This window comes from Cygnus atratus, chromosome 9 (assembly GCF_013377495.2).
Source record: "Cygnus atratus isolate AKBS03 ecotype Queensland, Australia chromosome 9, CAtr_DNAZoo_HiC_assembly, whole genome shotgun sequence".
Classification (NCBI taxonomy): Eukaryota; Metazoa; Chordata; class Aves; order Anseriformes; family Anatidae; genus Cygnus; species Cygnus atratus.
The window spans coordinates 22199453-22260400 of NC_066370.1; the positions used below are offsets into that span (position 1 = coordinate 22199453).

General features: G+C 44.2%; 1 protein-coding gene across 4 annotated transcripts; it reads left to right on the plus strand.

The window, feature by feature from the left end:
- Positions 1-7651: 7651 nt before the first annotated feature.
- MECOM (MDS1 and EVI1 complex locus) lies at positions 7652-45858 on the plus strand. 4 transcript variants are annotated; one of them, XM_035557142.2, is made up of 14 exons: positions 7652-7754; positions 9769-9985; positions 12795-12942; positions 13797-13953; positions 19857-21213; positions 23190-23277; positions 26152-26178; positions 33829-33995; positions 35231-35308; positions 37615-37784; positions 38846-38990; positions 42212-42448; positions 43233-43419; positions 44274-45858. In XM_035557142.2, exons 1-14 carry the CDS (start codon positions 7706-7708, stop codon positions 44406-44408), a joined length of 3162 nt encoding a protein of 1053 aa, XP_035413035.1. In that variant the 5' UTR covers positions 7652-7705; the 3' UTR covers positions 44409-45858. The 4 variants fall into 4 exon arrangements, with proteins under 4 accessions (XP_035413035.1, XP_035413036.1, XP_035413038.1 ...); XM_035557143.2 differs by having other exon boundaries at positions 13800-13953; XM_035557145.2 differs by lacking the exon at positions 26152-26178 and having other exon boundaries at positions 13800-13953; positions 20829-21213.
- The last annotated feature ends 15090 nt before the right edge of the window (positions 45859-60948 follow it).

Consider the following 60948-nt stretch of genomic DNA (forward strand, 5'->3'; position numbering starts at 1 on the left):
GAAATATGTTTTACGCTGAAAAACGATAAATTCTCTCAATGCAGAGCGGTTATGGAGCAGCGATACGAAAAGGAAACTAGAGCCTAATTGAAACAGCAAATCCAAATATTTTACGTTTAATAAGAGTTGGCATAAATAGGTAAGGTTAGAAATGGAATCACGTGAATTGGTAGGAGCAACTTACTGCGTTTGCGTCGGCATTGGTGCTCTGCTGATAACTGAAAATACATGCCAGGCTGTAACATCGGCATCTGCCACTGAGACGCAGACAAGCACAGGCGTTTTGACGTTTTTGGAATGAAAGTTATGGTGCTTGTAACTTTCTCTTTTTTAGTGTTTACATTTCTGAGATTTGGTAATGGTGGCTGTACTGCTGCCAATAATTTCTTTCATTCACTGGAGACTTGTTATTTATTTTGCACGGGATCGTGCTGTTCATAATTCCATATTTTTATGGCTTATTGTTGCCGAGATTTGAAAATTAAAAATCGGTTGTCTTTCAAGTAGCGCGTTGTGATCTGCGCGCTGTCAGCAAGAGATTGTTGTTCATTTGGCCCTCTGGAAACGCTGCAAATTTACCCACAAAATTGTACACATACTCCAGCGTTTTATGACCAGAGCCTAAAAAGTTAATGCTAAAAATGTGCTCTCCATTCTTAAAGCGAAAAAGCTTTTCTAACAGCTCCTCCTTCTGCTTTCTTCTGGCACGAGCTCACGAGAGGTAATATAAAATAGAATAGGAAGGCAAACTGGGAAATGGACGTTACATGGCCAAACGTGTCCATGTGCAAGGAGTGACAAATGCGAGTCAGGGCTGAGCGTGCATGCGTGTGTGTGCACGCTGTGTCAGTCTGCCCCTATAGATCCTAGGCAGAAAAAAAAAAAAAGAAGAAAAAGAAAAAAAGCATGGGAAAGGCAGAAGACGTGCCCGGGTGCTTGCAGGTAGCTGGAGTGCGGAGGCAATGCAGTCCCGCAGGAGTGCGGGGTGTGGGCTGAAGGGGGGGCGCACCCCTCGTCCCGGGGGGACCCTCAGCGCCCCTCGAGGCACGGGGAGCATCCCCGCCTCGGGAGCCCTCCTTCGCTCCTGAGGCACGGACACTTGATCAGCAGTAATTGTTCACCTCTAATTGCTTCAACTCATCTGTAAAATTCACAAGCAAACATTGTGCCGTACCTGAAAAGGTAAAAGATCCTGCCAGCACTCTGAGCCTTGCGCTGGCCACAAGTTTATGCTACTAAATTCAGGCTTGACTGACAGACAGGTATGATTCCCAGACTGCTTGAGGCAGGGTTTAGGTGAAGCTCAGACCTATGTGTAATCTAGTCGCTCTGCTAAGCTGTACCTTCTGCATTTAACAAAAAGAGGGAAAGAAAAACATTTTTTGTTGTTTTCTCTATTAGACTTTTTTTCAGAGACATACCACCCCACCCCCCGATTCATGTTTGAGGTTAGGTTTCATCACTTAGGATCAACTTTACAAAAGGCCTGGGCTCTTTCATATAACTGTATAAATGAGCTTTGCTGAGATGAACAGCTCGATAATGGTGGGATGCAGTCAAAACATGCATGCTGGATGCAACTCATATTTCATTTGATTGGAGGTGGAGTAGGGTTTAAAAGCTGCATTTTTTTTTTTTTTATTTCAAACAAAGTTGATCTAGGATTTCTCTTTGCTGTCTTCCTATTATCTGCTGTCATGCCCAATCTAACCTGACCGTATGTAATTCAAGATGTATATGAATAATAAAATTCCACAAACAGCACACTCTCATTTTTTCCTTTTCCCTAAAGAGACCTTAGTGTGTGCAGAGCTGCAAAGAGTCTTGTCACTATTATTTCCCTGGAATGTGTTTTTTCAGCTCAAAGTCAGGATTCAATAGCAGTTTCTGCTAACTTGGACGACTCCCCTCTGTTATCTATCATTAAATATCTATTAGTTCAACTTTTTAATGACTTCAGACGATTAGCACTGGTAGGCTTTCTGGCCGAGCTGTCATCCCAGCAAAAGCATTATTTTTAAATATATATGTTAATGAAAGTGTGGTTGCAAATACAGCAGTAACTATAGCAATGGTGTGTCAGGGACTGTCACATGTTCCAAGCACGTTTTCAAGCTGGGACCACAGTCACCTCCAAGCTATATTTTTTTTTCTTTTTCTTTTTCTCTTTTTCTTTTTCTTTTCTTTCTTTTTTCTTTTTTCTTTTTTTTCTTTTTTTTTAGAAATGTAGTTGGTTGCAGTTTAAGTCAGAGCTCCCGAAATTGTTTCTGTCTTGCTTGTTGCTTGCAAACTTCTGACAGTGACATGGCCACATAATGCTGTAAAAGTGCTCTTAGGTTCCAGGTCTCCTGGAAGATTCCCTTTGTTTTATCTATGGAAAACTGCAAGTGACTCAAGATCAACTTGTGGAGGCTGTGGTTTGTTGTGTGTGATGAAATAGTTTTTTGTTTTGTTTTGTTTTTTGTGTGTGTGTTCCCCCCCCCCCCCCCCCCCACTCAAGTAGATGCCACTGAAATGGGAGAAAAAGCAGTAGTATAACACTCTTAACAATGTGTACAATGTCAGAGATATAAACCGAGGCGAGTGAACCTACTGCTGTAGGTTGCACCAGATCTGATCACATCTTACAAGTTTTACAAACTTTTGTAATCTGCAGACACAGCTTCATGTTTCAGGTTTTACTGCCTGCGCTCCCCTGCCACGGCTTGCAGCTCGCAGGCAGAAAAACACCGAGACTTCTCCAGCAGCCCCAGACATAGAGCCACCTGCAAAAGTTGTGTATTTAAGGAATAGTTTTGAGGCTTTGTTGTCAGAGAGTGAAATTAAGGTTTTGGCTGTTATGGGTCAGAAGGGCATGTGCACACTGAGCTCACGCAGGGCCCTATTCTGCCATGATTCCTCCTACGAGTTATTAGTTTATTAAGCAAATAGAGCTTAATCCAGCTCCCACTGAAAACCTGTCTCCAGTGGAGCAGGCGTTGTGTCAGCATGGGGCTGGTGTAATAAGGAGCTCGTCAGCTGTGGTTTTCCATTTGTGGAAATTTGAGGTGATGCTGGGCCTGAAACTCCTGCCCAGCCTTCTGCGTGCGCCTGTGTTATCTGCAGCCCAATACGCTGCCAGCTCTGCTGCTCACAGCATCGGCCTGTCCTGACGTGACCTGCGAGGAATTGTTCAGCACCAAAAATGGCAGCTAATTGTCGCCACTTCTGCGGGGCGATAAGCTTTTTATTGATGTTTAATAAAAGCAGTTGGGCACGCCGTCAGTGAGCAAGAACGCCGTTTTGTGATGAGAGCTGTCAAGTCCCACTTGCACGGGGGAGTCTGGAGGATTACAGATGTCTGCAGAGACAGTGGGGCTGCCACTCACCGAGCGCTTGCTGTGGCTCGTGAATGAAAGCGGGACGTGGGAGGGCAGCGGCGCCGTGCCCTCTCTGCAGACCAGTGTGGGCCTGCATGCAGGTGGCCATCGGCAGGACGAGTGGGACCTTGACAGCATCCGCAGGAGCTCGGCTGGATGTGGCAGTCCCTAACCTGGACTGTGGGCTAATATTCACCAGAAAACTAGGGTGGAGGAAGGCATGAGCATCACTGGGGAGGCGGCAGCAGCTCTGGGGACACAGAGCAGGGTGTCTGCGCAGGGACAGCCTGGAGACAGAAAGATGCGGACTCCTGACGCCATTTCAGGAGGGTATCCTCGCTGTGGCACCTCCCGCTCGAGCTGCCCAGGACACTCCAGGAAGCCAGGAAGGGCTGGACCCGCAGTGTCACCTGCAGTGCCCCCAGCCCTGTCCCCATGGCGCAGGCCCCGGCTGAGGTTTGCCTGCTGAAGTGTTCCTCAGGCCTGGCTTGGGGACGACTCCTCACCCCGGCATACGAAAAAACTCCTTTTCCTTTCAATTTATCACTTGCCTGAGCATGGCCAGAGGAGCCAGGCTCAGGTTTCACAGCGCAGCCCTCCAGCCACAGCAGTTGTTCATCACGGGAGCCAGAATTGAATTTTCGCCGTTTGGACCTTTCTCCTCAGCTTTCCACCATCGTTTTCGGAGCTGGTTCTCCGCTCATCTTCCCACTTGCATGTGACGTGTGTGCACTGCAGCTCGCATACGGGGGCTGAAATGCCACTTTTTTCCCTCGAAGCGGTGTGGCTGTTGGTGACGGCAGGCCGGCAGCAGCGGTGGTGAACGCTGGGCCCCGATGAAGCGGCCTGGGCCCCGCCGGGGAGCTTCAAAGCGCGCGGCCCCGGGCCCAGCTCACGGGGAGCGCATTTTCGCTATTATTTCAATTATTACAACTTCCTGAATAGGTGGAAGGTCATTCATAATTCACGCCTCTGTCATCTTTACACATGCCAAACGCAGTCTATTAAGCATAAATAAAATTTCAAGTGCCTGACCAGGAAAAGTAAACTGGGATTCATAACAATGAGGCCTTATTCATCCATTTAAAAGTAAATTGTGTGTGTTCCTCTTCTCCCCTCCCCTTTCCCTTTATGGCTGGCAGTTTGGGAGCTTTTATTTCTACTCGGTAGCACGCGCAGGGGCAGGCACGGAGGGCGGACGCGCGAGGCCGCCCCCGGCCGCTCTCCGCGTCAGACCCCTGAACTCTGAAAGTGCTTCCAGATCTGGATCCGATTTTGCTCTTCCTATATAAACTGCAGTCACACACCACTGATCCCAGGGCATGTGAAAAGCGCATCTGGACTTTGCTTTTTTTTTGAGGGGGGTCATTTCTCTACAGTGCAGCAGCTCTTTGTGCACTTCATGGGGTGGGCCGGTGCTTTCTTAGATAAGGGAATTTCTGGGGTTTTAGGTGGAAAGAGTGGGAAAAACCCTTTCCCATGAAGTAATAAGGACATTTAGAAATCAGATTAAGTTTACCTGCGTGATCATTTTGTTTTAAAGTTTAGTTTGTTTTATTTCAAATTCTCAGTGGAAAGCAATTTGGTATATAAAATGTTAGTGCAGGTGTGGGATTTCTTTTATATACAGAGCCTAAAAAAAACATTTTTTTTTAATTATTAAAGTTAGTATTTTAACAATAAGAATATCAAAATGCCAAATCTGGAAATTGGACACATGAACCTTGTTTTGGAGGGCTTTAGTTGTGAGATGCCAAATAAAACACAGCATTCATCTTAATCCAGGGAGTTTTTCTGGTTAGTCCTCTGCATCTTCTCCCTGCTGGGGTACAGAGGGGCTGGACGGGCAGCTTCTGGTGGGTAGCTTCATCATCTCTGATATTTCAGTATTTTTGAGGATCTACACTGACAGGCTGGACAGTTGGCTACAGGGTTTGCACCTGGTTAAGGATTTGTCCCATGTCCACAGTGAGGATCCTGCATCATACTGGGACTTGCATCGGGATGGGATGCAGCACAACACAGTGCTCCGCAAACAAGCCCCTCTTTATGTGCCTGTCAGTCCACGTGTCCTTACTCTGCAGCCAGAGGTGAAAAGGTCTATCGAAGCGTCTTTGATGGGACAGCATGAGCAGAGGAGGAAGAATAGCAGGGAAAGCTGCGTCGTGGTTTCTCTTCATACCTTCATGCGGATGCACCATCGACCTTGGAAAAACAAGTGTTGCTTAAAGCAGATGTTTGCTGGATGCAGTGTTGACATCAGCAAGGAGCTGCAGGGCCGCAAGTGTAAGCACCACCTACGTCCTCTTCTGTGTGACCCTGAAGAACATTCACTAGACACCAGTGGCATTATTTTAATTCAAGACTTGCTGGCAGGGTTTTGAATGTGCTGATTTGGTTTTGCGTCGGTGTAAATTAGTGAAAAACAAGATTAATATGAAAGTATTAAGAAACAAGAGGAGTGCCCTGAGTCTGACCTGTTTTGTGCAAACATGGCACTGCTGACCTCAGGACGAGCCTGCAGTGGCCCAGCAGTGCCTGGAGATACTTCTGCTGTTGGTGTTGGCTGGGGAGGGTGTTGTGGGCTTGCAGTGCCGAGGGCTGCTATGCCACATTTTGGAGGCTAGTGTACTTTTGGAAAGGAAGCAAGAAAGTTGAGCCTGACAAGAAAAGATGTGTTTTGCATTGCTGAAAGAAGCCCATTGTTTTCTAAGGGGAAACAGAATTGGAGAATGAACCGTGTAGCTTTTATACATTTATCTGTATGACAGGCAAAAAATAAAGAGCCCAAGCAAGCCCCTCTGACACTGGGGGCAGGACAGTGTGGAAGAGGAGGGAAATGCAGCCTCGGCTTCTTGGGAGGGGAAGCAGCATGTGAATGCCTGCTCCTGTCTTTTATGGGGGATTTTTGCCACAAGCAGGAGGCTGCGGTGCGGGTTTGTTGTGCCTGATATGAGACATCAGGAGGGGGACATCGGGTCGTGGGACGTTGGGCAGAGGTGGGACATCAGGTGGTGGGACACCGGGCAGTGGGACATGCTGGCTTTAGCTGCTGCTGCTCTGCAGGCCTCTGCCAGAGCAGCTTTGGGGACGAGGTGAAGAAAAGAAAACAATTCAGAGGAAATGTGTCTTATTTAGTTATTTTTATGTGTTTAGCACGTTTCTGTGGGCAAAGGCTGCTTGCAGAGAGATAAACCATTAGGCTATACGGCCACCTCCTGGAGGACGTGGGTATCTGCTCAGCGCCGGGGCCACCCGTTGGGTGCTGTGTGTGAGGGGAATACCCACACAGCCCTCCCTGGGCACCCAGCCCGAGGCCAACACAGCTGCTGGGCGTTAAACAGCAGAGTGGATTTTGTGCCTCCCTCTCAGGGCACCAGAATGAGTACTGAGAGTCAATTCTTTGTGAATTAAACCTTTAAAAATACATTAGACGGAGTAAACGCAAAGGCATCATTTGTTAGGGTAGGGAGCCTAGCTGTCATGTGTTTTTGTTTAACAAGGCCTGAGGAAGTTACTAATATTTATTTGAGCTGTTTCGTGGAGCTTTTTTAGTGTTCTTCACGTTTCCTGCTGAGACAGAGAGCAGCCAGATGGGTTTGGGGAATTTTGTTTGGGCAGAGCCTGGCAGCGAGCACACGACAGGGGCTCGCCCTGATCGGGCGGTACCACCGGGCGCACGGCCCCTGCTCCTCCACCAGGCCAGAGCCCAGTGTCACCTGGACAAGGGGACCAGGTGCCATGAGCTGAGTGCTGACGAGCTGACGAGCTGCTGTGGGCACGCCTTCATCCTGGCCTAAGCGTGCCTTTGGTTCCTGTTTGGAGCTGAGGAGTTAAAAGGCCCGCTGGGTTGTGCAGGCCTCTTCCTTTGGGGCTCTCAGGACTGCTCAGGCGACTGAAGCGGGTGGGCTTGGATGCCTTGTGTTCATCAGCAGCATCTCCTCAGATGTGATTCAGTAACTTTCCACAGTTCTTTCCCCCTTCTCCAAGGGGAGAAACAGGTTACATCTCCCCTGCGCCGGTTGTTCAGGGATGTGTTTTATGGTTACCTTGTACATAGATCTGGTGTAATAAAGCATGTGAATTGCTGGTGGTGTTTGCAGTCATCAGGCAGCTCATTTTGCAGCAGAAGCTGTTGAAAGCAATCTCTTCTTTATCTTCATGGAGCCCAAAGCACAAGGGCTGGCAGGAGGCCCCCTGCCACAGCCCAGGGTGGCACCTCCCCAGTTTACCACTGCAGGACTCACCTCCCCTCCGCCTTTGTGGCATTCACCTGCCTTTCTCTTTTCCAGATATTCTACAGAGTTGTAGCAGACATTGAACCTGGAGAGGAGCTGTTACTGTTCATGAAGAGTGAAGATTATTCACATGAAACAATGGCTCCAGACATCCATGGTTAGTCACTTCTTATCTAATATGAGGTATTCAAAAAATTAGGGAGACTTCTCATCTGTTGCAATACTTTTGAAATCCAGAATAGTTTGCCTGTAGCCAGGGAGGAGAGCTGGACTATGGTTATATTTGTCTATCTTCCGCCCTTCTGTTTTTCTGAAAGCTGTTCAGTGAATAAACTGCTCTAATACTAACGTAACTCCTTCAGTGCCTCTGAGGTATGGCTGTGATCTCAAAAGCAGTGCCGGCAGTGGCACTGAAGGGTCTCTGTTTATTTTCTTTATCACGCCTGGCCCAAATAACTTCCCAAAAAATTGAGTGGTGCATTCTGTACCTGCTAGTCTGCTGAACTCTACTTTGCAGAGTTGATTTTTCTCAGCGTTGCGTCCCTGCAAATCTTTCAGGTCTTACCTTCGTGTACACAAACCTCCCTGGCAGAAACAGAGGTCTGCAGAGGTAACTGAGGGCATCATTAAGGCTTCAGAAATGAAACTTAATTAGTTTTGGGGTATTGCAGAAGGAAGAGAGTCCATATCATTATCTCCAGACTGTGCTAGTTGCTGGTCCTTTAGGACTAAGATGTATGGACCCTGATAATGACTGTGTTTTGTTTTGTTTTTTTTTTGTCAGTTTGCCAGACTGCTCTTTTGAAAAGAGAAAATCTCAGGTTGTTAATGTCGCTGTCACTTTTGAGAACACAGCCATCCTTCCTCCTCGTGCTCATTCATTATTCATCCAACGCACAGGGCCTGGGTGTAAAACTCCTGAGCTCCTGCTGATGCTGTGCAGATTGGGATGCCTCAGATTTGTCCCCACCTCCAAATGCTTCTCCTGCTCTGCTGTCCATAGTGCAGTGGGTTAGGAAGCCACAGCTGGCTGTAGGATATCAACTGGATGCTTGTTAGATTGCGGTTCATGCCAATGTGGCCATTTCACAAATTCTTAGGGATTTGGGGACTGCACACAGGGGTCTTCCCAGGGCAGGACACGTGTGTCAAGGGCTGTGCTTTCTTTTACCTGCCTGTACATTGAAGAAGAGTTTGGGGATTATTCATTCATTCTAATTTGATGTGGGTTTTCTCTTTTTCCTTTTTTTTTTTCTTTTTTGTGTTGGTGACTTTAGTTGTTGCTAAAGTTGTCACACTTTTTAAGCATACTGTTTTCCATGCCTATTCCTTCTGGGCAACTGTATCAACAGTACCAGAGGAGTTTTCTGCAGTCACACACAAGTATATGTCCCACAGGGCTAATTTAGGAACAGATTGGACCAAAGTATTGCTAGTGGAAAGCAGTACTAGTGGTGATTTCTCTGGAGCAACTCAGCCCTCAAGTAGGCACCAATTATATCCATTTGAGATTTCAGCCAGACTCCTTGGCACCTGGGCATTTGTATCTGCAGGGCAGATAACTCTGGAACCAGAACAGGGCATGTGGCTACTCACGTGGGCTGTCAGTAGAAAATCCAACAGAAAAGAAAAAAAAAAAAAGAAAAAAAAAACATGGGATTCTCTTCTTCACATCTGCATTCCGGAATTTTCATCTCTCTCTGGCTCACCTTAAACAGGGAAGGTGCTGGAAGAGAACTCTAATGGAAATGAAGAGACTTCTACAAGCTATGAACACCCTTTGGGCTATTTGAAATGCTGGTGTTTGTGTCAGTCTCCTTTATTCAGATGGGCAGAGACCAACAGCCTCCACTGGGTATCAACCTTAGATCCCGTATATCCCTTTTTAGGATAGTTTTAAACACGCTGACCTTTGTTCCAAGCCAACGTTAGGAATCCCTGTTGGTTGTCACCCAGGCAGTTAACCGGTAGCATTGCAGTGTCATATTGTAGAATTAAAGCAGTATTAGAACGCATTACAGAGCATCCTTGTTTCTTTTGTGTTTTTCATTCTTTTTTTTTTTTATTTTCACTAAATAGTCATCTATTTAAGTACGCTGTTGAGTAACTCCTGAGAGTAACTAAAAATGACTGAAAATTGAGGCAGTCTCACCAACCATTTTGTCTTCCAGAGGAGCGCCAGTATCGCTGCGAGGACTGCGACCAGCTCTTTGAGTCCAAGGCTGAGCTTGTAGACCACCAGAAGTTCCCCTGCAGCACACCTCACTCCGCGTTCTCCATGGTGGAGGAGGACTTCCAGAAAAAGCTTGAGAATGAGAACGAGCTTCAGGATGTGCATGAAATCCAGGAGTGTAAAGAGTGCGATCAAGTCTTCCCAGATTTGCAAAGGTAGGAATTAATGCTTAAAACATGGTTTAATAAGGCAAATTCTGCAGTGGCTTCAGTCAGATCATGCAGGGCATCAGCCAGGGCAGAATCTTACACCTTTTGATGACTGAAATTTCTCTGCTCATTGGTGTTTTAGAGCATGGAAATTGATGGAGTCTCAATAAATCAGAAATTCAATTATTAATAGGGACCTTAATTTACGAACTGGATCTTCTGATAATCAGATCTTTAGATGGCATGAGTGGGACTGGTGGCGATGAAATCAGAGGAGTGATTGTAGTTCAGATGAAGTGAGTTCTCGTTCCCGTTTTGGGGTAGGAATTACTTAAAACATCTCTGAGCGGTATTCACTGATTTTATCTTTGCAAACAAGCCATGCTAGGCAGAGGCAGGTTGGTTAGACTGTGTTCTAGATATTAATATACATATGTACAGCCATACCTTCTTGAAACATTGGGGTTCATCTTTCTCTTACATATGTCTGTCTGCATAAACAGATAGACCCATATGCATATGTCCTTGAAATATGCATCGGTAAGAATGTAAATACAAAGTACAACTTCATATGCTGAAGTTAATTTACGTGTTTCCTGTCACTTTATTTTTTGTGGCTACTTAACATATTGCAGTGCAGCAAATTTTGCAAATTACTGAAAGGTATTGGGAGTGCTCTGGAGCTTCTGCAGTACATCCCTCACAAATTCACACCTTAATGCTCTCACTTTGAGGGTGCGGGAGGGTTCTAGCAGTTGTGCTGAGGTATCTCGGCAGGCAGACACTGCGTCAGATCCTCTGCTGTGATGAGACAGAAGAATATGTCATATGAAGACAACTGATAGCAGCAGCAGATGTGGGCCAGTATCTTTTGCTTTCAGGCAGGGTCTGTGCAGCAGAATCCACGCTCCTACAGCTGCTTCTTTCCTGTCTGCACTGTGTGGGTACAACTTAGGTAATTGCGTTAATTATGCACTTTTAGGGACAGCAGTGTGTTTATTAGCATTGCTTGAAAATCACATGCCATTTAAATATGGACTCGTCCACTAATAGAGTTCTTTGCAAGTTCATGTTTTTTGTAGAAATCCTTACTAATCCCTGGCTCAGGATCTCATGGTGTGTGCTGAGGTGGGATGCTAGCATGGATTTGTGCACGTGCAGGGTTTGTCCCTTAGGCCTTCTCATCCTGGATGTGCCAGGTGCTGATTGTGCAAGACGAAGCCCCCTTCCCCAAACCGCAGACGCTCCCAGGCTCCTGCTGACTGAGCGGAGGCTGCTCGCTGTTGTGCAGGCGGTCTGTGATCAGCATGTCGTACGACTTGACCGTTACGCCTCCTCAAAATTAACGGCACCAAAATGAGAACGCGATGTGCCAAACGCTGCTCCCATGGGTCAGCCACACGGAGTGTGAAGTTGTGCATGCGCAGTGCCTTGCTCGCTGCCTGCTGTTGGGCGGTTTCCAGCTCCACGTGTCTAATTTTCAGTCCGAGTGATGGACGCAGAAGGGCTGATGTCAGTAGAGAAGTTGAAAGGGCTGCAGCAGGGTGGGTGCGGCAGTAGTTGGGGCCGACATTTCTCTACCTCGTGAGTTATTTGGTGTTAAAGCTCTTTTCTGCCCATGAACCAGAGGACAATATCTAACATATGGGAATCATTGAGCAAATGTAAATTTAGCTTAAAATATTAAATATTGAAGAGAAAGGGCAGAAAACAAAGAACGAGTCATCATAAATAGATGGGCAGTACTGTGAGAAAGAGTGAAAAATGAGAGAGAATGCAGTCATTCTCCAAACTCTTGAATTATTGAGAGGCTAATACACCACAAAGACAGTTCACAGCAAAAAAAGTACAGAAGCATGCTATATACAGATTATATAAAACAAAAGGCCCGAATGAGCCATGCTGGAGGGTGCGCATAATTAAATTGAGAAAGAGCTGAGTGTGAAGATTGAGGTCTGGACATTTGGGTGGGGGGGGATCAAGAGTGCTCTGGTGCTGATGGTGGGTGGTGTACTCACATCAGGTGTCTGGCAGAGTGGGGACAAGGGTCTCTCTAGGTCTGACTGAGATTGGTTTACCAGTGCGTGGTGGAGATGCAATTGTTCTAGAAAAGTTAGGCAAGGCTGCTAACATAATTGCTGCAGATGAATAGTAAAAGACAAATTCAGAAAATTCAGAGGTGAAAATGACTTCAAAGACATGCAAAAGAAATTAGGTAGGAACTGAATATCCTGCTAACAGACTGAACAAACTACGAAGAAAAGAACTACATAATTGAACACAGTTAATAATCGTCAAGGATAACTTTACTCTTAGTGTGCTGTATTCAGAAGCATTGTTCTGCTTGCTTATGCTCGTTCTGTCCTCCACCAGTGGAGTTATTCCGGTCTACTCCTGCTGTAAGAAGATTGACTCCCATTGTAGGAGTGGAGCTACATCAGGTGATAGGATCCTAGATGTCGTTAGAGTGAGAGCAATAAGGTAGAAATGATTCAGACTGCAGGGAGGAATTACCAGAGTGAAATATTGAGAGGTGAATGGAATAGTCTCCTTGGGGAGTGATGGAAGCATCATCTCCTGGAGCATTTGCAAGTGGCCCGGTGAAACATGAGCCAATGTCTTATTGTGGTACAGAGGGGATGCTCTGCCTCCCAGCAGGGACAGGCCTGACACCCAACAGGCCTGGCTCTGTCAGGATTGGGCCTTCGGGGCTCTTTCTTTCTTTTTCTTTTCCTTTTTTTTTTTTTTTTGGTTACGTGCTCTGTTGTCGCCTCTTGCTACACTGATTTGTGAACCCCTGCTCCTGTTTCCGCAGCCTGGAGAAGCACATGCTGTCCCACAGCGAGGAGCGGGAGTACAAGTGCGACCAGTGCCCCAAAGCTTTCAACTGGAAGTCCAACTTGATACGTCACCAAATGTCGCATGACAGCGGCAAGCACTACGAGTGTGAGAACTGTGCCAAGGTACAGTGAATTTGTAGGCTGCCCGGCATGTCTTGTGTCGCTGAGCCCGCAGGGGCAGCCGGGGTTGGGATACTCGAGGGCGTAGCGCTCCCGCAGTGCTTCAGCCCGTTTCCCAAGGGTTTAAATCTTCACTTTGTGTATGTTAGCTTTCCACCCCTTTCGATTTGGAAGGACGCTACTGCAATATAAATCAAAATAAGAAAAAATGCCAGGTTCTGACTGCGCTGACCGCAACCATCTCATTCCTAGAGCATCTGTATCACTTCCAGCATGGTGCTTGCTGCACAGATTATTTGTATAAAATCTCGTTTTACCAAATTCCCAAAGCCTGCGCCTTTTGCTTAAGGACTTTCTCATGTTTAAGTGCATTTGCTGCAATAATGGAAATTTTGCATTGAGCTGACACTTGTAAGATGCAGCCAAGCCCTAGATACTGGGACTGTGATTGAGATTTCTTGCTGCCATGTGTCCAGCAAAGTATTTCTATTGCAGTAATGTTTGGAGGTTTCCTGTAGCCATATTTTGACTCATTTTCTGTGAAGGTGTTGCACAGGAAGTCACAGGCCTCAAAAGCATGACTTCTAATCGCAGGAGCAAATGCTTCTGCTGTAGTGGCTGCATAGGGGCTAACAGCTCCACCAAATATTTGGCTGATCCTGGGAAACAGAGGCCCCGTCCTGCAGGCACAGCTCCCACTGATGCCCATAGGCCGTGTTGAGGTGCAACAAGCATCCACCGTTTTTTTAATCCTAAAAAGCTCCCAGTAGCTTTGAGGTCTGAATTCTGAAAGACGCTTGTGTTAACTGGCTTCTTCTGCGGTTAAGTTTCTTGGTTAATGAGTACTCATTTCCTAGCAGGTTTTCACGGACCCCAGCAACCTCCAGAGGCACATTCGTTCCCAGCATGTTGGGGCTCGTGCTCACGCTTGTCCAGAGTGTGGCAAAACGTTTGCCACTTCTTCAGGCCTCAAACAGCATAAACACATCCACAGCAGTGTCAAACCTTTTATATGTAAGTCTTCCACTAAACGTCTTTGGTTAAGTGTATTTCTTTTGTCGAAAAGCGCCATAATCTGCAGGCAGGAGGTTGTGTTGTGCTTCCTTGGCTTCTCCCACTGGTTTCGTGGGGGCTGTGAGTTATTAAATGAGAATTGGGTAATTCCTAGTCCGATGCACAGCATTGCTTTCATATGACTTTCCTTTTCAGGCAGACGCTGTGTGATGTATAAATGTACCTCTTGTCCCTGGGATATTTTTCCACGCATAGATGCAAAGAGCAAGTGGGGAGTGAGATTTGGCAAGAGGGAGCCGTGCTTTGCACCACGCTGAGCTGGCTGCTCTCCTTCCTGCTCCTTTGGAGGAGCAGCAGCCCCCATGCTGCGGGCGGTGCTGGATCCATCCCTGCCATGCAGGGCAGCATTGGTGCTGGTGCTGGGGAGGAGGTGGCAGTGCCAGCAGGGGCAGGGAGGGTGTCCCATCCAGCTGGAGGGATGGCACAGTCTGGGTGTGTTGGGTGTTAGGCAGAGCCAGCAGGACCTGAAAGCTTTCTTTGCTTTAGAAATTAAATTCGGGCCACAGGGTCTCTCCGGCAGATAACATGAGTTTTGCGGGAATTGGAAAATAAACCTTAAAGCCATTGTATATCAGCCAGAGGAGCTTGCCTCCCTCCTCGAGGCTCTTTTCCATGCCCCGAATTTAAGTATTGGGTTTAGCTATTAGAGCTTTGCCGGCAGCTGCTCCAGCAATAAAACTTGCCTCATATGTGGGCCTGACTCTATACCGGGCTGTAAATCAGGTCCTCAGAGTCCCAAGGGTTGTGTTTGCTACTTGGCCAAATCCTGGTGTGAGATCGGAGAATCTGGGTGCACAGTAATGTTGCAAGTTGCTTTCTCTCCCTTTCACCAGAGAAGCAGAGGCAAAAAAAAATTTAAGAATATTATTCTTGCTAGCGTTAATGTCCTCCACATACTTTTCAGACACCTGCTATGGCTTTAAAAGCACCTTATGAACACCTCCCTTCCTTGTTCTCTAAACTTCTTCACCTTTTGCTGTTCTCAAAAAGAATTTACCCAAATGTCATCTTGATACTTTTTTCCAGCTGCCTGTATTTTCTGTACTCCTATTTCACACCAAGTCTGACAGGAGAAGCGGCACCCCAGCCGGGCAGCATGCTAGGCACAGCAGGTTGCTGTCACAGCAGAAGACAGCAAAGCTGCAGCTCCAGCCAACGCTGCACGGTCCCGTTTGCTGGAGCAGGCAGCTGCGACTGGGGCATTTGCCTCCTCAGCATATGGAAACCTAGCGAGCTCTAAAATGCTGCTTTGACACATGCTTTGGGTCTTACAATGCCTCGAGGGGAGCAGTAATGGCTTGCAAGGCTAATTTGTGGGAAGTCTGTATATCTGCCATTGGGTTAGATAATCCTTTTGATGGGCTTCTTCACTAAGAAGATATATAACTAACCCAATCCAATAATAAATGTCACTAATAATTCTTAGACCTAGGATTACAGGTTAAGTAATTACACTTTAAATTTATACTTATTAGACAAGGATAGTTTCTGGTCCAGGTAAGGAACCTTCAGCTAGTCCTCTTGCAGCCAGTGCCCTGCATAAAAATGCGAAAGTGGCACCTCTCTCAAATGAAATAATCTTAAAATGTTTTTGTTACTATTTATCCTGATAAATCAAACCAGCAACCAGTGTTCTTGAAATGCGCAGTATGAGAGATGAAAACGCATTGAGCAATCCCTGAATAATAGCCATGTAATTACAGAACAAAAGGGTTTGGAGACCACATGTTGGTAGGCTTTGCTGAGCAATGGGAGGGAGGTAGGGTCACCTCAAGGAGATATCTGTTTTCCACCAGAAGGCCACACACCATGATTTACTCTACCAGTCTGTTTATGGCAACTGTCTCTTATTACAGTACACCGCCCAAGCTTGAGTGAAAACTCACCAACACTAAGGTAATTACTCACTGCCTTCGCAAAATCTCCAGCCTCTCCAAATAGAAACCACATGCCATAATAGACCGAACATATTCAGAATAGTACTTACAGTAATTTTTTTAATAAGCAGAAAATATGCAAAGTTAACTGCTGGCTAATTTGGGGTCCAGAGACGATCGCGGTACGGAGCGTGCTTAAGCACGGGATGAATTTTTGCAATCTGGGAGACAGGCTGGGAGTTTGTGTTAAACCTGGGTCTGCGCAGCAATAAAAGCTGCGAGGAGGGAAGCTTCCCTTACAAGTTAGCTGCTTAAAAGCATGGCGCTAAGATTTAAAGGATGTAATAAGGTGTAACAGGAGAAATCAAACCCAGCTTCTGTTGCTTTGATACGTGGAAGCAATTAAAGTTGATAACCGTCCCCCGTCCACTAAATTTTAAGCAAAGCTTTACTTGGAAATAAAAGTCATGTGGTGAAAAAGAGGTAGATCTTGTAACAAGGACTTGCCCGAGTAGTCCTGGCTCCCGGGACTCCCGCGGAGGTCGGGGCAGCGCAGGCGATCTGCACAGCTGATCTCCTGCAGAACCGGCAGGCGTTGGGTGAGCGGCTCGCTGCTGCCACATCCCACCCGGGTTCAGGTGACAGCCCCCGAGAGTGAGACTCCTCTGGGCAGTAAGGACTTTGGACCTGTCCCCGAAATTTCTTTGTCAACCTTGAAAGCCCATGTTTTTAATGGGCTGTTAAATGCAAGAGGCACCTCATTAAACAGTTTTAAATAGCTGTTAGTCTCAGAAAGGTGAACTCCTCGGTACAGCAGTTAATTGTTTCATCGATATAATAATAAAAAAATTGTATATTTTAATGTTTTTTGCCATTATCAATTTAATTGTGTTTTAAAACTGAGATCAGATGTATTAGTCAAATGAACAATTTAGAACTCTCTTAAAGAGAGCTTGTAAGGATCTCTCTTAGTTGTGTGTATGGTTGCATTTCTACAGGAGTAGAATATACCTCAGTTCTGTTGCCTTTTGAGTAGTTTAATGGAGACTAATAAATGGATAATATATCAAGGCTCTATAAAGGAGAACTTCCCAACTCTAGGAAGACTATCTCTGTGCCAATAAACCCTTTTTCCCCCAGATGCTACTCTGACTGCAGCATTACATTTAATATAATCCTGTAGATAAGGAGCAGGCCCTTAGCACAACCTGGTAGAAAATCAAAAGCCCATAAAATATGATTTGTTTTAAATCATACACTAGCCTAGTTTTGTAAACGTATGCATTTTCAAAAGGGAAAATGGGGATTTTCTTTTTTGAAGAAAAATACGTGGTCTGATGCTCTGCTGTAATGTATTGGGCATAACTTTATTAGTGCAGATGGAGTTTTCCTGCTTGGATGTGATGGGAATTGGCCCGTAATATCCAAGATGAAGGCTGTGAAAGCCTGTGGATGTGCTCACTCAAGTTATACCGTTGTGGTCAGTTTAATTTTGGTTTCTGTGATCAGCAATGAAGTGGGAGGAACTTTTTGTGCAAGAGCTCAACAGTGATGGTGAGGGCTGCACAACGCTTCCAGAAGCTTAGCTGTGGGGGCCTGATTCTGTACCGTGAGGTACGGCAATGAGTTTCTGCGGTGTTAGAAGAGATCTTATGCCTAGGATGAGGCTAAAGATAGGAGAAAATACCAGAAAATTAGGGTTTTATTTTGCAGCGAGTGAACAACAAATAGTTCTATATTAAATAAAAAATAGTTCCATATTAAACAGACAAAATATTTTCCTAAAGGAGAAACAGAAGGCACTTATTAAGAAAAAATCAAGCATTAAAAAGGAACAAGAGCAGCTCTTCTCTTCTCTTCTTTTCTTTTCTCTTCTCTACTCTGCTCTTTTTTTATTCTTCTTTTTCATTTTTTCTCCCTTTCTCTTCTGTTTCTTTCCTTGTGAATGAAGATTTCCAACAGGAACACTAACTGATATACAGCAACAAACATTCTTCCTGAATTACCGCATTGCAAATTTCCTGTGCTTGGGCCCAATTCTGTGCTCTTTACCCCATGAATTGTCCCAGGGATGTCAACGGGGCATGAATAGGGAAAAGGGGTGGGTGCAGCACGGGCAGGATCAGGCCCTCGAACAATGGGAGCATTGTTGCTGAGATATGGAGCAGCCTACTGAAGAGGTAAACAGTCGAGACATGACAACAAGTGGTCAAGTTTCTCAAGGGCAGCGATCTGGATGAGCAGGAAGGTTAGCGCAGGCCCCGGTGCGAGTGGAAGTCAGAGGACGTGATTGCAGTTCATGGGAACCAACAGTGCAGGATGGGATACATTCAATTCAGTTTCCTTTGCAGGCTTAAAATAGAGCCATTGTAAATTATGTCAGTCTGTGTCAAATCATGAAAATGATTGTTAAAAAGGCCTCAGAATACACAATGTGTATTGTTGTGTGGCTTTGATGTGTGAAAGATGAGAGCCTATGATATAACGCAAATTAAATAAAAATACAGTGGCAACATGCTTTTTCCTGGCTGGGAAAAAAAAAAGGGGGGGGGGATTTATTACAGAAGGATAACACTGCTTACTGATAATGTTGTTGCCTTGTTTTTAAACAAAGCTGGGGCTGATACCAGTAGAAGCAAGTTAGTCCAGAGGCACGGAGAAATATTAGCGTGTTGAAGAGCACAGCACATAGCGCAGCTGGGGACTTGCCTGCTGTCTCTGCTAGTCCGAAGGGTGGGAAAAGAGGCCAGAAAAATCATTGAAATGGTAACCTACGCTAAATGTAAGAAGGAAAAAAAAGTGATGTGAAGGTTTTTGTGGGGAACTAAAAAAAAAAATCCCGTTGGCTTCATTGACATGATTCAGTCTCCATAGCAGTGTCTCGCCCTGCACTGGTGATGGGGTGACTTTCAGCCTCCTGCTACCAAAACTGCTAGCTGGAAGCTGTGCTGCAGCACGATGAGTGTCGCAGGCCAGCTCAGGCCCAGGAGATCAAGGTAGATCTCCCCTTGGCTTTCTCCAAGTGCTTCTTTTGTGAGGCTGAAGTTACTCTCATCCCAGAGGAGCTTGAAAGGAAATCCATTGAGCTGTTCTGAGCATCGGACACACAAACAAATACAGCTGCATTTTTAAAGGAAATTGCTGTTGAAATACGGTGTATTTTTTTCGTGTGCAAGAAACAAATAAGCAACATTAAGACTAGTAAAGTTATTAAAACATGGAATTCAAAGTCATGGCTTCTAAGGCACCTGTAGGGAGCATATGCATTACATGTATAGAAATGCTTTGGGCATGCAAGAGTACCAGACTGAGGTTAGTCTAGAAGCTGTAGCCTGGGCTTTCATGAGATTAACTTCTTAATTGTAAATCGAAAATAATGTCTGTTAATAATAGTATGCCCTTGGAAATACCTGGTTGTCTTCTCCTCTGCCTCTTTCGTATCCATGGGTCTTGCAGGCTGAGAGCTCTGCCAGGCAGCTCTGTCTGTCTCCTGCCTGGCCCTGCAAATGTTTCTGGCTAACTTACACGTGTGCACGGTGACGCTGACGGAGGCATTCGGGGACATGGGTGCTCGCTCATCAGGAGCACCGTGGGTTCATCCGTGTTACAGCACCGAGCCGCGGCTCGTGGCAGGGCTCTGGGTGCTAATGCAATGTGAAATAATGGTATCGAATGTGCAACGCTGTGCAGTGCAAAGAGCAAGCAAGGAACCAAAAGCGTTACCTTTTAGTGATTTCAGACCTGCTCTGGTTTGTTGGAGGGGGTTTTTTGGTGCTGTCTTTAGACATTTGTCTGCTTGGATGCCTTGCTTTGGAACAGTACAATAGCTTTTGTGCACCCAGACTTCTCCTTAACGGCTTCCTAATTGACATTTGGAGGGTAAAAATGGTTTTATTTGCAAAATTTTGAGGGTGGGGGCAATTACCATAAAGCCTGAGATTTGTTGTTGTTGTTGTTTACATACAGGTGAGGTCTGCCATAAATCCTATACTCAGTTTTCAAACCTTTGTCGACATAAGCGCATGCATGCTGATTGCAGAACCCAAATCAAGTGCAAAGACTGTGGACAAATGTTCAGCACTACGTCTTCCTTAAATAAACACAGGAGATTTTGTGAGGGCAAGAACCATTTTGCAGCAGGAGGATTTTTTGGCCAAGGCATTTCACTTCCTGGAACCCCAGCTATGGATAAAACGTCCATGGTTAATATGAATCATGCAAATCCGGGCCTTGCTGACTATTTTGGAGCCAATAGGCATCCTGCTGGTCTTACCTTTCCAACAGCTCCTGGATTTTCTTTTAGCTTCCCCGGTCTGTTTCCTTCAGGCTTGTACCACAGGCCACCTTTGCTACCTACTAGTTCTCCTGTTAAAGGACTACCGAGCGCAGATCAGACAAACAAAAGTCAAAGTCCCCTCATGACCAATCCTCAGATACTGCCAGCCACCCAGGATATTTTGAAGGCACTAAATAAGCAACCATCTGTAGGGGAAAATAAGCCAGTGGAGCTTCAACCAGAGAGGTCCTCTGAAGAGAGGCCGCATGAGAAACTCAGTGACCAGTCAGAGAGTAGTGACCTTGACGATGTCAGTACCCCCAGTGGCAGTGACCTGGAAACCACCTCTGGCTCTGATCTGGAAAGTGACATTGAAAGTGAGAAAGAGAAATTTAAAGAAAATGGTAAAATGTTCAAAGACAAAGTAAGCTCTCTGCAGAGTTTGGCTTCAATAAATAATAAGAAAGACCACAGCAATCATTCCATTTTCTCACCATCTTTAGAGGAGCAGACTGCGGTGTCAGGAGCGGTGAATGATTCTATAAAGGCTATTGCTTCTATTGCTGAGAAATACTTTGGTTCAACAGGACTTGTGGGGCTGCAAGACAAAAAAGTTGGAGCTTTACCTTACCCTTCCATGTTTCCCCTCCCATTTTTTCCAGCATTCTCTCAATCAATGTATCCATTTCCTGATAGAGACTTGAGACCGTTACCCTTGAAAGTGGAGCCCCAATCACCCAGTGAACTCAAGAAGATCCCAAAGGGAAGCTCTGAGTCTCCCTTTGACCTCACCACTAAGCGTAAGGAGGAGAAGCCCGTTACTCCCATACCCTCAAAGCCAGCAGCTCCGCCTGCGGCAAGCCAGGACCAGCCTCTAGATCTGAGCATGGGCAGCAGAAGTCGAGCCAGTGGCATAAAACAGGTCGAGCCTCGGAAAAACCACGTCTTTGGTGAAAAGAAAGGAGGCGACCTCGAGCAAAGGAAAGCGTCCGAGTCCTCTTTGCAGCACGCCCGACCGACTCCCTTCTTCATGGATCCCATTTACAGGTAACGCTGCTCTCTGGCACCCTTTGGTACAGCAGTTAGGTCTGCCAGGGCCACCTGTCCGCAGGCACGGGACAACCCCGTTCCCTTCCTGCCGACCCTACAGGGGTTACTGCAGGGGGAAAGGGGCAGGCTGCCTGCTGACCTGCGCACCCTGGGTGCAGTAATGCAGTGATTAGCAAGTCTTCATTACTGCCCTACTTGCACTGAGTTGTTGGTTTAACCTGCACAGCTTGATGTGCAGGACTGTAGCCTCTTACCCATAGATGCATTGGCATCAGTAGTAAGGGGTTTTATATTTACTGTGTGTTTGACCGCACTGGTTTGCCAGAAATTACTTTTCTTCCAAAATGCTTCCAACCTGGCTTTACTGCCTCCTGTATCTTTTCTTCCCTGGAAATCAGAGTGCATCCCAAAAGGCTGCCAGTTGTGCACCGCCTCTTTTTTCTTCCTGAATTAAATGGCAAGATCTCATAAGTACAACGAGAAGCAAATTTATCTTAAGGTGTACAAAAAGTATGGAAATTGAGAGTGATTTCTGCCCCTTTTAACATTGATTTGAGTAATGGCTGGATTTATCTAGGCATTTCATTAGTATAATTGAAGGCACAATGTCCCTGTGTGTACAAAGCCTAACCATGGGTTAGTTAATCTGATCTACCCTACAAAATCAATGGGAGCCTTTGTGTTGGCTTTGACATGCACGCAAGCAGACACTGTCAGTCAAGTGAGGTTTCGAAAACCAGTTGTAAAATCCCAACCCCTTGGTGTCTTCCAGTAGAGCTGACACCAATCTCACTGGGATCTGGATTTCACCTACATCCTGTGTACGTCAGCCCCCCTTTGTGCCCTTTGCCTTTCTGTTTCCGTATCTGCAATCAGCTGAAGTCATGCATCTAAATTAGTCTAGGGAATTATTAGCCAAAAAAAATGTTTGTTTATAATCTAAATGACCGATTTTACAGCCTATTGTTAAAAAAAGTTATGGCCATGAAAACGATGTTAATTTGTTATTACTTTACCTAAAAAGAATTGCTGTGGGCATAGTGTTTGCACAATGCTCTCATGTAAGACAACAGGTAGTCATTATGAAGAAACATGGTATGATGCTATTTATTGAGATGATTTTATATGTGTCAGATTGATATCTGTATTAGACCGTAGGTTTTATTTGTGTCACGGTGATTTTAAATGCCTGAAGCAGTGGAAATAATTATTTGTGTTTTATGGTCCTGCATGACGAACTAATGAAGTCTATAGAAATTCTGGCAACATAGTACAAGGGTGGATGTTACTGAGCCGTCCTTTGCCAGGAATTACATCTACGTAAGGACAACAGGGTCTGTCCCTTAAACCGTACACGTCAGTGACAGAGAAAGCAAAAAGACCTCAAATTTCCACACTGCTTCGAGTCGCCCACACTGCGGTGCCCAAACACGCACGCTAGTTCATCACAATCTTGGTTGGTGGCAGGTCAGCTCCAGTGCCTTCCTGCAAGCCTGCATTTCTCGTACAGCCCCGTTTAGGGCCACCTTGGCGTGCGCAGAGAAGGGTCTCCAGGATGGTGACGGCAAGGTCTCGCATGGGCAGGCGAGAAGGCACCTCTTGCTCACAGCTCCCGTTGCCTTGAATTCCACTCCTCTGAGTGGAGAGCACACTTGGTCACCTTATTTCTTCATAAAAGTCCCCGGTAGTTAGTCATTGCTTTTTGCTATCATTATTGCTGGTCTTTTGAAGCGGGATTGCTTCCTATGTAAATGGCACGATGATCGCCCTTCAACGGCGATCCGCAGCCCCCGCCCGTAGTAATGAGCCGTGTGCGGGAACCCAGGGCTGACTGTACTTCCTTATCTCTTGCCATTATCTCTGAGAAACAAACTGCTTGATGTATAATTGACTGTTTTAAACATGAGTAGCTGTATAATTATTAATATCTGAGACGGATTCATCATAAGCAAATCTAATTTTAACATTTACAGAGTAGAGAAAAGAAAGTTAACTGACCCACTCGAAGCTTTAAAAGAGAAATACTTGAGACCTTCCCCGGGATTCTTGTTTCATCCACAAGTAAGTATTTTTGGAATTTAGATGTTGTAAACAAGCCTATTGATGCTTCAAAGCAGGTGCAGAGAAATGAATGCGGTCTTAGTCATTTTTGGATTTCCTAAAACACACAGTTTTTGCTTCACCATTGTGGTGGAAAAGCGTAAGCATTGTTCTGAGCTTCTTGATGTTTTGCAGATGAAACAACATGTTTTGATTATAGAGGAAGCCAGATTCGAACTACATGTATGTTTTAGAACCGTGTTCCTCCAAAACCGTAGCGTCGCCACCAACGCTCGCAGCTGCCCATCTTTTTCAGGGCCGTTGCAGTGGAGGCAGTATTGCCTACAGGGAGTTGGTGTAGATTCAAAGTCGGGCAAGCATAACTGAGCATCCCGGCTATTTGCCTGTTTTTATACAATCGATTGCTTTTGTTAACATTGAAGGACTCCCAAAAAAGAGAGAAAACCTACCCAATGCATTCAACCCTCGTAATGCAAATGTCCTATCTAGCAGTCATGGGTGATAGTGTGTGCAGTGACTGTAGGATCCCTTCTCCTCCATGCCCGAAGCCATGCTATACGAGAGGGCTGCTGTGTTGTTCATAGGCCATAATCCTGCTTCTTACTTGCTGAACAACAATTTACGAGGGTGTCCTTGAGACAGTGCAACAAGCTCAGTGTGTATGCAGTACAGAAAGAGTACGTGTGTGCAGACTGCACGTTAATTTTCTTCAGCAGCACTGCACCCTCATTCTGTCCTCCTCTTCTTTGCTCGAGGCAATTTAGAAAAAAAAAGTGCAAAATAAATATTTTGGCAAGAAATATCTTACTCTTGAAATAAAATGCTCTGTGTTATTTGCAAATTTGAACCCCTTGCTGACTATGGGCAGTTTCACCCTAATAGTGACACCCACATGGGTCTTTTGCAGCCAAGAGCTCCTGTCTCTGGCGCAGCTTCCTCTGAATTCCTGGGCAGACCATGCCACTAGTCTGCCTCAATTTGCCTTTTCTTTTTTTTTCCCCCAATGAAAGCAACAGTTGTTATGTCCGAAATTGTACGGAATATATTCTGAAGTATGGGACTTGTGGAGATCTGGGAAGGACAGCTGATGGCATGTATCGTTGCAGATACACTGCCGTAATGCTCTTGCATGGGTGGAGAGTGCAGAAGCACAGCTCTTTCCAGTTCCAATGCCTGTAGGAAGTGAAGGGTCTATGAAGTATTAAAATTGTTGAGAATTTATGTACAAGATTTAATAGCAGCTCAGCACCTCTTGCTGAGTTACCTTATTTGCCAGAGTTGCAAAGTGCCAAGTAGAAATTCCCATTCTGTAGCAGACAGTATTAATACACCGATGCACAAATGGGAGCTGAATCCTCTTTGTCTCCCCTGGTGTAAAACTGGGCTGGTTCATCAAGTGAGTGATCCTGTTTGAACAAATAAAGGGCTGTAAATTAATGGTAAATTATTCAAATGAGGCTATTTAAGGTGCTGTATCAGTGGAAGGAATAATAGCATTGTGCTGGGTTTTCAGAAGGTGTAAATCTCTGTTGTTTAGTCAAAGAGAGTTGAAGGGACTGCAGGCTTCAGCACGGGTTGCTCTGATGCCATCAGCAGGTGTGGAAGGAGGCTCTGTGTATAAAACTGCACCATTAGGAGGTTGTTTGGGATGGGAAGGAGCCGGATACTTCTCTATGAAGCTTTGTGTGAGTGGGTTGCATGGCAGGGGGAAACCTGGAGGAAGATCTCTAGGGTGCTGGGAGAGGGTGACGTGGGCGTTCAGGTGAAATGGAAACAAGGGGCGTTCTGCTGTTAACGGGCAGGATCTGCCCCCTCCGGTGCTGGTTAGACCTCTCGTTGGTGCCTGGGGAAAGTCCCAGCACCGTCACCATGCCAGATGCCACCTCCGTGCCGCTGGGGCTGGCCGGGGGCAGAGTCCTCTCCCCATGGTGCCGGGGCTGTGCCCTGCCAGCAGCACCGCGGGGCAGGGGGATGCCTGCCGGGGGCTTGTGCTGCTGCAGGTGGCTGCAGGGTTTTCCTGCCGTGTTTCCAGCCACTTTCTGCCTTTTTGCCCATCCCTCCACATTGCTCATTTGCAATAGAAACAAATTCCGGGGTAAAGACTGGCTTTCGTTTTGTCACTTACCTGTCTGCTAGGTTAAAGCGTGTAACTTGTGAGATGGGCCATCAGTGTGACATGCACTCGTAATTCACTGTAAAAGAAAAGGAAACCACCATCATGTGTCCTGTCAAAAAAGTAAATGTCCAAATTTGCTTTCTTGCTGACATTAATAGAAGAGAGTCTCCTGTTTGCAAAGGCAGAGTTTGGTGCGGCGTTTATAGAGGACTGGGGAACGGCTCGCAGAAAAGTGTTGTTGTTTTATAGTCCCGTTCACCCCTGTAAAAGCACAGGTGTGGACTGCACCGCAAGTTTTCATTTTCTGCTGGCAGGCTCTGTCTCTGTAAAACAGGAGCAAAATATTTTTCATTGTTTGCGTCCTACAAATTTGTATTTCTGTAGGTGAATTTATTTCTGAAACTTGTCATTTGATTAAACAAGAGCTTAATTTTTTTTAACTTGCTAATAGGACCACTAACAGACAGATCTCTAAAATAGGTTTTGGACTAGAGATTAAAGGCATAAACTCTGCAGTCCCTGCAAAACTCCTCCCAGTGCCAGTGGCCAAAAGCTGCGAAAGATTAGGTCACGTAATTGTATTTCACAGTAATTTGCTGTTACAGGTGTTTTTAGGGAAAGAATGCCCTGATGCAACAAATCATTCAGGATAATGTCTTAATTAGTATCTTTAAATAAAATCTTAATTAGTAGTTTGATTGCAATGAGGGTTCCAATGCAGGAATAATGTGTTGTTTTTGTTTCAATTTTGCTCCCAGTTCCAATTGCCTGATCAAAGAATTTGGGTAAGTTCATTGCTTATATTTTTGATTTAATCATTGTGAAATAAATTGCATAAGAAAAATATAATATGAAAGATAGCTTACCACACAATTACCGAGCATGCCACTCTTCCCTACAGTGTGTTGTAGCTGTAGCAGATAAATATCTGTTATGTCCAATTGGCTTTATTTTCACTTCTCTAATCCTGCAGTTTTTATTTGGTGAAGGCAATGGGAGCTTTACCTAAGTAAGGGTTTCAAAATGAAGTCTTTGTTTATATTTAACTGAAATTGTTCCAAGGCGTTTCCTTCAGAGATTGCAGTGAAAATTTTCAGGCTGAAATCTTGTTAGATAGCAATAGTTATAAATATTTAATTTGCATTCTAGACATTAAAATATAGAGCCTCGGAGGGCTTCACGTTTCTGTCTCATATTGGCTTCAGTGGGAGTTAGTCACTTTAAGAGCTTTGAAGTTTTGAGCTTAATTGCTCATTGCGGTACTTAAAGCCCAAATAAAACACCCATTTATTTGCAGTGCTTGTGTCAAATTTGTCCTGTATGTGCAGTTACATGGAGTCCCCCTTATGTGAACAGGAGTTGTGCTTTCTGTATCTGTGGGATAAACTTGAGCATGCTCTTCTATTTTTAAAAAACGTTATTTTTAATATGTCTAAATCGCTCTTGAAAAAAATAAAAAGAGCCACAGCAACTGCTTTTGCAGATGCAAGTGAAATAACACCGTGTTGTGCTCTCCCATTGCTGGCCCTCGCTGCACGGCGAACCCATAAATACTTGTCCCAGATTTTTCCCAACCTCGCAGCTTCGGGTCTCGGAGGGGAGAGCTGGGGCCGGGCGGCTGCGGCTCTGGGATTGACTCACGCTCGCTCATCACTCGCGGTGAGACGTGGACTAATTGCACAAGGTGAAGCCAGGATTTCATAAAACACGAGCTGAGGTGGCAATGTGCTCCTTCCCGCGTGCATCCCGGCATGGGGAGCCCACGAAGGGGGCTGTCCCGGCTCTCCTCCACGTGCCTGCGGTCCACGAGCAGCCATGGAGCTTTGCTTTGTGTGCACATGGCTTTAAAGCCCCATTTTCTATCTGTAAAATGATGGCTGATAGGATCCTGACGTGGAAGGAGGTCAGCAGGCTCCAAAAGGCTCCTGTGAGCACCCCCGGGCCCTGACTGAGCTTGATCAGAGCGAGGTGTCTGGGTCCGTAGGAGGGTGTGTACCCAAAACCTGTTGCACTGACCTTGGACTTAGTGCCCCAGTGAAAGCCTCTGCCCCAATAAAACAACCAAAGGGAAGGCTGCAGGTATTTTTCATGAATCCTAAGCAAGCCTCAGACGATAAGCAGCTAGGACGCAGGGTTGGATGCTGGGCTTGGAGAGCACAAGAGGTGGTGCCCAACAGCTTCTTTGCAGCAGAGTGAATTCAGCGTAGTGATATCCAGGGTCTGTGGTAGGATTTGTCATTTGGCCTGTGCACCCTTGCCTCTCAGAAAAGAGGCTCTGTTTGGGGGTGTTGACGTTGGCTTGGTCCTCAACTTTTGGTCATCCTTTTTTTGTGAGTATCCCCTGGCCCTGCTAGTGCTTGAGCAGCAGCAATCAGTACGTAAAGCATAAAGTGCCTAGGGCAGGATGCAGATTCAGGGGTGAATCTTCATCTTGGGAGATGTGACTATGTCACATGTGCCTTTCATTCTCAATTCATGGGTGCATGCGCCACGTATTTCAAGGTTTTTTCACATTGTTTGTTTGGCAGGAAAGCCTTCTGGTCCCATCAAGAGAAGGTTGCTATAAAGAGGTTCTTTAATTAAATTAGAATTTTATTTGCAATACCTTTATGGAGAATCATTTTAAACAATTAAAATAATTTTTAAAATACACTAAAAGAAATGTTAAGTTTATATTAGCAAAGCTGGGCGGGTTGTAGGATGTGATCCGTTCTGTTAGATTAGCTAAATCCCCACCAATGGCATTAACCCAAATCGAGTTTTTCTGGATCTATGCTGGGAATCAGCTGGAGTTTCTTGCTACTGCTTCATAAATTCAGCCACGTGTGCTAGGTCCTTTGGACACGAATATAGCTCAGCCAAGTTCTGTGGCTGGTTGGCCAAATACATTACAACAAATTCACAAGCCATAATTTTTAGAGAAAGCAGCATAACTTGAACTGGGCAGGAAGAAATCCTGAACTTCAGTAGTTGGATTTTCAAGATTTCTCTAAATAACACCAGTAAAAATAGCAGGCAAACATTTGAACCTTTCTTTTCCCATGAGTTATAGCTATAAAGTCGGTTGTTTTTACGATAATAGCATCGAAGGAGTCTAGCTTCTAAAACGCGAGGTCACGTAATTCATGACATTGTCTGCTAGATTATTTCATATCATCAGGTTATTCTTAAAAAGCAGCAACAACAAACCTTGCTTTATTTATGCCACTTTCTCTTCTGTTGGTTAATAAATTTTAAGACAAATATCCAAGGCCCCTGCTGATGCTATCTTGCCCGTTGAAATGTTTATAAATACTTGTTTTAGCCGATTATGGTAATGTCTGCATTTTTGAGCCCGGGCTGGGGAATTGTGACTACATGTTAGTTTGCGTCAGTAGGAGGTTAATAGCCTCTCGGGGAGCAGGAGGGAGGTGGGGGAAAGCTGCTTCCTTTTCCAGACATCTGGATGCAGATAGAATCAACAACGCGTCGATGTAAATCAAAAGTTACTGCTCTCTGTAAGACGCTGCCATTCACCGATCTCAGATCGGGAGCAGACGCGACCTGTCCGTAAGGCAATAACTTCGTGTAAATACGGAACAGGATCTTCTCGCTCCCCTGCCTCCCGGGAGGGCTTTCACCGGGGACACGGCAATTACACTAATCCCATCCTCGGGGCCAAGTGGTGCCTTCCTCCCCGGGCCCCGCTGCGGGACGGCCGCGGCACTTGGGTGCTTGCTGGGGTGCAGAGCCCTCCCGACAGCTTTTAATTCCTGGTGGTCCCCAGGGACCATCCCTGGAGTTATGGGGTGGCCACGGACACCCACCTGACCTCCCAGCACCGATGCTATAGCAGCAGCGTGCTCCGGGAGCTCGGTGGCTTGCTCACCACAGTAACATCTCCACGGTGAGCACAGCTCCTACGGAGGCAAATCTTGCCTTAACGGTGCTTTGGAGCGGTAGGGGTTACTTGGGTTGTGCTTCAGCTGAAAGAGGGGTTCTCCCTCAGAGCCCCTAAAGAGGCTGGGCAGAATAGGAAAGCCTTCTGGATTAAAAAATGGATTAAAAAAATAAAACAAAACGGGGGGGAAAAGGATAAGAATTACATTAGCAATTTTTGCAGTAGTTGAAGTTTATCACCAGCTTCACCCAGAGGTGTCACTGGGATCTGGATGATTAAATGTGTTTGTAAACAGCACGGGATGGAGGGTAAACAGGCAAAGAACAAAGAGCCAACAGTTTATTAAGAACAGCTAAATCCAAAGCTGACTGTGACGATTTTACAGAGGTTTCACAGAAAGCTGAGTCACCAGGGATTAAAATAATAATAAAACTCAGTGTCGATAAGTACCACGTAATGCTGAGGGGAAAGTGTAACTCTTAACTTGCATCATTCAGGACAAGGATCTTGAAGTAATAGTTTTATGAAAATATCATCTGAGTGCTTAGCAGAAAGGAATTGAAAGCATCATTATGTTATATTGCTCTCGGATCTTGAATACAGCTGAAGCCCCTCTCAAAAAGGACATAGTAGAGTTAGCGAAGACACAGAAAAGTGCAACAGTGATGATCAGAGACAGGGAACAGCTTCCACACAAAAAGAGCCTAAGTAGGTTTTGATTTTGCAGCTTGGAAAAGAAATGCCCGAGGGAGCTGTGCCAGAGCTCTATAAAACCGTGAATGGTGAGCAGAACCTGAATGAGAAATGGTTATTCATTAGTTTTCACAATACAAAAAATGAGGGGCACCCAGCTGAATTGTCAGGCAAAAGGCTTAAAAGGAACAAAAGCCAGCATCTTTTCATATGCACCTAATTAAATTGGTGAACTTCTTGACAAAAATATAAACGGATTCAAAAAGGGTTTAGCTTGGAGCCAAAGCCACCCCTGTTCAATGCAGTAATCGAGAGGCAACCTCCAGTTAAAGCTCTCACACCTCTCATTGCTGGTGCCTGACAGAAGACACCAGGCAGAAGGTCTGCTCCTTGGATGCCCGCCTGTGCGTCCCTGGGGCCATGGCAGCGGATGTTGGCCTAAATTTGAAGCCTGTGAGACCTTGCTGTGGGGCAGGGATGGCAGGGCTTTTGTGGGCTGCAGCAAGCCTGTGCTGCCCAGGTGCACATCACCCCCATGGCAAATCCTGTGCCGGGTGCTGTGCAGCACTGAGGGCATCCCAAACACGCTGGGGAGAGGAGCAGAGGATGGGGAGCGGGGAACCAGCAGTGAGGTTACAGGGGGAGCATCCTGAAGGCCCTGAGCACCGGCCGCGTGGAGCCAAGTGCCAGCAGCTGTCCCTCCTCCCAGACCTTCGGTGCTGTGCAGTTCACTCCATTAACTATGTCTGCATCGTTGATGCCTTCCGAACCTCTGTGCAACGTTTCCATCACTGGTATTTTAGCTTTTAGCATTTTCCATCACTGGTATTTTAGCTTTTAGCCTCAGTTGCACCAGGAGAAAGTTTTCTGTGGAGGAGCATCGGTTCCTGCACGGAGCTGGTGACCTTCACGGTGGAGCACAGTCTGGGCTGGGAAGGCTGACGTGGAGCAAACTCACCTCTCGTCTTCACCCCACCTTCACCAGGGCTGGCTTCTGTGAAGTAGCGACCTCTCTAAAAAAAAAGAATTTATTGCTCTCGTTATTCTTACGAAAACGCCCCGGCATTGTGAGCCGTACCCCCAGCAGCCAGTAACTGCTGTAATTACACCGACAGCAGTGGGGTGACGCTGATTTTTATCTGCAAAGACGTCGGGCCAAGCACTTCCCTTTGTTGCCTTTCTTGAAAAATATAAATCATACCAGGTAACTACATGGATCAGTCTTAAAAAGACACAATAGTCATTCCGACGGTGAGAAATATATTTTTGGAAATCGTGTAATACTTTAAAATCATTGGAAGTGCTTGTGTTTCCTCTGAATGAGGGCTTTAAGATTAGATCCTGATTTCGTACCTATTTTGGGACCGATGTAATCCTGGAGGCAGTATGGAGTTAGTGCTGACCTACACCAGTGGACATTAGAGAAGAATCAGTATCGATTTCTCCTCTGCAAAATCCTGAAAACAATAAAAAAAAAAAAGCATGACTAAGCCATTTTAAATGTAAAGGGGAAAATAGTTTCTTTAATATATTACTGTAGGGAGCCGTGTACATGAGGAATGGTGATCCAAAAATGATTGAAAATCACTAGATAATGAAACTGACTTGAATATTAAATATACATAAATAAAACATTCGTTATACTTCTCAGTGCCCTTATTATTCTTCACCGTAAATATGTGCTATCATAACCCACGCACTGTCTTGTCACTGCTAATCAGCCCGAAGGCCAAAGGTCATTTTTCATTCAAACCATTTATTTTCCACAATTGCAAAATTGACAAACGATTTCTTGCAGGGAACAATTAGAAGGAATTAAAGGCAGGGGAAAGACTATTATAAAAGCTTTAAGAATCAATTCTTCCTACAGAAAAATACGAAGTCGTATAAATATATGGTAATGTTGAGTTGTATGGGTTGATAATGACATCTCTCCGCCGAGATAGAATTACCTCCTCTCCCAGCAGCATCATCATTACATATCTCACGCCTGTGATCAGTACATGTCAAAATCCTTCATATTGACAAATGTGCTGTCCACTTGCATCTGTGGAGAATGTTTTAGCAGCTGAGTGATTATGAATCAAACCCCAGAGCTTACAGCCCCTACTGCCTCGCAATGCTTTCCCATTTGTTGCCTGACAAGTAAATGTATCTTGACTTCCCTCTGAGATTTTTTTTTTTTCTTTCACCGTGTTTGATGAAAGACGTTTGGCAAATTGGCAGTGGTACCCTGTACGTTGCAATTTGTACTCGGCATTAGGAGTCTGAGCATGAAATGAGAGGGCAGGCTACAGGCTAAAGGGAAAAAAAAAAAAAAAACACAAAAAAAACAACAAAGCCAGAGCTAAGCAGCACGTGAGCAGTCATTCCAGGAGACAAACATGCAATTCTTTCCATTAAAATAAAATTAAAAAAAATAAGACTCAGAGCAGTCTCTTATGGATGAATGGGCTGCAAAGGTGTTCCCCCAGCCGGCCCTTGGTTAATGCAGGTTTATGACAGCAATCCGTGTGCTCGGGCAGGGGGAGTCTTCTCCTCGCTGTGCCAGCACCCCGACAGCCCAGCCACTTCCCGGGGCGAGGAGGAAGGAGTTCTGCTCCAGCTCTGCCCTTGTCTGGGGCCATCGTTAGTGATGATGGGACGTGGGTTAGTTGGATGGTTACTGAGTGCTTGGGAAGTACTGTGGCACCCAGCACTGCCGTGGCTAAGGAGCATTCGACATCTTGTCTTCAATGACATTTCCTCCTTCGTTCAAGCAAGGCATTTCGCAGGGCTCATGCTGTGGTGGTCTTTAGGTGCAGATCTTGGGTTTCTGTGTAGTTTTTATTTTATTTTTTTCCACGTTTATAGTGACAGGAGGAGGCAGGTGGCTATTCTTACCTGTCAGGAGGCTCAGCAGCAATCTTGAGCTCTCCAAGTGACAATGTTGGTGGTTTTGGAGCAGTTTTTTTGCGGTCAGTTCCACTTTAAAGGCAGCCAATCTCCAGGAATGATTTAATGCCCAGGCCCTGAAAATTAAAGCCCTTTAAGACAGCTACACCAAGAGGTGGCATCCCAAAGCGAGTAGGGCTTACAAACAACTGAGAGTGGAGCAGAAATATAAAGAGGTTGTAGGAAAACCAGACAGGTATCTAACTGGTAATGTGAACAAACACATAGCACCAAGCCCACCAAAGCTTCGTTTCTCACAGATTTATCTCATGGCATTTGACTCTGATGTGTAAGAAGAGTTTACTGAATGCTTGGATGTGGCTGGGACGCTGATAGAGCCTCTCTGGTGTGTTGCAGCCTTTGGTTGAGCTAGAGTGTTTATAAGGTGTCCTCTGTGGTATTTGTCCCCTGCAAGTCCTTTATTTAAAAAAATAACTAAATCAGGAATTCAGTTATTGTTGGGATCTCTTTATTTTCTATTGATTTGGTCAAAAACAGATGATAATTTCAATAGGTGGTTTGCACAGACTCATAGACCCAAAGAACATGACTGCACAAGCTGTATTTATGTAGAAGCTGAGAAGTAAGAAGAAAATAAGAAGAAATAAGAAACAATGAATACTGGCTTATTTAGATCTTGTATGGAAGCAGCTTTCCATTCTAGCGATTAGGACAGGAGTTCTGCTGTGCGCTGGCCTTGCTGAGGAATGCACCCAGTCCAGCAGTTACAGGAGTTACTCCAAGAGGGACAAGGTCTTGGCCACCACGGTGCCTAATTTGCCCGGTAATTTTTGTGACTGCAGCTCTGCATTTGCTTTTTTTGTTTGCTTTTTTCTTGGGAGCGTGTGTGCTTTGTAGGCTTTTCAAAGCAGGCAGAAAGCCAGAGCGGTATTCACCGTGATGGGTGTTGTGCCATCTTCTGTTGCAGATGTCAGCCATCGAGAACATGGCCGAGAAGCTGGAGAGCTTTAGCGCCTTGAAGCCAGAGGCCAACGAGCTGATCCAGTCGGTGCCGTCCATGTTCAACTTCCGAGCCCCCCCCAGCGCCCTGCCCGAGACCCTCCTGCGCAAGGGCAAGGAGCGCTACACCTGCAGGTAGCCCCGCGGCAGCTCGATGAGTGGGGTGGAAGCTTTTAGATAAACAGCTCCTTTTCCAAATGTTCTCCTCCCTTTCATATTCACAAGTGTGCATTCGTTACTGGGTTTTTTGATTGTAAACTACAGACACGTTTTTCTCATGTTTTCCTCCCTTTAATAATCCAAAGGTATTGATGATAAAGTGTATGATTTATTAGGACATAAGTATACAGACCTAAAAAAAATCAATTGATTGTGGGTGTACATACAGCCCAAATGAATGGGAGCTTTGCCAAAGGGAGCAGAACTAGCTGCACGGCTATTTTGAAGGCTTGCACGTCATGTTGTGAAAAAAACAAATGGGATGTTACAAGTAAAGGGATGCAACCTTCAAAGTTGTCGTGCGAAGCAACCGCCAGCCTCGTTCTCTTGAGAGCTGTGCATGCTCTGTCCTCACGCAAAAATGGGCCGAATGTGATTAATAGAACTGGACCAATTATAACCTGAATATTAATGTGCTACTCAAATGAGTGGGGAGGGCTCACGAGGTATATATATTGTGTATATGTATCATATATATGTGTGTATATATATATACTGCCATTATTGCTCCTGTGACATGTTGCAGAGTTTGGAGAATGGTTTTTAAATTGAATTGTTTGGGTCTCTATATCATCTCCAGAATGCGCAGGCGTTTGACGCTGGCATATCAGTTTATCTGATCTTTTTGAAAACATGTCACCTTCTTTCAAGACATGTTGTTATAGAAACATACCTTGATGGATTAGGTCTTTGAGTCTTGTCTGGTCTGATCCTGTTCAATGCATAGAATGATGTCACATTTGCTGACACTTAGAATTGGTTGAAAGGTTTGAAATTTGCTTACATCGAGGCTGAAATACAAGGCTTTAATAATAGATTCTCCTAATTCCAAATGTGCATGTGACAGATAAGCACTTAGTGAGCTTAGAAATTTTGGGTGATCTTTAAAACTAGTGTATTTTCATGTATTGTTTGTGTATGCACAAGAAAAGCCACTCGGTGCCAGCAATTCCAATTCCATTCTTCCATGTGTACGTGTGTGTCTCAATCACTTCTGTTTGCTGCATGCTTTTATCAAAGCGTCTTTACCCCAAAGCAATGCCAATAGTACCCTATATTAGTGAATCCATTTGGGCTATGCCTCTAGCAGCTGAAACTGGAACGAGGCCAGTGGAGGTTGCATTGCCTTATCGAGCCTTTTCTCATCGCAGATACTGTGGCAAGATTTTCCCGAGATCTGCAAACCTAACCCGTCACCTGAGGACGCACACTGGAGAGCAGCCCTACAGGTACAGCAGCCCCTTACGCGTGTCGGTGGTCGTGCGTGTGGTCAGGTGAATAAAGCAGAGGTCCACGTCTTCAACAGCCTTGCTTGTGAACGGCCCACGGACTTTAGCGATGGTTTTGCCACTGACCTCAGTGAATTTTGGGGTGAGACACCATTGCCATTGCGAAGTGCATGTCCCCGTGGCTAAGCAGCTCACGCTGCAGTTCCCACGTGGTTGCTGTCCTGTCAAGGTGGGTGCCTGAGCTACAACAGCTCCAGCATCACTCCCTCATTTGTGGTAATGTGTGTGCAAGTCTGAGCCTTTCGAGAGATTCTTAAAATTGCCTAGATAATCCCCACTGATACCAGTGGGTGCGTTTTGCTGCAATAGCTTTGGAAATCTGTTCTCAACCCACTGTTGCTTTTTGGTTTCTTACCTGAAAACAGGCAAATCTTGGTTTCTAAACAGGAAATCTTGTGGTCTCACAGGTCACTGTCAGTAGAGGATGGGTGGATTTTTTTGTCTTGCTGAAATGTGGTGCCCTTACTGGCAGAACTCTTTTCCCACTTAAACTCACCATAAAATTTCTATTCTTCACGGGAACATAGAGCTGTGTCTCAGTGTCCTGCTCCAGTGACATTGGCAAACATGAACATTTGCCTTTGTTTTGAACAAGGCTTTTTGTGCTCCTCCAGACAAGGGTGGCTGTACATGATGCTGCGATTCAGTGTTCGAGCTGCAGAGATGGGGGAATGTTTTGGTCATAGCTTGTGAAATTCTTTTGCCTTAAGCAGCCACCCAGGCGCCATTCGCAAGTCCTGCCTTTGCCTTGTGGGATAGCTGGCATTTCTGAATGAGCAGGGATGAAGTGATTTTCAGTAAGGCTCATGGTCACATTTTCCCTTACAAAAATCTTTTTTTTTTTTTTTTTTTTTTAATATAAGAGCTCTGTGGTGTTATTTGCAGCCTGAAGTTGGGTGTTTTGTCAATCATCTGATTTCTGAAAGGTCCCAGTTGCAGAGACATTACTATATTTATTTGTTTCCTGCCTAATCTGGATCCTTTTTGAGGTCTGATTAACCAAAACCCATGTGAGCGTACTCTCTTGTTGATAAGGATATGTATGTGATATTTTATCCAGGACAGTTACACACAGAAATGTGTATGGAAGCTTTACCTTATTGAAAATGAAAGATTAATTTAAATCAACTGGAAAGAAGCCAACACATGTTCCAGTAAAACAAACGCACAAATTTCTGCATTTTATGACCTGTAAAGAGCAGACTAAGCTCATTGTTTGGGAGGAAACAATATGTTTTTTTGCCTCTAGTCTCTTTGGGAAATGAGATTCACATCTAATTTTATTGAAGAAAGGTCTTGATGCATGTAATACTTGTCTGCTACATAAAAGCCAGGAACAATTAGCAGCATAATGGGCGATTTCAGCACTAAAAAAATTGACATCATTGACAAGCGTAAAAGACACGCAGAGACGCACAGGAGAAGTGAAAGATTGAAAAACTAAAGTGGTGAAGCCTGTTGGCTGGTTGCCAGCAAGAGAATTTGGAACAGTTATAGTATGACTTAGTAATGGCTTAAAGAGCAATACAGCAAAGGCTTTAGGGACTCCAAATCACTGCAGAGTATGAAAATTGATGCCTCTGGTACCAGAGTGATAGACTAAACTACTCACATTGGCACGGTATTAAAGGTTGGGATTGTTTATTGCTGGTTTTTGCAAGATAACCAAATTTCCTCTGGGATTAGCAATCGAGTAAGCTAATTCCTCAAGAAGAGATTTAATCACAGAGTATAATTTAGAATAGGAAAAGAAATGGCCCTTTTTACCTTATTTGAGCATTAGAAGAGATCTGTTTCATGTTTTTTTCCAAAAGTGTTTAATTGTATTGTATTGGCAGCACATGAAACAATGGAGTTACTGCTCTACTGTTTTCAAACTTCCCAACTTTGTGTGCAACAGTTTTAAAAACATGGGAATCAATTACCCAAGCTAATTTGATGCCATTAACTCTGAAATATTATGCTCATTCCTAAGTGTAGTATTTAAGAGATAAAGACTAATGTGAATTAAAGCTAAAAGCCAACTGCAGAAGTGACATCTCCATTCCAAGAGCACGACTCTCCAGTTACTCCGCCAAAACACTTCTTCAGTTCAGGGAAGGTCTTGCCACAATAGGGACCAAGGAACTGAGTTTGGGTACTGAGGCTGATCTTGGAAGGTACTTCATGTCTCCTAGGGCAAAGCTTACATTTTAAGCTACTAACAAATGGCTTTCTACCCACCTGTTTTGTTTTGTTTTTTTTAGATGCAAATACTGTGACAGGTCTTTTAGCATATCTTCCAACCTGCAGAGACATGTCCGTAACATCCACAATAAAGAGAAGCCATTCAAGTGTCACTTATGTGACAGGTGTTTTGGTCAGCAAACCAATCTTGACAGACATCTGAAAAAGCATGAGAACGGCAACATGTCTGGTATGTATGCCTTTTCCCTTCCTATTGCACACTGCATACAGCCCATGCTCACATACCGGGGCTTCACGTTCCCTTTCAATATTGACTTTGAGCACCGAGTGTCAATCGGCACAAGTTATTCAGCACCGAAGATTTTTGGAAAATGTTTAAGCGCCTAAGCTCTGCAGACATTTAAAGTGCTTTGAAAATCCCAGCGTAAACTCTACCCTTGTATAACTTAATACCACTGGATGATGTCTTTTCTTTTGTTTTTTAATTAAGCCAACCAGGGCATTTTGAGAACAGACTGGGAAAATTGGTTTAATCCCAATCACTTGGCTGTCAATAAATGTCCTAGCTTTAGAGTCTCAAGGGGTACCCTAAAAGATTTTGTTGCCACTCTGTAAAATATTCCCACTGTCAGGAGCTGAAAAGCCCTAGCTGTAGTGGAGGTAATGGTGCCTCAAAAACCTGAGAGCAAAGTGGTCACCTCACAACAGCAACAAAGGCAGGGGGAGGTACTGAGTATCATTGGTCTGGTTTAGGTATTTGCAGGGTTTAATAGAAACTCTTCAGTTCTTCCAGTCTACTTTTTGCTGCAGTGGTAATACCAAGCACGTGTGCTGAACGCAGAGCTGTCTTCTCCCAGGTGCACAAAGATGTCTGTCACTGGTCTCCCAGTGCTAATGAACCTGGGTGATCATGTCAATGGCTGGTTCATATTTTATGGAAATCTACATAATCGGTAGCTAAAATTAAGTTCCATTTGCTCAGTTCAGCCATTGGTCTGGCACAGTTATTGACTGACTATTGAAGTTGCAAAGTAACGGGGAGGAGGTGTTGAAATAGTAATTTTGGCTGGAAGCCACCTTAGCCTGTGGATACTAACTCTTCCCTTCTACTTGCCAGTTTTACAGCTAAAAGCTGATAGGGCACGATGTACAGCTCTCACTTGATCTTACCCATTTTAAACTAAAAATCAACCCATTTTAAAATAAAAATCAATTTTGATCTGATTTAGAAGGTTAAATATAGAAAATGTAATTGAGCAACAACAAAAGTCCTGTATTTCTCCTATTAAGGTACTGCAACATCTTCACCTCATTCAGAACTGGAAAGCACAGGGGCAATCCTAGATGACAAAGAAGATTCTTACTTTACAGAAATTAGGAATTTTATTGGAAACAGCAACCACAACAATCAATCCCCCCGAAACTCAGAGGAGAGGTAAGTTTCAACTGGTCTGCCTTCAAAAGGTGCCACTGCTCTTTTTCCAGTTTTGTTTGCGTATTGAACGTGATTTTTCACTTTTAATGATGTGTAGAGCCAGAGTTATTTTAGCAATCTGGTTGCTTCAGGTTTCACCTAAGTGTCTTATGAAGAGAAACATGCTGATTCCCTCCCTGCTGTGCATGAACGTATTCCCGGTGGCAGATGCTGGCCAGAAGTGTACATCTACTTAGACATTTCTCCTTGGATCAGTACCTCTCTTTTTCAAGTTGCTGTGCACCATTTGTCATTGCTCATTTAAGTCTGTTAAAAAATTCCTTCGTTTTACATTCATGGCAGAGCAGGTGAACATCCGATGGCTAAATGTGGAAGGATCAGATTGCTTAAATATACTTTAAATATATAGCTTGTAAAGTAGACTAAGCTAAATTCTTAAATGAAATGGAAGGTTATAACTTAGAAGTCCTGTCTTGCAAGGAACTCAGTGCCAAGGAGGATGCTTACTAGCAAAAAGTCAGTGAAGCTGTAGGTAGGTGGTGTTAGTGCACAGTGCTCTGGTATGTGACAGATTTTTTCCTATTAAGATTTATTAATTATATGTGTTTTAAGCTAGCAGAATATAGACCATTTTTAAAGATTCTCAGCTAATAAAAATATAGCTAAGCAAAAAAAAAAAAAGGCTGTAACAGGGATACGCATATCAACCATACATTTCTTTGAGACTGGTTTTGCATTACGCATTACTTGCACTTTTGATTTGGCATTACATTATCGACATCAAAAATTTCTTACTGTTGGTGACAAACTTCACTGTCTCCTCAATTTCCAGATGTCTTTGTGAGGGAATAAAAATGGTGGACATAACACAATTTCCCCGAAAGTATTGGATTAAGTGATTACATGCATATTCAAATTCCATTCCATCTTGATTGGCAATGAGTGCTTGGGATTTTTTTTTTTGCACATCTGGTCTCAACATGTCCTCCAACAGGAAGTCAGCAAAGTGAAAAGGTTGCTGGGTTATGCAGTGTTTCCTTTCTAAATTTGGCACTTCAGACTGCTTTTGATGGATATTTTATCCCTGGCAAATTGCTGCATTTGAAAGCATAATTAGAGAATCTGTTTTCTTAATCACATGGCTTTTGTTACTTTGGTTGTAGTCCATCTCCCTTTCATTTCTAGCAGCCTCAATTGAGCATAGCAAGCAAGTTGGCAGCCCAGACTGTGCTCAGCAATTTCTTATATCTGTGTATTTAAATAAAAGATGATAAAGAGATACTGCTCTGATTAACTTAGAGAGGGGGTGGTTGCTTCAGCTCTCCCGACTCTGCACACCCTCAGATTTTTTGATACTGTGATATAAACAGACCATTCCCTAGCTTTCTTTAATGCAGTAAGCACTAAAGTTGTGACAATTGGCTGGAATTTGCTCAGAAAATACATGAAACTGTTGTGTTTAGGAAAACGACGCTATCGTCGTATAACAAACTAGATTTCAGTTGTGTATGCTCCATAAGAAAGTACATCTGTTATAACAGCAAGTCTAACATTAAATATGAAATTCGCTGATAGGACTCATCTAGCGAAAACTTTTGGTATATTCCATATTGTCCCGCACAGTTTGAAGCACACACGGTCTAAAGCAAACTGCAGGCGGACAATAAGGTTTCCATTTTTATAACTGTATTCCTGGAAGAGTAGGGACCTTTTGCACAATTAGAACAATAGATGAATCAAGGTCTCCATGCTACGTAAAACAGTGGGGCAGATAGGCTGGTAGCGTGCGCTTGCGTGGCTCCACTGAGTTCAGCCCTGGCATGCCCCGGGCACGTCTGGCCACGCGTTTCCCAGTGCAGTGGTTGTGCTGAGTATCGTTAGCTCTCATTTAATGCAGTGGACGCGATGCATCTCTAGTAGCCAAAATCCTGCAGGACTGAGGCCATTAGCAAATAAGCCTCTACTTCAGCATGGATATTATGCCCTTGATAAAATCCCATAGGAAGTAGTTAAGAGGAGTCATTGTCTGAAAGCAAGAGACAATGTAGACACACAGACACAGATTTCTAGGTTGGAAGAGACCTCAAGATCATCGAGTCCAACCTCTGACCTAACACTAAGTACTCCACTAAACCATATCACTAAGCTCTACATCTAAACGTCTTTTAAAGACCTCCAGGGATGGTGACTCCACCACCTCCCTGGGCAGCCCGTTCCAATGCTTAATAACCCTTTCGGTAAAGAAGTACTTCCTAACATCCAACCTAAAACTCCCCTGTCGCAACTTTCGCCCATTCCCCCTCGTCCTGTCACCAGGCACGTGGGAGAACAGACCAACCCCCACCTCGCTACAGCTTCCTTTAAGGTAACTGTAGAGAGCGATAAGGTCGCCCCTGAGCCTCCTCTTCTCCAGGCTGAACAAGCCCAGCTCCCTCAGCCGCTCCTCGTAAGACTTGTTCTCCAGACCCCTCACCAGCTTGGTCGCCCTTCTAATGTAATAACACCATTTGGACCAAAAGGTTCTCCACATACTCATTTCGTAAGAATAAAGGTGTCTCATTTAAAATGCTTTGTGACCTTTCTTTTAATACTTCTTCAAATCAGTCAGTAGTCATAGTTCAGTGTGAAGGCAGTATTGCAGACAACTCTTCATGTCTTCAGCTGAAGTCACTTAGGTTCCCATGTATGTAATCCATACGTTCACTTAAGTAGTATGGCTTCCAAATGGATGATGGTGTGCAAAATTAATTATGCATGTAATTTTGACTTTAAAACTCCTGACGCAGTATTGGATGTCATTCTTGAAAATGCCAGATCTCATTTTCAGAGTTTCTCGGCCCCTACAGCTTCTGCTAAAAGTCAGAGTTGTTTTGCCTAGACTACAGACGTGGTTGGAAATATGAGATGAAATAATGCGTGAGAAAATTTGGAATGGATATCTGAACATCCCTCCTCTTGAACAGTAGTTCTAGGCTCCCAGGATAACAGGAAAATCCCATGCTGATTGCGCTGTAACGTCCCACTGGTTTTTGAGTGGGTCTTTCTACAATACTGCTTAAATGTCTGAAGCTCAAAAAGATAAATAATACATTTATTTTTTTTCAGGAAATTATGTTATTCTACTGGGACATTCTTTTCAGATCCATCTCCAACAATTTGCCAGTGTGGAGCTTTCACGAGTTGTTTTTGATTATTGCATGTTTTTATTTTGGTACTTTCAGAATGAATGGCAGCCACTTTAAGGATGAAAAAGCCATGGTAACCAGCCAGAACTCGGATTTGCTGGATGACGAAGAGGCAGAAGATGAAGTAATGATGGACGAAGAAGACGAAGAAAGCGAAATTGCAGGGAAAGCAGTCAAAGAGCCTGTTACAAGCGACATGCACGAGGGGACTCCAGAGGAGGATTACGAGGAAACGAGTACTTTGGACATGAACTGCAAAGCTTCCCCTGGCAGGTTGGTTCCTTCCTAGTATTGGTTCACTCAATACACAAAATAAAAACAATAAACCATACAAGAGTGCCAGCACCAAACTGTGTGCCGTGGGAACCCGTTCGAGGTAGCCAACTTCCCAGTTACGATAGCAACATGCATCCGTGTTTTGGTCAATACCAGCCCTGTTTTCAGTCTCTTCATACAAAATGGGGCCACTAAGAGGAAAAATAAGTTCACTCAGGGAACTATTGTCAGGTTTTGGGTGAGACAGGAAATGTTCTTGGGAGATACGTTATCTGCTCCTTAAACCTACCCTAATCTCCCATAATGGTCTTGTGAAAGGCTGTGGAGACACCAGAAGAGAGACAGTCTCTCCCACCTCTGCTCTTTAGAGCAGAAAATATGATTCCTTTTGTTTCACAATCATGGTTCCACAGTGCAAGGTGGTTTATGAGCCTATAAAAAGGGGATATTCATGGGTGTAAATCTGAGAGCAAGAGGGAACGCAGTGAGGATCAGCCTTAAACCCCAAGTTGGTGGTGGGCAGCACTAGATGTGACTGAGGGTGGTTTGTCTGATGTGACCGTGCACTGCAGGACATGAGCCAGACACCAAGGGGGCTTGGGGGGCTCCTTCAACCCTGCTGCTTATTGGGCAGCTCTGCAGCATGTGTGATTTTTGGTGCAGGTAGTTCAAAAGCTTGGAGTGAATGTGAATGCCTAAGAAGGTTGGGCAACAGCCATTCTGAGCAGCCTGCAGTTAACAGATGTTAAAACTCCCTGTAACCTCTGTGGTGTTTTTGTAGGTATAAAGAGGAGGAGTATAATAAGACTGGACTTTCTGCTTTGGACCACATAAGGCACTTCACAGATAGCCTCAAAATGAGGAAAATGGAAGAAAATCAATATAGTGAAGCTGAATTGGCAGCTTTCAATACTTCCCAGCTGCCAGAGGACCTAAAACAACCATTGTACAGGAAATCCAAATCCCAGGTAAAAGTTTTAACTGAGTTAAAATGTTATTGTCACCAGATACCCAAAGGATTAAGCTGTTAGTGTGCGGTGGGCAATGTCGTTTCAGCTTGGTCAGGCAAGGCTGCGCTCCACCTCTGTAAACCTGAGCATGCCCCAATTTCCCCGTGCACTTCTACCACACAGAGAGACATCGCAGGGTGCTCTGGTCCCTAGTACCAGAGGATTTTTTTCCTTCCTTGCTGGTTTTGTTCCTGTCTGCCAGCCGCAGAAATGCTGTGATAAGAAATTGTCGCAGTGCTTTCAGACAGCCGGTGCACCCCCATGGATGCTGTGCAGCCTTGCAAGGATGAGATTTGGTCTTCTGGCTGGTTTGGCTTTTTGGTGTTTCTTTTTTAAAGTCTGTTGGATGTTATCGCATCCAGGTCAATAGTGTGTTTTAGAAACAGTAATAATTGGACTGATGCCCAAGTGGCATTTCTTGCATTATTTTAAACATCAATTAAAAAGTGTCTTTTTAGCCCCTGTAAAGATTCCTGTTTTAAAAATTGCAGAATATGCCCATGGAGAAGGTCACAGCAAAGCCTCTTGTGCCAAGCATCTGAAGGCAAATGAGACTCTGGGACCTTGCCTATTATCAAAGTTTTTTCAGAGCTTCATGAAGCCAGAGGAAAGCACAAATAATTACTGCTATTAGTGAGTCAAAAGTGTCAGTGAAAAGGTTGACAGTGGTTTAACCTAACGCACTTGGATTTTTTTCATTAAGCTCAGAGGAACAGTTGTGGTCTAAAAGATGCGTGGGCCACATAGAAGTAGCATGGTTTTAACCTCAGATAACTTGAAGCATGACCTCTTTTTCTTCTTTCCCTGTCCAGGCGTATGCTATGATGCTCTCTCTCTCCGACAAGGACTCCCTTCATTCTGCATCCCACAATTCTCCCAATATGTGGCACAGTATGGCGAGAGCTGCTGCAGAATCCAGTGCCATCCAATCCATCAGTCACGTATGACATTGTGAAGTCTTACCAAGAATGGGACCAAGTCCAAACCAGTAGCATGGCTCTTTCATATATGACTGTTTAAAAGACTGCTGAGCAGAATGCCTTATAAATCTGCAGGGTCACTCATTTAAAGTCTGGTGACCTTAAACTGAATAATTTTAAAAAGAAAGAAACTATTTATTCTCAATATTTTGTTTTGCACAGCAAAGGCAGCTGCTGACTTCTGGAGGATCAATGCGACTTAAAAAAAAAAAAAGGTTTCAGTGGATTATGTAAACCGGGGCCGGGAAAAAATGTCTTCCAGTTCACCCGGCTTTGAGGGGCAGGGGCAAAAGGGTTAAGACTGCATTGATACACACATGGGCACTCCTTTAAAGTAGTAACTGAATTCATTTTCTTTTTGTATAAGATAGTTTGACACAGGATTGGGAACAGTTGCTTTTATGTACAAATCTCTTCATTAAAGCTTTACGCATTTTAGCCCTTCAAAGAAAGAAAATAGTTCTATCAAATGCACACTATCCATCGTAAATGTAGAAAGAAGTAACAGGGAATATTTTGTTCTCTCCGTAATTCTTTTGCCTTCTCAACTGCATTGTTAAAAAAAAGGAAAATCGCAAAAAAAAAAAAAGAAAAAAAAAGAACTATGAGAAACAATACATAAGAGGCTTGTGTATATTGTAAACTATGAATGTTCACTACTCCAAGAAGCTAAATCATCCAGATAATTCCGTGAAAGCACCACGTCCATCGACAGCACCACTAGTTCAAATCATTGTAATGAGATTTTAATTTTAGACAATCATGTCACTATTTTGTTGTATTGTTTCCTTTCCCCCTTCCCTCTAATTTCTTCTTTGTGTTGTGTGTACCATGTATTTATTTGTTGGCAAACAATTGTTTGTTGATTAAAATAGCACTGTTCCTGTAACAAACAGCACTGCTCCAGTCCCCCACTGCTTTACAATGTAGGCACCCATGTACTTAAAAAAAAGTGAGGTGAACTGATCTGTGTATATGGGAGTGCAAAACAGTGTTTGAAATTTTCTTACATTCCTCTTTTATTTTATTTTTTTCCTTTTAATGAACTAAATAACTAATAGATGCGACTTAGTTTTTTTGTAATACAGTAAATTGATTCAATTGTATAAACAGTTATAATTTCTTCATGAAAGCATGATTCTTCTGATTAAAAACTGTACCCAATATTTTATGCTGGTTGTCTGCGAGCTTGTGTGATGTTATGTTCATGTTAATCCTATTTGTAAGATGAAGTGTTCCAAATTTATGTTTAAAAAAATAAATAAATAACGGAAGGTATTCAGTTATTTTTGGGGTTTTTTTTGGCCTTTAGTGAGGGACCAGATTTATTTTTCCTTTTGTTTATAATCTCATTTTGAAATAATCGGCAAGTTGAGGTACTTTTCTTTAAATGCTTTGTACAATGTAACTGTTACGCATTTCAGTACATTACTATGGGAGGATCAACTTAAAAAAAAAAATAAAGGACTACAAAACTGAAGGGATCCTTTTCCTTATTGCTTGCTTTTTGTCTGGGTCAGGTCAAAATTTTCATTTTTCATCTGCAGTTTGGGGAGTGAAGAGAGCTGTTCTGCATGTCTGCGGGGCCACAGCGTGAGGGCAGCCACAGCATGAGGGGAAGCACCTGGGACTTGGTGGTGCGGCTGCAGGCCCGACCCCGAGTCTCTCAGAGTCCCTCTGTCTCCCAAGTCTCTCCAGCGGGCTTGAGATGAGTCCTTTAAGCTTCAAAATGCTACCTTGAGAGAAACATTTCCCTCGTTTTATGGGAGGCGCCTGTAGAAAGTCATCTTCTGATGCTCTTGTAGAGCCTTGATCTTGAGCTGGTGAGGCCCCCACCTGCCTGCTCATGAGGTGACGTTAGGGAGCGGTGAGTAACCACGAAACATAACTGACTCGCCAGAATGATAAAAATCCATAATTAGGAAGCTAAATTGGCCTCCAAGTGCATAAAATGAGCCTTTAGGGTCTATCTAAAAGGAAAAAAGTTTTAGTCTGAGTGTTCCCTTTGCAGTCAGGTCCAAAGCCCTGCTTCTCCTGGACACGCTGCAGAGCAGCGGGAGGTGGCATGTCCAGGAAGAGCCACCTTTTGCCCAGGAAATGCACATTTTCCTGCTCCTCCTGTCAAGAGAGAGGGACTGAGGCAGCTCCAAAGGGGGCCCTGAGGATGTCCCTGCCAGTCGCACACGGCCGTCCTTCAAGTTGAAGTGTCTCAAAAGAGTAGATCTGACACACCGTAGAGGTTTTTTTTGCAATAGGACCAAGGATTGCTATCACCAGATGCAAACGAGCTGGTGTGAGCCAGCAATGCTGGATATCAGTAACCACATACAAAAACGCACCGCTGTTCAGGGAGAAAGGCACATTTAGGGGCCATGTTTTGTGGGAGGTTTAGTTAAACCTGGCTCCAGTGAAGATAAATGTGCTTTCAGAGATGGAGGCCTTGTCTCCAGCTCAAAGGCACGGGGAGGTCCCACTGGCCAGACACCTCTCCGAGCAGCATAACTGCATTTATCTGATCAATAAATAAAGGTTCTCAGAGCTCATCAGGTGCTTCAGTGACATTTCAGGCTACCATAGAGGTCATTCTTGTCTTCAGCCCAGCTGTGGTCTGACTTGTTTTATAACCAGCTGGTAGCAATGTGGACGTTGGCAGGGCTGACTGCAGCATGGACAGACGGACAGGCATGGGCTGCCCTGAGCCTCTCGAGCATCGTGCTCAGGTCAGTGTCAGGCTGTCACCTCAGGGCCTGTGGTCTTCACCTAAAACATACCTGGGGAAAAAGAAAAAAAAAAAAAAAAGCCTGTGTGCACGTTATTGTCCTCGCTTCATTGGCCTGAGCCAATGGTCAGGTACCTGCAGATAATTGCAGAAATAGCCTATTATTTTTCATGCTGTTAAAGTCACCCTGGAACCTGGTTTTAAGTTACTGCCAAATAAAGGGAACAAATAGATTAATCAGTCAAGTTTTATCTGCAAACAACTTTCCAGATCGTTTTCTCCTTTAATTCACTGCAATGACAGTTCTTATCAGCTCTGCCCTCACCTGCCCTAGATGAAAGGGGTTTTTTTGGAGGTGGAGAAAGGCTGGGACAGCTTCCCTTGGGTTTAATGTTCTGGGTTACAGTAGCAGCCTCCCATCATATAACTGTCAAGGGAAGGCCTGGTTTGGCCCAGCCACAGGGCTGGTTTAACCTATGCGTGCCCAGGTCTGTTGACCCCGGGGCAGTGGTTGTGCAGGGCTAGCACCTACTCTCCAAATCCACGAGGAAGCTGCAGACTCTGCACGCAGGGTGTGATGAACTTGGGGGGCAAGCAGAGGGCTTGAAACATGTTGAGAAGGGCCACTCGGGCCAGTAAAAACACCAGGATTTCAAGGAAGGGGGAGGAAAAAAGCCAACACGTTGATCGGTTTGATGTATGAGCATTATTCACATAGACCCACTTGTGAAGGATTTTTTTCCCCTTAATTTATTATGATCTCTGTAGGGCAGTAAAAAATATTTTGCAATGTACCAAGAAACAAATGAGTTTGTGGTAAGGAAAAGAGCAGTAACACTGTCTTGCAGTCCTCTAGTGCTGGTGAGATACTTTGAAATGAAAACACAAAGCTTGCGACAATAGGAGACTGATTTATCTCTAGGGGTCCTTCAACTTCATTTAGATACCTTACCATGACCTTGACTTGCATTGCCTTTTCTTAGCAGCATTGTTATTCACAGAGAGGAACAACTGAAAAGCAGACCCAGACTCCATTAGCTACCTCATCCCCCAAATAAATGAAGAAAACTGGGCAGTTTTTGTGTTTGTGTCATAACTTCCCTAAACCTCCCCGCAGAGAAATGCACTTGTCCAGATGCAGATTGCTAACTGAGGACCACAGTTTCTGGCTTTCTGCTGCAGTGCTATTTTTTAAAGAAAAGAATTATTGGAGTAGTTTTAGAAAACAAACCTTTAGCTTGTTTCAGCATCATCCTACTGTTCAACCCGCTGTAGTAGTTTTCCATAAGTCAACAAATCATTCCCATGTGATATAGCAGACTTACTACATGACAGAGCAGCATATTACCACCTCAATTTCTATCTACAGAGTATAACAAAGCACCAGCATGACAAGATGATTAATCAATATTTCACCCTGGCCCAGACCCTTGCTAGCACTGCAGGTCCGAGTCTCTGCTCCTGTGTCAGCCCTGCTGCCTCGCTGTGTTAATAGCCACATTTGCGGCGTAATGGGAGGGGAAGTTATTATAAAAACATTTGAGAGGCTGCTTTTGCTCAGAGGTTCAGCCTGGCCTGTTGCTGCGTGCATGTCTTGAACTTTAAAACTTTCTGTCAGCTCCCCCTTTTTCAGGCACACGCAGAATTGCTGCGAGCTCCTGGATCCTTTCCCCGCACTGCGCTGCCTTCCAGCCACATTAAGTCTCATTTGCGGTTTTGCTGGTCAGTCACGGAGTGGTGCAGAAAAGCTACTTTGGTTTAAAGATGCTTCCAGTAATGATTTAAACAAAACAAATCCATCCAGCTCCAAACAGAAGACCCTTTCTCCATGTCAAAGACCTTGCCAGGACTCCGGTTATAAGAAAAATGTATTCTGAATCCTGGCCAAAACCATCCTTTTCCCATCCTATTGAAAGTCTGTGTAAGTTTTTTAGTATACCTAGTATGTGGCTTCCACTAGCACTATTAATTCATCTTTTGTTTCGATATAGAAAAGGGTGCCAACATTAGGAAAGACTTAGCTACAGAGTTCAGATTCACTTAACAAAGTCTGGGGAGCAGGAGAAGGGGAGAACATCAAGTAACATAAACTAAAAAAAAAAAAAAAGGCTATATTCCTCATCGTCTTTTCTTTTCCTCCCCCCCCCCCAGCTTAGATTCATCTGTTGCTGGAGGAGAACAATTTTCAGCAAAGCTTTCTATTTTCCTAGAATTGAGATTTTAATCAGAATAACATTCAAATAATCGTTGAAAAGAGGCCCCACAGACAGAAACTTGTGGTACGTCTTTTAGGACTGGAGTCTTTTTCCCAAAGCTGCCCCAAAGCTGCCTCTTGGATTTTGTTTGGGACCAGCTGCCCCGGGTACAACCATAAACCAGACTAACACAGAGCCCTGTGCCACAGCATGCTACAAGCAGAGGCTCCTTTTTTTTTTTTTTTTTTTAAATCCAGGAGTGACTGTGTTTTAATGGCAACTGAAGCTATTTATGTCTATAAATCCACTCAGGGAAGGTTTTGGAACCTTTTATAGTGACGGATGCTGTGCAAATATAAAAGCACTCTGCTGCAACCAGCTGGGTAGGTAGGAGCTGCAGCAGTATCTGCTCTGCTTGTCTGACTGGAGGGTCTGCAAGAAGGCACCTTCTGAAGGGACCCTCCTTTTTCCTGCTGTATTTTAATACTAATTAATTCCAGAAAGGCTAAAGAAATGTGATGAAATGCTACACTTCTAAGAAAAAGTTTTGCCTGAGAGTCTGGAAGCAGGCCTCCCAGCGCGGGAGGGCCTGGTGGGAGAAATGGGTTAGTGGTCATTTTGATGCTAAATTATCAGTAATTAAGAAGTTGATTTTCTGGGATTGAAGAAAATTTTAAACAGCTGCTTCTTTCAGGCCTTTATTCCTTATTTTCATTAGCATGTGCTAAGGCAATCTGGAATATATATTTCGATCTATATTATGCTATGTCAAGACCCCAGCATCTGTACCTTGGGGCAGATACATATGAGATAGCCGAGGGTACATTTGCCAGCACGCACATGTGGAAATGTTCAATTTGTAATATGATTATAGCCCCAAAACAAAGCCCGCTTGATACCTGTGGCATATTTGTTTCATGGTAAGTGCAGAAAATTCTCAAAATCGTGTCATGTTTCGCATCACCAGCCAACTCAAACTATAGAAGTAGCGCTTTAATTCCTGGGGAATCTCTTTAAACAGGCACGTGTCAGGCCCAATTAGGGTCCGGGCAGCCCTGCACTAATTGAGCTGAGGCGTGCAGCAGCAGGACGTGGTCAGTCAGCACAGCAGCCCTGTGGCCAGGCCAGCATTGTGGTACTCCTCTGACGTGGTTGTCCCTCGGGGCAGTAGGCCACCACATGGGAATCCAGGCTCAAAAATCACCTGGAAAAGGTTAAATCGAGTGAGTGAGAGCTTTTAGGAGTGGTGGATAAAACAGCTCAGGGTGGTAAGCTGCCAGCCAGCCGCATGGTCCCAAGTCCAAACAAGCCCTTAGGCACCTGCGCTCAGGGTGGGCCTAAGGCCCAACTCGCAGCTCACACGGCCAAGCTGGGGCTCACACACGACAGGTAAATTTTGGGACACAACACTCTGCACCAGGACTAGCGTGGGGTTTCCCCTTGGCTCTGCTCCTTGTCCCCATTCCTGCTGGGAGCAGCGTGCGGCCAGGCACTGTGCCCCCACCTTGCCGTGTCTGCGTCCCCTCGGGAGCTGGACCTGGCTTGAGAATACCCAGGTGTGATCACAACCCCAAGGAGAAAAGAAAAAAAAAAAAAGGAAAAGAAAGAAAAGAGAAGAGATGTGGATATGAATTGGATATGAATTGAAGCATATTGAGGCTTTCAACCCTGAAATTCAGCATGAATTGTGTGAAAAGCCCAGCAATGGACTCCATTTCAGATCGTCTTTGATCAACATGAAACTGAAACATTGGAGGGCAGAGACTCATGATCTTCATTTAAAAGTGACTCTTGCAAACCTTTTAATGATTCAGATCTTCCTAATTATGGAACTGGGTTTTACTGTACCCAGATCTTTCTCCTGTTGCTGCCAGGCCTTTTAAGCACCCATCTGCTGAATCAGCTTGCTAATTTGCCTGTAGACTGAGCACGGATGGCCTTTTCTGAGCACGGATCTTTTCTAGCCCCCATAGTCTCTTGGCTGACTCTTACCAGACAAACAGTGGCCAGCTCCTTCCCCAGCGTCCCCTCAGCCCCCAGGGGGACATGGCGTGCCTTTGTCCTTCTCTCCTGGAGGAGGAAAACATCAGCAACAAAAAAGCAAGGATCTCATACAGCAGTACATTGTTCCCCAGCAAAAATTGATCTTAAAAAAAAAAGAAAACCTCACAACTTCAGTATTTTTAAAAATTGAATAGGACAGTAGTCCAATGTTAAATTTAGAAGACTTGTCCTACTGGAGCTCCTTCCTTACGATTTATTGAATAGACTGGGAAGAAAGTAAAATATTCAGAAGAAGACACAGCAGATGTGCCTGTAAATAAAAGCATGTACTCATGCCATACTCATACCTTAAAGGAAGATAATCTTTGCAACTCTGGGAGCAATGTGAAGTCTGTGTGGGCTGCACTGGCAGCGTGAGGTATGCTGACCCTTCCTCAGGAGAGGACTATGAAAGATGTAAAGCCCGGTCAGCTGCAGTCACTTGGAACCGTGCAATTAAAAATTCGTTCTGAAGGATCCCCAGAACCTCTGCTCTGCGTAACCACAACCCACAAAACCCTTCGCAATCCACTCTAACAAAGTAAAGACCTTTATTACATTTAGACTTGATTCCCTGGTACTCCTTTTGGAAGCCGTTATGCTGTTTTTATTACTTAAGAGCTATTAAAACCTTAACCACTGCATGGAGCAGCTCACTCCAGCTTTACACTCATCCATAAAAACCCTGAATGGGAGATCAAGAACTAGTTTTTGGACCTGACAGCCTGTCAGCTGAGGAATGCCAGAATCAGGTCGGAATTTGTCCCTGTCCCCTCTGAGCGTACAGACCAGGGTGAAAAGCTGAAGTGGAGGAGCAGGACTTGTAACTGGATTTTCACCATGCTTTTCTTCGCTACTTGTAAGGAAGGACACACGGTGGAAAGCTGTACTGACCTCTCCTTCCCCCTTGTGTCAGTCAAAAGTCAAGCTGTGCTTATGCCACCCTCTGTTAGCTTAGCAAGGAGCAACGCTGGAAGGAAATTCACTGCGAGAAGAACTAAGAGTGCAGGAGCAAGGGACTGGTGTCAGTCCAAATACCGACACCAAAAGAAAACAACAAAACTCTTGAAGCAGCTTTTGGCACGGTGCTGGGAGAGAAGAAGCATGTGTGGGTAATCATCAGGATGGCACAACAGCATTGGAGCAGCTCAGTCACCCCCCCAAAAAAAAACCCCTCTGAAGCACGAGTGCAAAACCAAAACAACCTGACATGGTGTAATGGAAATGGCACAGGCCAAAAGCATCTATAAGGGAACTCCCTATATTGGTCTTTACGTTGCTCAGATACTGGTGGTGTGTGTAATACAGAAGCTAGCTCAAAGCCTCTCATTATTTTCACTTTTTTATTATAGAGTCGAAAAATCTGGCTTTCTCAGCTCACCGCTAGTTCCAAAACATAACTTCCTCCTCCTCCACTCTGCCACTGAATTTTTAATATTTCCTCTTTGGAAAATGTCAGGAGCCTCAGCAGGGTGTTGGTTTCTGCTGTAACACAGCTCTGTCGGGGATGAGAGAGGCTAGGGGCAGCACTTTGCCACTGGAAAATATAAACTCCCTACTCTCCCCGCAGCAAAAAATAATAATAATTAAATAAATAAAAATAATATTTTCTCTGAAACCTGAAGGACTGGCCTTGCAAATTATCTGTTTATAATGCTTCTTCATTTCAGCTGAAACAATGATCCCAGTACGTTTTCTTTTAAACTTTGTCTCCCAGTCAGAGTGGCCACCTACTTTGTTGTCCAAATTTCTCGTGCAGTTTGAATCCTACAATACATAATCTCAGTAGGGTTATCAGTTATGTCATGCATTATAAAGCCTCCAATCAGCGTAGTGGGAAACAACATTTTCATTTAATACCAGGAGAAACAGTGGAAGTCAGCGATTGATACCAACACAATGATGGGAAAAAGTGTCCAGAGGTGCTACTCACATAATCTCACTTTACAACATCTTGAAAATTCAATAGAAAGGACTTTGCTAACAATACCAGAATGACATACCGCTGATTATTGTTCCTAAAGCTCTTAACAATAAGAAAGCTCTCTAAATATATCTCAACAAAAAACATATAACAGTTTGTTTCTCTTTTTTTTTTTTTACAAAGCACATAGTATTAGTCAACAATTGCTCTGTGGTGTAAGCCCATAAAGGCTGTTGGCTGGTAATGTTCTGGGAAATGAGCTCTTGAAAGATCTTTTTTTCTTTTTTAAACATGCCTAACAATTGTATCTTAAAACAATCCTGGAAGCACAAGTATCTGCAAACTGCAAGGACCCACTTTAACTTATTTTCTTAAGTCTGAAGAAAGAACTAGCTACTCATGCGTTTTCTTCATACACTTCAGAATTCAGACGTGAGAAGTAATTTTTAGCTCAGAGCAGAAATGAAAACCTTTTTAAGGACCAACTGTTTCTTGTTAAGCCCCTGGTCTCTGCAGAGTTGGGTGAGTTATCCAAGTGACACGTGAGCACTTTTCTGGTTAATCTCTCCTCAGCAGCCAGAGTCCTCAGTTTAACGTGACTTAAAGAAAGGGTTAAAATATAATTAAGCATACATTAAATATGCCAGGACTTTTCCCTCAGAAGTGAAGTTGAAATAGGCATATTTACTGCTAAAACCACACTTCAGGGGTTGCACTGGCAACCACTTAGAAGTCAGTGTCTACTCCGTAAGAGCCCTGACAGTAATTTATTGCCCGGCACCTTCCAAAATCAGCCCCTACCTCTGGGGCTGTTGCTGCTAATATAGAAGCACAGGAGTGAAGCCACATACAGGAATAAATCACTCGCTTTGCAGCGTCAGGCCTGTAGCAACATTTCATTACTACGTTATTGTACAGCCCTTCTGGTGTGCATGGCCATCCAGAAAGTAGCTGATAAAGATTAAATAATAATTTAAATTCCTTTGATAGTGTTTACATTTAAAAAGCAAACCGAACCCTTATGTTGCACAAATCTCAGCTGCATTTATAGCATTTATAGCATTAAAAGGCCAATGAAAGATACTTAAAAGTCATTAACTGAAGTAAACATTGAATCACGTTACAGAGTCAACAAGAGAGATTTTTATTTTTTTTTGAATGAAATAAATGTGTCATGCTTGACAATATTGAGTGAAATATTCACAGGATTTTCTTTTATTACATGCTCTTAATCTCTCTGTTTATTATTGAAGTGGTTAATAAGCAATTCCTAAAACAGATCCAGAAGGTGTCTTTAGCAGCCTGACTGTCAGCCCACACCACCAAGATATGTTTTCCACCAGAGTTTTGCAATCCTATCTTGATTTCACCTTAAGCACGTTTTGGAATGATTATTTTTGTTCTCTGAACTTAGACATTAGTTGTATAGATTCAGTTAAGATTTGTTTGCCGTTGATATAAACAGCATTTACTGGATACAAGATATATCAGAAGGAAGAATTTTAACTTCTGAAAACATTTTAGGATGATCAAATGGACGGAGCAAGAAACCTTGTGAAAAACTCGTCTCGAGCGCTGGCTGCATGGCACTGCTTTCCCAGAGGCATCGTCGCACGGTGTTTGTTATTGTTCTTCAGTAAAACCCAAATGTATTTAAAGAAGTAGACTCATTATGTACTTTACTTGGAGATTTTTTCCCTTCCCCAGTAAACACTATGGAAGTCCTTCACAGCACCTTCTGGTATGTTTTTTGGCAGCCAGTATTGAACCAACCGTCTGATCTCCACCAGTTGAATATATTTACATTAACTTAAACCCTTTGGATTAAGCAAGATTTTGTTTTCTTATCCTTTCTCTAACATGTAAGCACAGACCTAATTAGCGGTCCTGCTCCGCACGGTAAAGGACGTAACAGCTGAATTAGGGGCTGACTCTCCCAAAGGCAGGATTGAAAATACTCCTGGACTTGACGTGGTTTCAAACACGGCTTTGCACATTTTGCTGTTTTCCACTCCTGCCTGATTTTATAGACTCACATTAATACGGAGTGGGAGACACCGTTTGTTGCTCACCCAAGGTCGGCAGCGGCTACAGCGGCTGCGGTTAACGCTGGGAGCAGGGGGATGTCTTCATTTTAGCCCTGGTTAAAGGCCCTGCTCCTGCGCCCGTGCACCGGGGCCAGCTTAGGCAAGCGCATGGCAGAGCTTTTGTTGTTGTTGTTTGGTTTTGAAGTCAAGAAATAGGAAACTGCTTGAATCGCTGGAGCCAGAGCGTCTCTGCAACAGGCAGCCAAATACAAAAAAACGGCTGTATCAGTGTTTAATTACTTTGTTGTTTTTAAAATCTTTTTTATTCCTGTTGAAAAGCTCCAACTCCACGGTACCTGGCAGGGCTGATGCTGCCAAAAGCTCCTCACTCGTGACCTGGTGACTTTGAGGACGTGAGGAAAAGCACCCTATCCCCTTTACAGATCCTCCAGCCGTAGGTACCTTCTCCCTGCCCTCCAGACCAAAAGCTTTCCAAAATCCAGACGCAGGAGCAACAAGCTTTCTGCACCAAGGGAAGGACAGCTGCCTGTCCTCCGGGCAGGACACCAACCCCTGCTTCTCTGCAGCACAGCTGGAGCACGTTTGTAGAGGTGTGTAAGATCAGAGCAGCCCTGGCAGTGCCCGCGGGATGGCACCGAGCTTCCCCGAGGGGCTGGCGGGGATCACGGCGCTCGGCCGGGCACGCTGCCTCGGACCCGCGCTGCAGCCCGAGAGCCGAGCTGACATGGCTGCAAAAATATGTTCCCCACTGACCACACAAGCAAACATGTGCCTCATGAACTACATGATTCATATGTGATCTGAGGTTTAGGGGCAGAGATTTCTGCATTTTTTTAATACTATCTGGCACGTTCGAAAGCACTGTCCAGGAACACGAAACCTTTATGTAAATGATTTTCCATTACTTATTAAATGTGTGTCTTCTTTTCATAGCTCACCCCAGCCCTTACAGTAAAACTGGCATAAGCTCTTCAAAAACAAGCGTGTGAAGGTAAAACCTTAACCAAGGCTTTAGCTTCTGCTGCGAGTGCTGTGAATGTTCGTGTGCGAGCCCAGAAATGTGCCCTGTGGGGATGGCGGAGGGTGAAGGACACCGGGCTCGTCCTGCCTCCCCCAGAGCCCTGCTCGTACGCGCAGCATTTCTTGTCTGTATCAATGCATCTAACATGTGAGAAATATAGTGTGGAAAACTTCTTTCAGCTGCATTTCACGGGCAGGCTCTTTGATCATCTGATGCCTGAATATTATTCGGCACGCAGGAAAATGCACAACTTAGGTTAAGAGCTAGCCGCTGCTTAGCGGCTGTCGACGTTGCCAGCAGCCATTAGGCAGCCTCTGGCTTTGACCAAGAATACTGTAAGGCCAGGGGCAACCTCTCCCTTCCTCTGCACCAGGGCAGTATTTTACAGCGACTGCCCCGATGTGCCAGTCTGTAGTTGAACCTCAGAGCAAACTGCGACTCAAAGTAAGTAACAAGGGTTCAGCTAACAGTGGCTCGCATGCCTAAGTGCAATTTGGTTTAAGGAGAGTAATGCGAGGAGGGAATCCTGTGATGGGTTTCTCTTAACGTTGTCCGTGGTTTATTTTTCTTTGCAGAGCAGTGCAAAGCCCTCCCAGCCCTAATTGCCGGCTGCTCTCTCGTGGCTGGTCGGGGGAACTGCTCGCGTTCCCTCCTGCAGGTCAGAACCGGCTTTTTTCAAAACAAATTACAGAAAAGAGCCAGTTGCCAACTGAAGTGGCCCTGGGCGATTACAAATTCCCCGGTAGGAGGATTTCTAACTGTTATCAGGACTCTTTACAGCTGAGTACACAAGCTCTGGGCTATGCCAGCTCCTTGTTTGGCTGGTATCGGGGAGCAAATTCAGATTTTTTCCTATTCACTGCCCATTTGAGAAGCCAGGAAACAGGCAGGAGCTGAGACACTTCTGCCTGCCCATCTTGCTGGGCAGATACCAGAGGTGATCTCCCCGTGATGCTGCCAGCGACCGGCAGCAAGTTTTGCTCAATTAGCTGGTAGCTACTATACCGACCTGGAAATTCTGCTTTGCCTTTCTTTTCAGTTATGCCAAGTACAAGAAGCAGAGTGTAGGTCCGTATGTGGAGCATTATACACGAGCCAGACCTGAGCAGTGCGGAAAGGCTGTCTTGATTCATTGCACTCATATGATTTTGGCTGCAGTAAATTCACTCTCCTGCTACAGCATGCAATTTGAGGGTTTATTGAATACTGGCACAAACAGAGGGAATCATCAAAGTCTAGATAATTGCAGGGCTTTTTTTTTTTTTTTTTTTTTTTTTCCTTCCACTGTCATTTCTTTACCAGCTATTGTCTCACTATTTAGGAAAACACAGCCAAATACCTCTCATAAGAAATAAAATATTAAAAAAGTAAATTTTATTCCTTCTTCTATTTCTTTTCCTTGTGGTAGGACTTACTCTTATATACAATTCTTTACAGCCTCCAGGAAGTTTTTGGTTTCTTCTCCGATTTCTTTATTCATCTTTGTCTCTGAAAAACGTTATACAAGATCTGGTCCTTTTTTTTGTTAGCACCAAAACTCTTGGCCCCGTTTCGTTACAGACAGAAATCTAACACCTCTTCTTCAGCAGAAGGAGTTTTCTTTTTATGACCGTCATAGAGGCCTGTGAAATCACTGGAAAAGCTTTCTGTTCACCCCAGTGAGCACTAGGCTGACCGCTGGGAGACTGCCTTCCCTTCTCAGCCTTCGCCTACCATTTGTCTTCCCTGCAATCCCCACATTTCAGTTCCCCTAAAAATCACTAGGAGATCATTGGCCATTTCAGAAAAGACAACTGCTCCATCAGAGTCGAAATCTGAGCTCGCACATATGTTTGAAGTTAAGCTAAGGTCTTCTTCCCAGAAATGCTTTGTGAAGTTCTTCTCCAGGCAACTCTTTTCCAGTAAGATAGTGTCTCCTTGCCTGATATTTTGCTTAGTCTAGTTTTCTTTTATCTTCCTTGTCGAACTTAAATGTCGCCATTCACTGCTAGCAGATGTGGTTTGGGATTCCTACATTCTTTTATGCCTTTATTTCAGAGCTTTCATCACAGCTTCTCTTTCAGCTAGGTGAATCAAAGGCCTTTCCATAGTCCAGTCAATGCAAGCTATACACGATGGCTTGTTTTATTTGGCAATCTTCTCCAGTATGTGATTCATTGTCTGCAGGTGATTCATAGTTAGGAAATTACTTCTGAACCCTGCCAGTGCTTGTGGTTGATTAAAGTTCAGAAGTCCCTGTAGTCTGTTCACCAGCGCTTTTTTGTCAACTCAAATATTTGTGTGCAGTAAAGAACAGTAAAAAGTGGATGTGCTATTGACATGAGCAATTTACTTGAATGTTTGCATCTTTAGAAAGTTCTACCAAGATCTCTAGAACTGGCATGAAACTGTTTCACAATGTCTGACTAAATGAATCACGTTTTACAAATAAATATCTGTCAAATTGTTCAATTACTTGAGATTCAGTCATTAAGCAATAAAATAAAGCAGTAAATAGGAGACATCTGCTGCAAAGTGCTACAGAAACATAAGCATCTTTCTCAAGTTACCTTCTTTGCATTTCGGTATAATGATTCACCAAAAATGTCTTACCCAAGGCAATCAAACATCAGAAAATTGTCCCCCACAAAACAATATAGGCATAGCATGGCATCTTACCCAAAGTAAATAGAGCTTAACACCTCGGTGGAGCCTCCCAAGGAACAAAGACGAGCAGTGATCAGTTGACGTGCTACAGCATTATTAGGTGAGATCAGATGGTTCAGAATGCTGAAACCTTAAAAGAAAAATAATAGTGGAAGTCATTGCTTCTGATCTTGAATTAATTTTTTAAAGATGTAAATGGTCCCCTTCCTTTGAAAGATAATATGTCCCATAACAGCCCTGAGAGAACCCAACTTTCTCTTCAGAAGATTGCTGTGCTTTGCATCAGAGGTGTTCATAGGCATAACATTAAAATTCAGAGCATGGATGGTTGAAGAGTTTAAATACCGAGTTGCTAAAGACTGCCTGGTCAAATCGATTGCAGCAGTAACTGAACACCAAAGTTTGGTAACTCTCAGGTAGCTGCTGCCAGACCGAAGGAGGGATAACAGCTCGTTTCTGTCGGGCACATCTCCACATCAGGATTGCCACTTTCCCCAGAAGGATCATGGGCTTTTTGGCAACATCAGCCCTGAGTGTTGACCCAGAAAATGTTTTTTCCAAGAATAAAAATTCATTAAAATACCTTTTTGAAATGCACCCAGATAACAGAAAAATTAAAGACTTGTAGCCTCTTCCACTGGCTTTCAGGAAGCTCAGTCATTGCTTCATCTCGAGTGTCAGTTTGCAGAGCAATGCTTGATTCATGTTTCTTTGAGAAAGAAAATATTTTTAAAACTTATCTTGATAGTTACAGAATTTCCTGTGAAAGATGCACTTTTCCTGCCAAAAGATTCCTACAATGCTCAAGAAGTTCTTCAAAAACTGTAAAACTGGAATGACACTTGCATATTTTACTAGTAATGGAGCATAGTAAAAACATAAATGGAAAGAATACTCAAGTATCCAAATCTGCATTATCACAGAAGTATCAGTTTCTTTCAGACCTCTCTGAGTGCAACATTTCAGCACCAGCAGCTCTATCTATAACTTGGCTCATAGTTTATGTTTAAAATTGGAATTACACATACTAAACCAATACAGTATGAAGATTTCTGTGTATAATTCAAAATTATTTTCTAAACAGAAACCCTGTTCCTTCTCCATGCTTCAGGTTGTAACAGTCTCTCCACACATACCTCCACTTACAGGACGGGGTGTTCTTTTGCCAAAAGCGAGGTTTCAAATAGCTGTTCAGTGATTTTGGTTACTTTCCATTGCCCTCATAAGCCTGAGAAGCTCCAGCAAGTGCAGTGTGCGTTTTAAACCTTCTCCAATATGCTGGTTTAGACTTATATTGTTGCTATGTTAAGTTTCTCCCAGGATAATTTAGTTTGGGTAAGAACTGGTTAAAAACAAACAAACAAAAAAGCTCCCCCAAGATTTGACTGAGTATAATTGGCAGCAATTTACTAAGAGCACTGGGACATCATGAAATGCAAAATTGGATTAAAAAATAAATAAATCCCTTAACCAGGAGGTTAAGACCTCAGTGTTACATCTCTTCCAAGAAAATGCATCCAGTGCAATTTAAATGAAGACATTCTGTAACTAGGAGCCGAACGCTTGACTTGTAGCCGCTCTTTAAACCTCTCTCTGAAGAGATAGAAATGCTCCCACGTAGGCAAGATTTTCCAAAGGCCATCAGCTCCTTTCCGCTGGCTGCCACTTGTGTTTTCAAGTCTTGCTGGCTCAGCAAACTGCCAGGTTAGCGTTGCCTGCTGAGATACAGCCACTTTTATAGAAAACTTCTGCAAACAACAACAATGAATTTTGCCTTTTTTTTTTTAGTTTTTTTTTTTCTAAAGGCAATGCTCGGCTTTGAATTCCAGCCTCATTTTGCCAAAGATATTTGGCTTGGTCACTCAGCCTCTTTGATAGCTTAGATATCGGTGCACTTCGCCTTTATGCAAC

What these genes read in the sequence shown, in the direction of transcription:
- MECOM (XM_035557142.2), top strand. Translation starts at nt 7,706, where the DNA reads ATGAAGAGTGAAGATTATTCACATGAAACAATGGCTCCAGACATCCAT. An exon ending in AGTGTGAGAACTGTGCCAAG is followed by an intron (nt 12,943 to 13,796) that starts GTACAGTGAATT and finishes CTCATTTCCTAG; the next exon opens with CAGGTTTTCACGGACCCCAG. An exon ending in AAGGAGCGCTACACCTGCAG is followed by an intron (nt 33,996 to 35,230) that starts GTAGCCCCGCGG and finishes TTCTCATCGCAG; the next exon opens with ATACTGTGGCAAGATTTTCC.